Here is a 72,089-nt window from a genome sequence, read left to right on the forward strand (position 1 = left end):
AGATCTGGTCTGCCCTCCTTTGGGCATGGCATCACTCGCATCAGAAAATGATGCAAGAAGTCGCTTTAGAAGAACCAGAATGTCATCTGAACCATTTATGTTGGTGGGCCATCATCACAAAGGAAAATAAGCGTTTCCTGTAAAAGCACATTAACATACTTGGATTCTCTTTGTAAGGAAGTGGGGAAATCATATTTTTATCAGGAGGACTTATGCTGTAAAGCACAATTTATAAAACATTATTTAGGGCAGGGTTTAGTTACTTAATGCTCCTTCTTTCAGGGAACTCATAGCAGCATATGATGTTCTTCCCAACTCCTTTATACCCTCACAACAACAATCCTGTGAGGTAGGTTAGGCTGAGAGTGTTTGGTTTGCCCAAGGTCACCAAGCAAGCTTCCCTGGCCCAGTGGAGATTCACACCTGGGTCTTCTGGTTCCTAAACCCTCAAACCACTACACTGCAAGCAAAATGAAAAACTGATAAGAAAGCAACCGTTTGTCAAGATAAAGAAACACTCAGCTAAAGCATATTCTGAAGGATCAATATACACTGAGGCCAGAAGTACAAGAAAACAAGCTGCATTGCCTACAGTTATTTCCATGTGATTTTGAAAGAGGGGTGAATTTGCTGATGTCTCTAAAACAGCACGAGAACTTTAGAATCTATAATTTGCTACTAAATCTCTAAGGAGATCCGATATCTCCCAGCCAGCTTACATACTTATTGTCAGCAGCAAAACTACATCATGAGCATCCTCTGGGTAAAGAACCGTTTTAGTAGAGCAGAATAAAGTTCACCTAGTCTGGCATTCTGCTACGGACAGTGGCTAGTCACATGAGTTTGGAGGGTCATAAGGTATAGTAGGGATGCTTTCTGCAAACATTCATTCTCAGGGTCTGAGGCACATTGCCTCTGGAAATAGAGAGTCCTTTAGGACATGGAGGGTCCATTTGATTGCCAGATGTCTAAACCTTTTTAACACCCCTATAAGCCAATGGTCATTATGGGCCATGGATGAACAGACTGAGTACTGCACTCCCAGGTGTCTTCCCCTAAACTTCAACTAGTCCCTTCCATAGATAGAACTGGTCAAAAAAGCCCACCCACTTAGCGAGGAAATGATCATTAGTCAGGTAATGCAGAAACGTGCAACATCAGAAATAGTTGAGGAAACGGTGGACTCTGTAAAATTTATCAAGGGATGTCTGAGCTACTCACACTGGCCCAAAACTCATCCACAGGCTTCCTCAGTATCTTTGTAGTCTCCAGAATCCTTCCTTTGTGTTGATTGCAATATGGGATGAAAGCAGAAGTCAACCTGTTTGTCGATGTGGTGTTCTTTGTACTAGTATTGACACAGGGGTTGGCATGTGAATGAGAAAATGTTGGCATTTCTTCTGTTGAAATACGTTGAATGAATTATGACTTATGTGATGCATTTAGCACAAGTTCAAGACAGGCTTAAAAGCGAACTATGGAAATCTGAGCTATGCTGGAATGCTATCAGAGACTCCAAAACAGTTGACCAATTACACATGCAAAATATTAGGAATATATATGTTGCACAGAACAGGCAACAGTTATCAAAGGTATCTAGTGAGCTGGCATTAAAGGTGGAGATGCGTGGAGAAAATACATGTAAGTTGTGGTCTGACTTTTGTTGTGATGCAAGATCTGTATTCATGCCCTTTTCCCAAGCTAGGAAGAGTTCAGGACAAGGTCCCAATTACTCCAGTTCATCAAATGAGTCTTCTTGCTCTTCGCCATGAGCTGACTGTGCTATGGCTTTCATCCATCGCTGTTTCAGTTCTTCTGTCTCTGCCATTAATGTGTAAATCTGCTTGGACTGGACAAGCTGGAAGACATGATGAGTGTCATTCTGGGGCATATCCTTCACTTGGTAGCCCAGCAGGGGGATTGAGGTGTGAGCCTTGACATCCTGGGGGAAAACAAAAGGTTCAGACATAGGGTGTTTCCCCACTCTCCATGATCCCCCCTATGCTGCGCACCCGGGCGTCCCCACAACCCCACGCTCTGCGGGGGGTCATCAAAAGGCGCCGTGTACAAGAGCGCCAGGGATGCCGCACACTCAGGGGGCACGACAGCAGCAGCGTCGGGGCAGCTGCGCTGTTGCCGCCCCTGTCATGGGGAGTGCCGGGGGACCCCGCGCTACTTGAGGAGAGTAGCGCGGGGCTTAAGGTAAGTGGGGAAAGGCCCATAGATAACAATTCCAGAGGGGCAGCCATGAGAGTATGTTGTAGGAAGACACTCCAAGTTGTAGTTGGAAGACACTCCAAGGGCCATCAAGTCCAACCCCCTGCAATGCAGGAACACATAATCAAAGCACTCCTGACAGGTGGCAATCCAGCCTCTGTTGAAAAACCTCCAAAGAAGGAGACTCCACCACACAGACAACCAAGCAAGTGGCTAATTTACAAGTGAGTCACTGTTTCCTGGTTATAGAAACAATGCTATGAGAGTAAGAGATCCAGTGAGTTATTTTGCCTGGACATTGTTTTCTTTTTCTCTTGCTCCCCAAAGGAGATTCAAGATGGCAACCAGAGAGAAGCCACGGTTGCAGAGCTCTGGCAAAATTCCAGTTTTTTAGAACCAGGAGATGCCTATACCCATTTCTACCCATTTGGAGACCGTTGAGACCAACTGATGGCAGACAACTGGCCTGAGTTCAGTAACAAACCTCTACTTTTGGCTGTTTTGACTAACTTTGGCCGGCATATGTCTCCACTTGGTGTCTGTGCACTGCAGCTGCTAACTGGCTGAGATCTGGACTGAACCCAGTGGAGAAGCCCTGGCGGCGATGGCGGAGGTTTGTGGACACAAGGAAGGGGCGTGGACCTGCTGTTGCTGGGCCTGTTGAAGTTGTGTGTGGGCCTGTGGCAGAGGTTCCCCACCCGCTGTGGGTTGGGCTCGGTCGAGCAGAGAAACTGCCCTTGATCCAGCGACAGAGGCCTGTCAATGCAAGGAGGGGACAGGAACTCATTGATGTTGCTGGACCCGCTGATGTTGAATGGGGGCTAGTGGCAGAGGTTCCCCACCCGCCAGAGTGTATTCAAACACAACCAACATGTGCAAAGCCCATCACCATCCACGGGAGCAGCAGCTCCCCGCCAGCGCAAGAGTAGAGGTGGGACGTGCTTACTCATGCCTAGACCACCAGCAGTGCCTGGAAACAACAACCCAGCAGAGGGGACCGGTGGCAGAGGCCTTCCTATTACAACTATTGGCTGGGATCAGTTTAGGACTGTGGGGGTTGGTGGCAGCAACTCCAAACAGCGCCTACCTGGGCAATCTTGGGCAGCTGAGTGTGGAGATGGCATGGAACAACAGGAGCCCTGGCACACTGGCAGTGAGAGGGCCAGTAGGTTTGAGGCAATGGACTACTGGCCATCGACCAAGCAGTGGAGGCATTCTGTCATTAAAAGTCTGTCTTTGCTCTTAACTAGTGAGGATAGGTTAGTTAGTTTAGCTAGTTAGTGGTGTTAGTGTTAAGTGTTAAGTTCGTAGTCTCCTCCTGGTAGCTTAGCTGAGTTAGAGTTTTAGTGGGCATTTTTGTATTAGTGGATATTGAATTACTGTTAGATAGTTTGGCTAGTATTAGGTATAGTTATTGTCTAGATTAGATTAGCTAGTAAATGAATTGATGATAGTGGTTAGGCTAGTTTAGATTTTTCCTTGTAACTAGAACCATTAACGGTTAAATTAGTCCTAGGTTTTGTTCCCTGTTTTCTTCCTTACCGAAACTGACTTATTGTTAATGTGATGATGTGTTTTACGGTTGCCATCTGTATAGTACTATATTTTTTGGTATTTGTTTTTGTATTTTGCTTAATCTGTTCTATTTATTGATGTTTTGAAGTGTTTGCATTGTAAGAATTGATTTGCTATTTATAGCTGCTGTTGCTGATGTTATGATTATTATCATTGTTATTGCTATTTATATTGTATTATTATATTGTTGTGCACTGCCCTGAGCCCTTTGGGGGAGGTCAGTATAGAAATTAAACATTATATTACATACTCTGAGATAGTAAACATTTAACAGGTTTGGATAGACACTCCCATGCATCTGATGAAGTGACCCCAGACTCACAGAAGCTTTTGCTGGAATAAATTATGTCAGTCTTTTTTCTGGATTCCTGTTTAATATTTTAAACATTCTGATTTTCACATGTCGCCAAACTGCCCCCCCCCCCCAATTAATTCAGAACTGCTCCACTTTTTGCAATGGGGTGGCCAAGATGGTAATTGTTAGTATGATTGATGCAACCTTAACTTTGCCAACCTGGAATAAAACCACTGAAAGGATAAACTTTCAAGATAATCTGAGTTGGCTGCATAACTAACAAATTCTCCTTGTTAGAGCTCTTTATCTTGCAAGGCTCTAGCTGTGTCAACTGATCTATTCTTAGGTTATAAGGAATCCCTTTCTTACAGTACTCTCCCCCATTCTGGTCCCCCCTTTCCAGAGGCCCAGGAGAGAAGAACATTGAGGAAGCTTATTCTACACTAATTTGAGGAAAGCATGTTCTAATAGAAGTGGCAAATATAAACACCTGCTGTGTGCACATGGTTTTCCTGACTGCATTCTATTATTTCATGGAAGTCAAGGGAATGAATAAGTTTCAACAGAACAAGGAAGCCTGAGATAAATAAGGAAGTTAGTTTATTGATAATGTCCTGTAACTGGGAAAAGATGTTCTGTAAAGTATCAGATATACAAAAAGCCTGGTCTGCCAGTATCTTTAGTACAGAAGTAGCAAAGCTGGTACCCCTGGATAGGAAGGCTCCTTAACAGATCTCAGTCAGTAAAAACTAGTGAGAATTAACAGGAAGTTAAGGAGAAAAAAAGAGAGAAAAACATTTGTTTCTCTAGGTGGAATAGAAGAGCCAGAAGGAAAGACCAGGGAATGCATCCGGCAAATATTAGAAACAGACGCTTAGGAATGCAAGAATTCAAGATAAGCCTGACTGCCTGGCTGATAAGTCAAATCAAGGCTGTTGACAATCAGAAACAACGCAGCTTCATTAAAAGAACAAAAGATCTGCCACAGCTAACACTCCCAACACTTCCAAAACTCCCCCTTCTCTGCCACCACTATCCAACATCCAAAATAAATAATATAAAATAGATAAAATATAAATAAACAAAATAAACCATCTGCTTGCCTGTGTGAGAGTGCCTGCCTGCACACCAACCAGAAACCAGATGTGAATCTCTGGGGTGGCCAAGATTTTGTAGGGACGTGACCAGTGGTAGGATTCAAATCATTTCGCGACCGGTTCCGAATGGACTCAGTAATGGATTACAGCCAGTTCTCTGAACTAGACAAAAAATTAGCTACCGGTTCTACCGAATAGGAGCGAATAAGCTGGATCCCACCACTGGACGTGACAGAAAGAATTGACTGTGTAATGGTAATGCTAACACAGACTTTGGTGTCTCAGGGGAGGGAAGTAAAGAGTTACTACAGGGGTAGACAGGATGCTCTTTTTCTTTGTCATTGCCTTTCTCCCTTCCACTATGCTTATCATCATGATGAAACTAGTGAATGGTGTGGACACCCCATTCAGATGGGCAAGCACCACTGGGGCACTATGCTGAATGGCAACACCACCAAAAACAAAGGGTTAAGCATTCCTCCTTTCCTCCTCTTGAACTTGCACCTTCTCAAGGATACATTTATTAAAAAGAGAAAAGTCAAGGGAAAGATAAACCACAATGAATATTGCATTTCTCTCACACACTTTTATCCTACCCTGCCTCTCAGGAGCTGAATGAAGTGAACATCCCTCTCCCTACTCGACAAAACTGGAAAGTAGTTTTGGCTAATTCTGACAGTGAGTTTTGTGGCATAGTGGGAATTTGAACCCAGGTCTTCCAGATCTTGATCCACCACACTGGCAAATTAGAGCATGGACCAAAGAACATCCTTTATCTCAGGAACTAACTTTTTTCTCCTTAAAGAACTGCGTTGACCACTGCAGCAGCCATAAGTATGAATTGCAACATCGACAGAGAGGTCATAGTGCAACCCAAAGAAAACTTTCCTGGGAGTAAAAACCCCTTGGAGTAAGCCTGAGTATGATTCTGGGTAGACTTGCCTAGGATTGGACTGTCAGGCTCCAAGACTTTTGAGTTCCCACCACACCAAATTCAAATGGCAAAGCAAACAAAAATGTACCTGAGGTGCAGCATAAACATACAGCACAAGAGGGTCATCTCGAGGGATCACAAACCAGGCCCGCATGCTCCCTTTTCCATTCTTATCCAACAGCTGGAGAAAACTGCACATCAGGCTCTGGCCAGAGATTTCTGCAGATTCTTTCTGCCAAGGATACAAGCATCACAGCCATTCTACTCTTGCTCCCAGCCCATGGGCTTCTGTGGACTGCTGTGATTCAGCAGAAGGAGCAGAGCTAAAGTACCAAACCCATCAGCCAGATATTATCGGGGAAAATAGCAAGACAGAGACAGGTAAATGTAAAGCTCTTATGTTGCAGCCAGCATGTGCTGAGCTGTCTTTGCAACTTCATGGTGCAGGTGAATAGTGAATTATCCTGCTTCCACAAGAACCTTAACCAGTGGTGGGATTCAAATAATTTAACAACTGGTTCTGGGGATGAGATTCAAATAATTTAACAACTGGTTGTTTACAAGCACCATTTTAACAACCGGTTCTGCCGAAGTGGTGTGAATCTGCTGAATCCCATCACTGCCTTAAACATAATGTTTTCACCCACCCACACAAACACACTACAGTGTTTTCCCCCCAGTTCCTGTATGACAACATCATGCAACAGTCCAGCTTCTGTGTTTCCTGCTGCCTAACAGCGCGTTTCCAAAACCTACTTTGGTATGATCTTTCTCAGAAAACTGTACTTGGAGTTTGGTCCCCATGTAGGTGAGAAGCAGTGGATTTTCTGCTCTCCCTGGCTCACCTCTGGCACCATTTTCTCTCCATTTTTTTCTACCCACCATTCTCTGGTCCCCATCATCAGTGGGATTTTTACCTGGGTGTAGAACTGGGGCTAGTGGCAGAACATTCATTGCCATGACATCACAACACTATAGTGATACACCAACCATCAATTTTGTCCAAGGCTGCCAAAAAGTACACCAGCAGTAGGAGAAGGAAATGGGAAATGGAGGTAAAGTATGGACAAAATCCCCTTGAGAAAGGTTCAGTACTGTTGTGCATACCTCTGAATCCTTCAGTGGCAATCAGATCACACTGGAGCATAATCCCCATGTGGAAGCAGCCCTTGCCATTCCAAGGAGAAAGAACCAATGGAATGAATGAACTGTTTCTACAACCTTACATTGTCCTGTCCTTATTTTAGGAGCTTTCTCCAAAAATGGTTTATTTTGGTAACACATACATTGTTTACAAAATCATAATTCTTTGTGGATAAATCAAGTTATTTAACTATTTTATGTTATACTTAATGGCTCTGGTGTCCTGTCCTGACTCCTTCTTCTAAAGAACCCAACACAGTACCCATATGGGGCCATCTCCTTTTATCCTCACAAATATGTGGTTAATTAGGCTAGGCTGAGAGGCTGTGTCTAACTCAGGGACAGCCAAAGAAATTAATCGCTAATGGGGGAATTTGAATCAGGATCCAAACACAGCACACCAAACTGGCAGGAAGAAAGATCAGATATAATGGGACATGAATCAAGTCACCTTAAGTTACAAAAAATGAAAATACAATGGTCAACATTAATTTGTAAAAGATAACAGCAAAATCAAAATTGTTTACTGGCTTGAAATAAGTCCCACATGCCAGCTAAAATAAACAGGTCTTATGGTGCTTCCAAAAAATATAAAGGATTTGCTTGGGCGGGGTGTGTGTGTGTGGAGGGGATGGGGTAGAGCCAACTGTAGTTGGCTTCCACTGCTGGTTTAGTCTCCTTGAGCTGGCAGACTGGGGCTTGGACATATACTGTGATTCTGAAGGTAAATGTACTTTTTGGGCTTCCCACACCGTGGGAAAGCCCTTTGGAGAGGGCAGAGTGGCACTGTCCTTCCCCTCATGACAGCTCTGAATTGGGCTGTAATTCTCCTAACTGTATTTATTAATAAAATTTATATCCCGCTTTTCTACCCTCAGCAGGGCCACCAAGGCAGCTAACAATTTACAACATAAATGATAAAATCACATTTTAAAACTATTAAAATAAACCTTTTCCAAAACACACACATTATTAAAATAAAAACAAAGTTAAAATACATACAGAACATACAAATAGCAATTAAAACATTGGTTAGAAAGGAGGAATCACTGAGGGAATGCCAAATGAAACAAAAAAGTCTTTCCCCACTGGTAGAAGACAGCAACAGAAGGGGACAGATGAATCTCTCTGGAGAGAAAGGTTCAAAGCTTTGGTACCATGACTGAGAAAGCATTTTCCATGGTTGTCAGGCCAGTGGTGGGATTCAGCGGGTTCGCACCACTTCAGCAGAACCGGCTGTAAAAATGGTGCTTGTAAACAACCAGTTGTTAAATTATTCGAATCCTACCACTTGTTGTCACCAAATTAATCTCACAAAGCAAGGGGACACAAAGCACAGCTTCCACAAGGTGACCACAGTGGTGCATCAATGGGACTGGTAGAAGGGTTTCCTTTTTATTCACTCTTAAAGGTTATGTTGGGACATACTGAAGAAGATTGCTAAGTTATAATGTGACAAATGAATATTCAAAAATTTAACTTGTTCCTGTGATGTCCATCTACAGAAATGAACAGAGGAAATAAGTAACGATGAAGAGGATAGTAAAGACAGCTGGAGAAACTCTGTTCAAATCTTCTGCAGTATAAGTAAAAAAAATCTTACACAGAAGCATCATATTGCTGGATGTAAACATTGTGGGAGAGCTAGGCTGATCTACACGTCTGCTAATCTTCAGCACCATGGACAGAATCCCTCTCTCTTCCCCCACCCCCCATCTCCCTTCCCTCCCTCTGCATGAAGGAGGAGGGAAAACACATCTATAAATATTCAGAAATATGTTATCCTTGGGAGTCATGATTCACCATGACTCTCCAACATGTGGACTGCATGGAGGAGGAGGAGTTTGGATTTATACCCCACCTTTCTCTCCTGTAAGGAGACTCAAGGTGGCTTACAAGCTCCTTTCCCCTCCTTTCCCCACAACAGACACCTTGTGAGGTAGGTGAGGCTGAGAGAGTTCTGAATAACTGTGACCAGCCCAAGGTCATCCAGCAGGAATGTAGGAGTGCGGAAATACATCTGGTTCACCAGATAAGCCTCTGCTACTCAAGTGGAGGAGTGGGAAATCAAACCCGGTTCTCCAGATTAGAATCCACCTGCTCTTAACTACTATACCATGTGGCTCTCACTGGAGAACTTTGGTTGCAGGGTGGCTGTCATATAAGGTGTAAAACTTCTCTAAACTACCAGAATAATGTAGCCCTTCACAAGGTGAGGGCAATTAAGTGATCACCAAAGTAAAAATTACAAACATGATTGATGTGGGCTGACCACTGAGAAAAAGAGGAAGGAGGCATCCCATATCTGCTTTTCTCTCACCTCCAGAATCCCTTTGTGCTTCCCATGGCGCTCATCAGGCAGTACATGTCCTGTTAGAAAGATGTAACACTCCACACAGACACGTTTGGGTCCATTCCTGTCATACTGCAGTTCAGTCTTGTACTCAGAACACCGTCCACACACCACCTACCTCCAGTGGAGGGGGAAAAAGATACTGATGGGTGGGTTTCTAAAGGAAACTCCATCCCTGTTTAGCAAGTCTTAAACTAAAGCAAAGTTTGGCAGGTGACAAGTTCAACATCTCTCCTCCCCACCCAGATATGGCTGAGCCATCCATGACCACCCCTGTTGCCAGTTCTCACAACTGGCCCTTCAGGACCACATGAAGATCCATGCCGTGGTACACAAAGGATACTGGCATGCTTACTCACATAGCCACAGGCCCGACAGTGGTGCCTTCTGCGTGTGATAGCATTGAATGGCTCCCTGCAACGCATACACATGGTTACCAGCTTGTCTCTCACCCACTGTGGAGCCCGCTTGCCCAACTCCTCAGACTGGCACTGCTGAGGAAAAGAGACCACAAATCAAGAAATCCTTGTGATGACCCTTGTGATAGGTCATTACATAGCAAATGGGTTATAACCACAAGAAATGGAAGTTTGCATAACCAATGCTTCAGTCCAGGCACCATCAACAGAAGCTTTCTTGCTTACTGGCCTAGAATCCCCTCTTTCCTGCATGTCCAGTCATTCCCCTAGTCTTCTCCCCCATTCATCACACCACTTCTTGTCTTTTTTATTTGTTGAAGGTTTTTTTAAATGGAACTATATGTTTTATCAGTGTTTTAAAATTCGGCAACAGCCTTAAGACAAATGAATGAAATAGCTCCAGGATAGGTGGGTGAATGGTTGCCAAGAGGGTCACACTGACATCTTGGATCCCTCTTTCAGACGATTGGATGGCTAGCTTGAAGCTCTCACTGCTCTTCTCCTTCTTATCAATGGCAGATTGGAAAGCCTGAAAAAAAGAATTTGAAAAGAATGGCCATTGTTTACATCCTGGTCAGCCTCCAGTCATATATTATGTGAGGAGTAGAAGTCTGATTTTTAAGGGATGGTGTGATAAATCCTTCCTTTCCACACACACATACAACTAGCTTATTTTTCCACTGGCTGGCCCCCAGTGTCACTTTTCCTCCCAAGATTGTGATGTTGGAAGTGAGCACAGATAAGAAAAAATTACCTGAGAAGGGCTGCAGGGAGCTAATCCACAAACGGAAAAGGGATTAGCCCTCCATCATAACCTGTTTGCTCTTAAATTCAGACACACATTCACATCCCACACACATACATCGGTGATTTCCCAGTGTGGTGCACCATGGTACTGACCAATGTGTTTCCTGGTGCACATTTGGTCCTTTCTCCAAGCAATCCTGGTTTTCCTCTACCTCACTGGAGTAGGAGCTACTTCAGGCAAGCCCAGGAGGCATCTGTTTTATGTCTGCAGGCAGCACCCCTTTAGAAACAGCCATCTGGAGTCTTGGTTTGCAACCTCTCAATATTTTGTGACTGGCTGAAGACCAAAATGGCTGCCATTTTGTGGTCAGTGGCACTCTCCAAGGCAGCCATTTTGTAGTAGCATAACATTTCCAAAGGTCCAAAAATGCTAATGGACTCAATAACGTTATACATGAGGGAGGCAGACCTGGCTTTAAACAAATGGGGCTTATTTTCATCATTTATAGCTTGAGCCTCAGGTTAACTTGTGAGAATCCCCAAGCAGGAGCCTTAGAGCATTAGCAGCCAGCCTTAATTTAGCTGGCAAAAAGTCCAGTTGTAGGCAGGAACCACTTTGCCTGACTGCACTGAAAGTAAATAATCAATGGTAACTGAATGAAAGCCACTGGGCAGGTCAAGGTCATACAAGGCCATATCCTGGATCTTGATCCAAGGTTGACAGTGACAACAGGGCCAATATAGGAGTTGCATGAGAGAAAGGGTTTCTTCCTGTGCTTACACACATTCAGAGCATTGTCTTATCATCATCTAAGCTCAGGCAATGAGCAAGTATTGCAGGACAAATTACCTTTATCCAGCCATTCATCTCTTCCTGGGACCTGCAAAAAAAGGGAAGAAGTCACCTCTAACTAGTTCTAGGCTGCCCCTGCTAGAAAGGGGGCAAACCCTGCTTAGAAGTTACCTGGCTCGCAGTTCCAAAGTCCGCTGCTTCCCTGACACAAGGAAAGCATGTGGAAATTCCACATCATTTAGTTCCCGAACCTGAATCAGTTAAGGAAAAGCACTGATGTGAGAGTAAATATTTTCCTGTTCAGAGTGCTCACAAAACCATGTGGCTTTAGCAGTGAGCCCATTATGGATGTTCACTCCCCAGACTGAGCTCAGGGGAAAGCTGTTCTTCCTGAAAGAGTAAATCAGGGTTCCCCAATGTTTCTATAGGCACCTCTAGAACTGTAACACTGGATGGTGGGCACAGTCACAGAATGGATGTTGCAAGAGTCAGAGTCAGCCACAAAATGTCAGAAGGGGAAATTATGCATAGTTTTCATTGTAAGTCTTCAACATTTCATGCAGGAACTCTGTTTAAAAGGATGCCTTTTAATCTGCACAGAAGTCCTGCAGGGAAAAAGCTCCACCTAGCCCCACCCAGCTCTACCTAGGGTACTAAAAGTGCATGGTGGGCATCTGGAAAGGTGGTGGTAATGCCATAGCACCTGCAGGCACCAGTTCAGGGACATCTGGATTAAAGCAAGGTGTGAGTTCTTAATGACTGATTGGCAAGTAAGCATAAGATGTGAGAGAGTCCAAAGTGTTTCCGGCTTACATGTCACAAAAATTAAACCCTGACAATTTCCACATGGTAAATTTGTAAGTCCACAAGTACCTTATCCATGACCCAAACATCCCATTGACCACAAGCATTCCAATCCACTCATTCAAGCTGTAAGTTTCTTGTGGGAAACTTTCTAGCAGTATAATGGTACAATTCTGTTTATCTAATGTGCTTAACTATACAGCTGCTCCTATTCCTGAATAATACAAAGAAACAATCTATTGTAGGAAAATTAATATTAGGTTTTTATATTGATAATTTATGATGATTTTATATTTTATGCAATACTTTTTATTTGACAGAAGAGTCAGCATAGAGATGATCTAAATAAAATAAATAACATTTCCTAAATAAATGCATTAAGCCTTAAAATGTTTAGAAATAGTTCATAGCTAACTACTCCATCGAAGCCCATAGCCAATTCTTTGCTTGTTTTACATATCTTGGGCATCTTATTTTGCCTTTCTTTGTTCCATGAGCAGCTACCATATCCAGAAATGCTCATTGTGAAAAAAATACAAGGCAGGAGAGGCGAATTCCAAACACATACAGACCAACTAAGAAATAAAATTCTCTGACCTTCATGCCCTCCACGTCAATCCGACTGCGCACCTGAAATTCTGCACCCACATGAATGACTTTTGGTACACAGTACAGAAGCAGGTTATTAAACTGAAGGAGACAATATGTAGAAAGGAAAAATTAAAAGTGAACAAAGCTAGACAACTTTGATCTTTCAGGTTCTAATGTAAAAAGGGTCTGCGCACAGTGATAGAACTGTGTGCCCCCCCTCTGAAAACAAGATTATATGGACCCCTCTGAAAACAAGAGTATATGGACCACTTTTCAAGCAAAGACAGGAAGAAATCCTCCACAAGTCAGGAAAGAATGAGATCAAAGCATCACTTTGTCTTGTATCATCATGAAAGAAGGTTCAGGCTAGGTTTAATGTACTATCCTATCAAAATCTTTCACGTATAGCACTGGGGACACCTTATAAGGGCACTTCCCTCTGACACTATCTTAGTACTTCCATTCTATGTAGCGGGCTTCATTTCCCCCTGATTTATTCATGGTCAGCTTCGAGGGGAAGGGCTGTGGCTCATGGAAGAGTGTCTGTTTTGAATGCCCAGCATTTCCAGTTAAAAGGATCTAGAAAATCCTGCTGAGTTGCCATGTCAGCTGCGACTTGACAGCTCTTTACACCAGGTGATGTGAAAGACCTCTGCCTGAGACCATGGAGACCAGCTGTGTGACAGAGTAAGCAATACTGTCGTTTATAGATCAGTAGTCTGGTTCTGGATAATGTGGATTCATATAAAAGCAAATAGGACATGCTGTGACCATAAATGCATGTAAAATATTAGGAGCAAAAACTACCAGACTACAGCTGCACAGAAAACCCACAACAGCTAGTTGATTCCGGCCATGAAAGTCCTCAACACTTGCTGGTGAAGTTGTCACATTTCTAGGTGTGGATTGTCTCAATAAAGGAAGCCACAGCCTTCAGTTTGTGTGACCTGAGCAGAGCTGTTACTGATAGGAAGTTCTGAAGGTCATTAAGGCATAGGGTTGCCATAAGTTGTTAGGGACTTGATGGCACATAACACACAAAGGTGTGTTGTAGAACACCCACTCAATAGCATGAAAAATTGCTATCAGGGCTATTTTGCAGTTGTGCAAGCTTGCACAACTCATAACTCAGTACACTGAATGAGGTCTGCCACTCATATATTGTGCTGTGACAAATGCTAAGAATTCCTCTGTTTTTGTAATTCTGGGCAGAAAGCATGGACAGCCTTATTGCACACTGCAAGGCTGCTGCACTGAGTCTGGCTTGTGGGATCATAAGTTGTACATGAATGGATGTTTTACATTATCCCAAGTGGTGTTATGTATTCCTTCTTCTTTCCCTTTTTAGGAAGCCACTGTAATTTACCAGTAGACATAACCTGACAGACTCAAATGCCAATGTCCATTCAGTCATGAAGCTCTCTGGGTGACTTTGGGCCTATCATTCTTTCTCATCTTAACCTACCTCACAGTGTTATTGTGAAGGCAAACTGGAAAAAAGAAGAGCCATGTATCTCACCCTGAGCTCCTTGGACAAAAGGATGGGTTTAAAATGTAATTGGTTTTTTTTACCATAGAGCTTATCTGGACTGTGCAAAATAATACGAATGCCCAACAAGTCACTGAGGCTACCTTTCATTTCCACCAACCCGCAATTTAATGCACCTTACCAAAAACAAGTACTTCTCTGATGTACTGTTGTGGCGGAAGGAAATTCTTTGAATGGGCCCCTCTTTAATTAGCTCATTTGAAGGGTCAACAATGTCATCTTCAAGCCCCAGTCTGTGGTAAACCTCCCAAAGGTTCTGGAGACGTTCCTGGAGAGTCCCCCCACCCCAAAAAAAAAAGTTGAGATGGGGGCCAATTCTTAAGTACTCATACTGTAGGAAAGGGAGCTAGGCACTTATATGAGGTTGGTACTCACCATTTCTGCAATGGCAGCATTTGAATGCTTGGCAGCAGTGAAAATCATTTCCAGAGCTTCTACAAAAATCAGCAGAGAACAGCTATTAATTTGGTAGGGCTTTTCCACATAATAATCTTAAAATTGTGCTTAGGGTACAGACTGCTATAGCAACACTGAAATGATGCTCTGTCTTGGAGGGTTCAGGGTTTTTGCTAACTGCACACCCATGATGAAACAGTACAGGTGAGCCAAGATGATGTTCAGCAAGGGAAAGGTTTTTCTCATCCCTGCTACACTTTGTGGGGCAAAAAGTTGCATTTGGTGAATAATGTTTAATCTCCCTTCTTTACACCCACTCCACAAAAGACCAAACGGGGCTCTTACTTTGTGCATCCTCCCTGTCCAGTGATGCTGGAGGTAGTTTTCCAATGTAATCCTTCAGTAGGAGTTCATATCTGGGAATTCTCTGTACTGGCTCCAGCATATGATGCTGCAAAGTTAAGTTGGCAGAGATCTCCCGTCTCTGGAGAGCACCATAAAGATACAAGAAAGAAAAACTATGGTACCCATGCACACAAATGTAAGGTCAACATCACCACTTAGCATCACTAGGTTATTGGCTAGAGTGCTGATAGTGTAACTGATGAAAGGGACATAATGCCTTCATGCAAGACCATCCAGTGCTCTAGAACAGCAGTGAAAGGTCTGAGACCAGAGGGAAGGAAGACAATGGGATACCTGTGCCAAAAGCCAAATGTATAACCTGAATAGTAAGCTGAATCACCCTTCTGACATCCAGGGGTTTACTGCAAGTCATTGAAAGGAAAGGACTGTAGAGTCAATTATTCAAGAAGGCAGCAGCTGGCTCACAAGACTAGATGAAGGAAGTCAATTGTAGGGTCATGCACAATGGATGAAGAAAGTTAGGCACCTATGGCCTTTACTGCATACATATATCGACACATCCTGATATCCTGGATTTCTTCCCTGATAGGAAGAAGTCTGGGTAAAAATGCTACAGAATAAGAAGCTGTGAGGCCATTGAACCTGAATGTTTGAGATGAGCTCCTGGAATGGCAAAGACTTCTCAGACCATGTTGTGATTAGCTCCACCGCCTTGTCAAAGTTCTTCACATATTCACTATACATCTTCAGGAAAGGAGCTACCTTTTGGATGATGTCCCCAATCCTGGAATTTGAATCCCTGCAATCAGAAGGCGAGAGAACAAGTCTGCTATGGACATCCTTGGAGAGAACAAGTCTGCTATGGACATCCTTGGCCATGCTGGCATGGGCTGATGGGAACTGTAGTCCATGAACATCTGGAGAGCCACAGGTTGCAGATCCCTGGGCTAGGGAAGCTGCCTGGCAAAATCTTCATATGTCTCCATCAGCAGCCTTGGCTAGCCAACACTAACACTGTTTGGTAACATCTGCAAGAGTTGCTGTTGAATACAGCCCAGCCAAGGAGAATTTGGCTATCTTGCTCCCAATCTCCCAGCATGCCAGCAGATATCCTGGATACCAGTTAGTTTCCAGGTTCAATACAAGGTGCCTACAAGCCATTGATCCCACAAATCTATAGGATCACCTCTCCGTATATGCTGTGTTATGAGCTATGCTCATAAGAGTCACTCTGCAAAGGGATATGATCAGTAGTTGCCTATTCCTAAGCAGTCTCTGTTGTGTCTTCCCAGTAGATTCAAACACCAGAAGATATCAGGAAGGCTTCTAGACTTCATTTCTTAAGATAAGTAAAAAGTAACTTTTCAGGAGAGCCTTTTTAGAAAGGGACTAGAGATAAGGTAAAATAGAGGTGTGCAGAACACCTTTAAAAAGGTAAACAAGTTTCATTGCCTGTGAAAATTCTAGGCAATGTTCTTTTTTCTACCCCATCACAGTGCCCTTAATTGAATAGCTTGTACAGTTTTTATTTGTTTATTCTTTAATTATCTGGTCTAGGGTGGTTCTGGGGTTTTTTATTGTTTATTGTGTGTAATATACTGGTCTTTATTGCATTGCTTTTACAACCCTGTAATGCACATTGATTTTCAGCATGAAAGATAAATTATAAATTAATTAAATCAAGCAAATTAAGTAAATTAAGGACCTGATTCATGATCACAGATTTGAAAACAACAACAGTTAAACAAATGCCTTTGTATTTGCACATCTATTTGCTCAAAAATTTGCTCGAAAAATTGTATTTGCGCAAAAAATGTCCAAACCAAACACCCTCAGAAAGCAGATTTGAAATCTGACATGTCTCCAGTTTGCTAATCCATTTTCACTTCTCTTTCCATGAATGCAGAGTGGGTAGCCTGATGCCCATCACTCACCAGTTCTCCATGCGTTTCTGCAATTCTGGCAAAAAAAACTGGGAATGGAATTGGTAAATGGACGAGATATTAGAGAATATCATTTTCACCACATCTTCTGGAATAGTTTTTCCATTTCTGGCTGCATTCATCAGCTCTGAAAAAAATACCTGGAAAAGAGCATTCCCAGAAAAGTATTGAGTAAAAGTTCAGCTAACAATCCTTTTCTTTAATATTATTCCCTAAATTAGGTTTCCCAGTATAAATGAATCCCCACTTTTAAAAAAGGGTATCTCCAGCAAGAGAACCCAAATGCAGGAAATGCGAGCCCTCAAAATATGGTCACAGACAGAACTGATAGAATAGGATATTCAGGAAAGCTGACCTTTCAAATATCTTCATTCCTTTTTTTAACTATTCTTGTACAGCATTTTACTTATAAGACTGGGCTGTACCATAACTATTCATTGTACAGACTGAGCCTTGGTTCCAAGTTCTTGAGGAATGCTGTATGTTTTTCTGCTACTTTGGGGTGGTTCTTTGTCTGCTGTGCCTCATCCTGACTCAAATATATCAATTTCTCCAACATTAACTAATAGCGGCATCAACATTCTTTTTTTAAATGAAGTTTTATTAGTTTCACATATATTAGTGTCACATATATACATCACAAACTTGTATAATACTTATTTTACATAGATTACCATTTTGACAAAAAATTATAACTACCATACAAGTCACTATAAAGTATAAAATACAATATTAGAGAATAAAAAGATAGATATAAAATATAGAGATAAAGAAGAAGAGAGAAGAAAGAAAAGAGAGAAAAGGAGAAATAAGTCAGATTGTGGGACTTTCCCTTAGCATCAATTTTCTTTTTTCATTTCCTTTTCTTGAAATGTGTTTCATTTATAATGTTACATATATCTTTACTTATAAATGAATTTCTTATAATTTTATTTCGTTAATATCAACTTTGCAAATACCGGTATATAAATTCTTATATTAGTCTTTAAGTTGTAAAAATTTAATTAAAGGCTGCCATACTTCCAAAAAGTTTTCTGTTGACTTATTTTTAAGTATGTTTAATAGTTTATTGCAAGCCGCATATTCTGTAAGTTGCAGTAGCCAATCATCTATAGTTGGGGTCGAAGTCTTCTTCCAGTTCTTGGCAAACTGTATCCTTGCCGAACAGTGGCATCAACATTCAATGGTCTAGCCTGGCCTGACAAAATTACCTGCCAGATCAGGTGCAAGGCCAAAGTGTGGCTTCTGCATGAGGAAGCAGCAGCAAACAGGTAAGAAGGCACAGAAAGTGACATTGATACCAGTTCTGAACTGTGTGATCGTATAAGGTAGGAGGGGCAAAGAACCACAACGGGGAGGAGTGAGGATTAACATCAAGACTAGAGACTTCTGCTATCTTGAGCCACTCATGCAGCAACATTTATCCCTTCCATGTATTGTTGGTTTATTGGACTAGCCATAATAGTTTACAGGCTACCATGAAACATGAACAATTAATAATAGTTGACAGTTTCTTTCCTTACTAGAGTTTCAACTGGAGTTCGCAGACTGTCAAGCATCTAAGAGTCAGAGAGTACATATGGAGAACAGCTGGGAAAACATTTCATGTGGGGATTTTAGGCAACTTCAGTTCTCAGTATGGAAGAGGTTTCACAGTATACAGAATTGGTTATTCAATAACTTTCAGGGTGAAAGATGAAATGATACAAGAAGCGGCACAAAACACCCCACGGAACACTTCAGGATATTTTCATATTCCATGTAGTAAGGTAATAATTAGGTGGATGTTTTACTTCTTACTTTTTGGCCGAGACATTTCATAGAATCATGGAGTTGGAAGAGACCACAAGGGGCATCAAGTCTAACCCCTGCCATGCAGGAATACACAGTCAAAGCACCCTTGACAGATGGCCATCCAGTCACTTTTTATAAACCTCCAAAGGAGACTCCACCACCCTCTGAGGCAGTGTATTTCACTGTTGAACAGCCCTTACTGTCAGGAAGTTCTTCCTAATCTTTAGGTATAATCTCTTTTCCTTCTCATTGGCAACTAACCTGATCCAGAAGGTGAAGACGGCCGACATAGGCTTTCTCTGTTTCCAGCAGTTCCAAAGCTATTTTTTTCTCCTCTGAGTCCTGCATGTATAACATAAAGAAAACAACTTTGATCATGCAGTGAATTAGCAATGGACATGAGCCCACTGAGATAGATCCAGTGTTTCTTTCACTGAGTCCAGTGGAAACCAGTGTACCTGCTACATCATTTCAGCCCATTCAACTGGAAAACTAAAAGTATTGTGCAAGAGAGCAGTCTGTGGAATGCAACCTGAGAGAGCCAAAGAAATTACTCCATAGTAAATGGTCTCTGGACTGCATCCTTATTGTGACGATAAACTTATTCTGTTCATTCAGCATTATTCCAGACCCTTGTTCCATTGTTAGGATGTTAACATGAAAGGGAAGAGTTGTGTGCCGGTAGAATTGTTCTTTGCCTTGGAAGCTTTAGGGCGGGGCTATCATTTATTGATAGAGAATTTGCTTTGCAGGCAGAAGGTTTAAGGCTCTATTCCTACCGTCTCCAGTTAAAAGGATCAGGTAATGTGAAAGACCTTTATCTGAGACCCTTGGAGAGTTACCACCAGTCAGAGCAGGCAGTATTGTCTCACTCAAGAGAAGGCTGTTTCATGAGTTCAGGTTTATGTTAAATACATATTATGGATATTGGGACACATCCAGTTTTTCTTTCACTGAATCCAGTGGAAACCAGTGTACCTGCTTTTAACTGGAGACGGTAGGAACAGAGCCTTAAACCTTCTGTATGCAATGCAAATGCTCTACCAATAAACACAGCCCCTGCCCTAAAGCTTCCAAGGCAAAGAACAATTCTACCGGCACACAACTCTTCCCTTTCATGTCAACATCCTAACAATGGAAAAAGAGTCTGGAATAACACCGAATGAATGGAATAAGTTTTCAGCTGTGAGCTTCCTGCCTCCTCTTGCTGAGCACAGGGGCTGCATCCAGTGGTGGGATCCAAAAATTTTAATAACAGGTTCCGATGGTGGTGGGATTCAAACAGTGGCGCCGCCGCACACACGCACCTCCAGTCCCTATTGGGCAGGGAGGTTGCTTTAGTAACCCCTTCTCGGCACTCAGAAAAAAATAGTAACCACTTCTAGAGAAGTGGTGAGAACTGGTTGGATCCCACCTCTGGCTGCATCTACAAACATAACAGTTGTTGGCAAGTATTCTCCATGCACATGTATTCAATAATTTAGTAATCAGTTACCTGATTTCTGCTTCCTTCAGGTTGTGTCCTAATATTTGGCTGAGAATCTGTGCTCTGCTGGCATCTCCAGTTGCTTCCACGGATCTTGCCTCGGAATGAGTTGAGACAATTGACGCTGAGCCCTCTGTGACCTTGTGGCAACCCCTGCACTGGCTCCAAACTAGAAGGCACCTGGCTGTGTTGTACTGATGTGCCCTTGACTTTACTCATGGTTTTTCTACCTGTTGCAGAGGGATGCAAGTAAGACACCATGGGATGGGGTGCTGTCAGAGGGAGTCCAGCTTGAACATGGGTCTGTTCCCTTTCAGGATTCCTGGAAGCCCTGGCCAAAGAAAGGCAAAACTTTTTCAGAAATCATCTCTTCAATCTATTTCTACAAAACACACTACCTTGCCAAGCAATAATCCCCATGAGAGTTAAAGCAACAGCGAGATCCTTTTCAGCATTCACCCATTATAGTAATGCATACATATATTACTGTGTAAATTCAATAGCATAGTAACTCAACTAAATGAACAGTTAAGGCACAAGGTAAGAACAATTTAAACTCCCCACATACCCGTGGGTGGGTCGGTGGGTGGAAACTAGGAAAAGACAAACTGAGCTGTTTCAACCCACTGTGGTTGCTGAAGTTGTTGACATCTGCCAGAGATGTCCAGCTGCAGAAAGTTACATTCGCTGGTTTCTGAACATTTAAGGTGCAGCTAAAATCAAAGTAACAGACTGAGCCTTTTTTTTCTGACCAGTTAGCAGTCTTAAGAGCTGCATTTCTCTAAGGTGCAGTTAAGTAGTAAAAAGAGTAGAGGAAAGGAAGAAAAAGCCTCTTGCACAAATGACTGTTAAGATCCTAGCTCAGTATTTTCTTCTTAGACTTCCAATTGGTCTAAACTATAACAGAAACACATGGACTTCTCAGAAAGCCACAGAAGATCTCTAGCTTTAAGTATTCAGCAGCAGCAGCTATTTTCAAACACATTTGCTCAACTGTGCATGCATTTTGGATACACTTTGTCCCTGCATGTGTAAATAATTTGCAAGGGAAACCCATTCACTGATGTACAAGATACCTTTGCTAGGGTCCCTCAGAAACATGGCTCACCTCTCTTCTCTACTAAAGTGCTGCTAGATCATCTTTTTGAGCTTCTCTTAGATAAGGCTTTTAGATACCCAGAACTGAGCAGAGAAAGGAGTTTCCACCATGAGAACTGTAATTGAAAGCTAAATCCTTCTTTCTGTTCCTTTACAATGTACCCAAAGCTTCCCCATCTATCCAAAGGTCAGCTTCCATTTCCTCTTATTAAGCAAAAATTTTACCGTTCAAAAACGCCTTTCAAAATAAGCAAATGCATGTGGCTGCAGCAGGTCTATTCAGTTTGATGGCAGCATAAGGCTAAAGAGCCATTCTGTCTGGATCCACAGAGGAAATGGAAAGGCTGATTTGCATAACTAGTAGACTTTTCAGGGTGTTTTACACATGGGGACAGGATTATACGGTTTCCCCATTGCTAGTGGGATTGCAGATAAAGTGCAGTAGCAACAGGACTTCCAAATGGCAGAGGTCCCCACAGTGCCTCGTGCCAGTCCTACACCAACAGCCACCCCTTCCATGCACCACTGAGACTACTACAATTTAAAAAGAAAATCAGCCCTAAAACATTGTTAAATTGATAAGCTGTTGTAACTACAGGTGTAACAGGTTTTCTGAATTCTCAGCTTTCGCTTTTAAAAAATTGTCTCTATTTCCTTCCCTTGTGAAAATAAGCTTTTTTTCCTTATATCTCCGAAAGCGAAAGGGCTAGAGTCTTACTTTTTAAAAAAAGAATGAAAATTGAGTGTTCAGAGAATCTACTTCACCTATTGGTACAATGGTATATTGATAAACAAGATATTTGAGTCAATTTTAAAAAATTAAAAGTACTTCATGGCAGGGGGAGGAAATAGCTGCAGTTGAGGACAGGAACAAGGAAAATGACTGCCATGTAAGCCAGAAATCTGAATTTCCCCACCCATACAGCTGCTATCTAGCCTTTACTGTGATCATTTCCAAAACTTTGGGGCAAAGAAGGTTTGAGAAAGATCAAAGAAAAAATAGAGAAATCCCTGGTAGTGCATACATTCACCACAATGTTGTGGGAAAGCAGGGGGGAAACCTTGTTCCCATAGAACTCTGGGCAGATAACTAGTCTGAATGGCACCCATGTCTTCTCTGATCAGTCCATGTAACAAACCTGGTGTGCTGTGCCTAATGCATTCACAGTGAGCTCTGAAAAAGTATCCATGCGTGCAAATGTAGTTGAATAAATAAAAACTGTACAACTTGTTGAATGAGGAAGTTAGTCTTAGTATTGCATACACCAACTGCTGTACCTACCAGAACATGGTTTTCTTGTTGGTAAAAAGCAGCCATCAGAGTCCCCAACTTGGACTGAAAACATGGTGTTGGGTAAGGTGACATTAGTCCTCAATGAGGTCTATATTTCCTCAATTCAGGATAACAGGAAATGCAGGATCCAAATGCCCCATCCAAGAGCATGGTTAGAAGCATATGAGAATTTAACAAATTGCAAGTTCACAAATTTAATTATGACTGCAGTTCTGTGGCTATCCTTACATACAATTTCTACTCCTAACCCCGATTTGCAGTTGTACATGCATCCCAAATTTCCCCTTGTACCTGAAGTTCTCAAATACACCCACAAGCTCAACCACAGAGATCGGGGGATGGCTCTGCTTCTCCTCCATCAGGCAGAATCCTGCTGAGCTGAGTCTGAATCTGCAAGTTGCATATGAAATATTCCCAAAGGAAAGTCGAGCAATTATTCTGCTTTAAATGTTTGTAGAATGTACAAAAATGACTTGATAGATCCAATCAGAGTGCTGAGCAACTTGCAAATTATTGTCTTCTCTGAACTGAGGGGGGGAAACCCTTCGCAAATATTTGGATATGCCATAAAAGGGAAAGTAAAGAGGAAGTACAGAGTAACAGGAGCAGCATGAGCAGTTTTATGAGTACAGAATGCACTTCTATATTCTTCTAAGTTTGTTGAAATTATTGGGTTTTGGGGGGTCCTCAACCTATGGCTCTCCATCAGGAATTGTAGTCCATGAACATCTGGAGAGCCGCAGGTTGCAGACCCCCGGAAGGATGCCCAGGTTCACTTTGATATGTTGCTTTGAGGGCTGATATACAATTAGGAAGACAGCAGGGCTGATTTTGAATGCTGAAATTGCCCCTCTGTTGGCACAGGGAATGCCCCGATGCAATCAAGACTTCTGCACAGCACCCAGCCCTGCAGCGTGTCTGTCACGTTTTTGCCCCAGCACCACCCTGTGGTGCCGGCTTTTGCACTAGGAATTTTCTGAACCGCAAAGGTTGAGGTCCTTTTGAAAAGCCCTTTTGTTGCGCTGGTGGCTTCCACCGGAGTGCAGAACTCTCATTAGCAGAATCGGGCCCACTTTTCCCACCACGTTGCTCTGGCTTGCCCTATCAATTGGCGCCCCTCTCCCACATACAAGGAGTTTGCAGGGCTTTGAATGGCGATTCTCTTGCACGTGTGAGAAGTTTAAAGGGGGGGAAGCCAGCCGGCTATTCTCCACATGAGCAGGTGCAGAGGGGAAGCTGGCCAGCGATTGTCCCGCACATGTGATCAGTTTGCAGGGGTTGGGAAGCCGGTGATTCTCTTGCGTGTGTGAGAGAATCACCGGCTTCCCTGCCAGCAAACTCCTCGCGCATGCGAGAAAATCAGCAGGTTTTAAAAATAAAAATGAAAAGTTTTAACAAAATTAGGAAAGAGAGTTGGTGGGGAGAGAGCCATGTATGTTTTGCTGGGAGTGGGAGGTGTTTTGTGAGCTGGTGCAAAAAATCACTGTTTGGTCGTGGTGGGGGAGGGTGGCCGCCCATGGGCGCGGGGGGGGGGGGGGCACCAAATGTACACAATGTAACATTTGTAGTTGCAGCAGCAGCACCAGCAATCGCTCCTTGGGTGAAAAACGAGCGAAACTCGTTTTACCAGATACGAACGCTAGAGGGCGCTAATAGTCTACTGCACAGAACGCCATTCAGCAGGCAATTTTCGATACAATTCTGAGGGGGTCAAAAAAACTCATACAACTCCTCCTCGACTCTGCAGGACTATCTTATAAAAACCATCGGTAGGGTTAGACTTGTCTTAAGAACCGCTAGGAGGAAATATAATTGAGGGAAAACTAATGCTGATTTCCTAGTTTTTCGCACAAATTTCTGTGCCCTCGTACCCTATACATTATGGTACCGTCCATGGCTCTCGGGGAGGAAGAGGGCGGGAAACCCCACGTCTCTTCCCGCTCTTTTCACTATCGTCGCGCTATCCTTTCATATCTCTATGATATTCCTCCTCCATGCTTTTTGCGTGGCCGTTACTCCGGAAGTGTCGTTAAGGGCTGAAGTGATGTTTTAAGGGAGGACGTTGCCAAGTGTGACGTGATGACGCGCAAGCTTATTTATACGATGGTTCTAGTCATGTGACGTGAGGCGAATGTGTACCCGGAAGTGCGCTTCCTGGTTGTTTTGGGGAAGAGAGGATGGCGGTCCCTTCTGCTCGTCCCGGGATGCCTCACCCCGCAACTGGACCGGGGGCAGGACCGGGCCCGGCGGAAGGGGCGGACGTGCTCTTCGTGGCATTAAGCGCCGGGTTCACGTCCCTGAGCCATCCGTTGCTCTATGTGAAGCTCCTGGTGCAGGTGCGGTTGGTCAGAGTCCCAGGTTGCCTGTCCCGCGGGATCAGGATTTAAGCTGTTGAGGCGTTTCTTGAGGCAGGTCCTTCTCCCGGGTTCTCAGAAATAATGAGACATTTTGTTCCCGACTAGTGGGGAATGAGCATCCGAGTCGTTTCGCGATTGGAAGGTAGAACTAGGACTGAGGGGAACCGGATTCAAATCATCCCTTGGGCGTGTAGCTTGCTGCCTGTCTGAGCCAGTCACACACTGAACGCTCATTTGTACGGTAAATTGGCGTTGGGTGTGGCTCTGCAGTGTCCCAGCATATTTCCAGGAATTTTGTTATTTCCGTTTCTCTTCTACGGTATTACTATTCCTCATTAGGCTGGCTCAAGGATTTGTTGTAGTGATCACAGTTCTTGTGGATAGATGTTCAAAAGTGTTAAAGTACACTGGCTCTATAAAGTGGGTTTTTTAAACGGCAGGCTGTGCAATTCTTTCACAATAAGGCCTGTTTGTGATCAAGTTTGGGGGTTGCCAGTCTGCTGCCCAGCCTGCCACTCAGGATGACTAGCAGAAATTCATACTTTTTGGTAGGTCTTCTAGCAACCAGTTTTTCCCCAGGAGGACTGCAGTTCTGGAACACATGGGAATGGAATGCTAGAGTGGTGCAGCTCTGTGGGCTGTTCCCCAGGATGGCTTCAAGTGAACCTGCAGTCATGTGTGGGCGGGTTCCTGGAGAAGGGGGAATATGGAGGAAAGTTTTGTGGGGCTTTGGACCGGTGGATGAAGAGTTTTATTTGTGTGAGGGAAACCAGCAGTTTTTCTGCTTTGTAGCTGAGGTAAATGGGAAATGTTAAGATTTTATTCAGTGTATAAACATAAATAATGATGAATAGTTTCTGGGGAATACTTGTGGAGAGCTTGCCTGATTGTTGTGGGCTTTCCGGGCTGTGTGGCTTTGGTCTGGTAGATCTTGTTCCTAACGTTTTGCCTGCATCTGTGGCTGGCATCTTCAGAGGTGTCTCCACAGATCTGCCTGCATCTTCCTCAGATACAGGCAAAATGTTAGGAACAAGATCTACCAGACCACAGCCACAAAGCCCAGAAAGTCCACAACAACCAGTTGAGTCTGGTCGTGAAAGCCTTTGACAATACATAGAGCTTGCCTGACTGATATTTCTTTTAAAGGTTGGTCATGAACCTCTGCCTCCAACCATTGGGAGAAACTTGATGGGGAAAAAAGTATTATACTTACCTGGCTTTTTTACATACGGTGAGCATGTCCAACTAATGCAAGTAAAGTTTTGTAAATTTCCCAGGAAAAACCATGTAGAGTTTGAACTGATTCATAGATCAGATGTTCGTGTGATTTAGATACAGCAATGTGATTTTCAGAACTGTTATCTTTCACAAAGAATGCCATTTATTTATTGACTATTGTTTTTGTAGAAACTAGTATGAAATGCATCCCTGTCATTATTGTGGTTGAAAGTTATTGTTGTTGTTTATCTTGAATTCTTTAATAATCACTGGATTGCTGTGATTCCATGCATGGATTTTTAAAGTGGTAAATGTCCACAACCAGTCCCATTTTAAAAAGTATGGAGGAGGTTGATTTAAGTTGTGGATTTAAGAGACCAGCAAGTTTGTGAGTTCAAGCTACATCTTGAGAGATTCTAATTGAGTGATAAATAAATTTGCCTATAATTTTAACTGCATGTAGTTTTTTGCAGTTTTATCTTGATTTGTAGGTTATGGGCAACTATCACTGACTTCATGTGATTTGTGGAACAGTAGTGTGAGATACAGTTCAGTTGATGTGTAAATGATGCTTGCCATTAATGTTCTGTGCCACTACACAGCATTTTTATTTTTATGACATCATTTTAGATGCATGATGGTCTTATTCTTTAGTTATAAGAAAGATACTGCCTTGAAAGACAGAACTATGTCCACAGTATCATGTTGAAAGTATTGCAACCTCTTAGCCTGTCATGTAATGTCCCAAGAGGAATATTTGGGGTCTCCTAAAAATCCCTTTTAAAAGGGATAGAAACATAATCATGTACTTATGTACATTGACAATTGATGGATGCGGGGTGGGGGGGGGGATGACATTTGTTGCCCGGAAGGATGATGCGTCTTGTTAATTGCTGCTCTTAGAGCTATGTAATTATATCTTATTGTTTATCTAATATTGCATTCTGATGTTCTTGCTAGCAAAGTCTGTTATATTTTGTTTTGCTTTTTGTTTGTTGTAGCTTTATACAATAAGCATCACTTGATCAGCTAAAGGACTGAATAATATAGCTATTTCACAGAGATCATGTTATCTCATTTGTTTCTTAGACACGATAGCATTTAGTCTCGTACTCCAAGAGTTGGACCCTTCCATTTAATTTCATTGGAACGCATATGTTCCTCTGTTGCAAAGAACTGTGTGCTGATATAAGAAACTTTTGCATCAATGCAAGAGTCTTATACATCAGTGCAAGGTTACTTGTGTTGGAAGAATATGCAAGTTCAAACGAAGTAGTGCCATCCAACTTCAAAGGCTGAAAAAGGTGGGAACTGTCCTGGTAGTATTGGTGCAGCTACTTCAGAGTGTTATAATATATTAATTACAGTAGGGATGATTTGAGTTTTTCCTTTCGCTGACTGACTGATGATTATAATAACTTAGGCTCTATACAATTCCTTTCAAAACATTTTGCAGATTATGGCCTGAACCCTTTGGGGTGGAAGGAGGCATCACAGCTAAGCACGAGTTAAAGGAATCATCATACTTTGACCTAACCCAATAAAATCCAGTGTAACTCAGGTAGGCTGACAATAGTAAATAGACTAGTTGAAAGTGCCAAGGGTTGTATCCATTTTATAAAGAGCTGTGAGCTCTTGGATAGGTTAATGCTTTGACGTACTCATTTCAGGAAGTTTTTGTTTGGTTTAAAGTTAGTGGGCCAGACTGATGATGGTGTGATTCCACTATCTTTTATTCCCCAGCCAAACACATTGTGAAAGTTGATGGGAAAAAAGGCTTGTTCCGTGGTCTCACTCCTCGAATCATCTCTAGCACTTTATCAACTGTAACTCGAGGGCGAATGAAGAAGGTAAGGAACAAATTTGCCTTCCAGAATCCTTAATGCTGCATGATAACCACATTTTTTCAAGGAACTCAGTACATTGAAAAACTCTTTTAAGAATACATCATTGAAAAATCCTCATTAAGGGTTGTTTTCTTTTTAATGATAAGAGCACCTACTAAATCTAGCTGGTGTCCGATATAATCTGATTTCATACAAATCCACTGGCACAGTTATTTGGGTTGAGTCCATCTCATTTGTGGAACAGCTGTCTTACTTGTGCTGACATAGGTTTTGGACTACAATGAGACATACCATTTGCCCTTGAAGTCTTGTACAAAGTTGGGTCATACCTGGACGCCAACTAGGTTTAGTGGGTGCTTAGAATTTTTAGTTTTTCAGTGTACTGAGTTCCTTGAGCTGATTGGTTGAAAGAGTGTAATTATTGTGCATCACTGTCAGTGTGCTTTTGTACAATTGGCTGTAAATAGATTACATGACACCAAAGAATTTTTGGGACTTGCTCTGAATATTTTGTAAAGGTTTTTCACCTTGTAAATATTTTTCAACTTAGACAGCTATTGCTGCTAGCCATGTTCAGTGCACTTTCCCTGTTTTAATTCATGGATTGTAGTAAGCAGCATCTCTCCTTCATCCAACAACAGAAAATCATTTTGTAAATCTGTTGGCAACTGGCCTCATTCTAGATGGAGCTTCTCTATACATGCTTTTCATTTTCTATTTTGTGAATAATTTTCTGACTCCTGATAATTTGTATTACCAATCAAATGCTGATGGCACTTCTGGACCATATTTTAAATTAAGTTACCATCAAACAGTTTTAAGTCGGTCTGAATGCTTTCAAATGCCTTTAAACTCAGTAAAATAATGAGGTGCTGATTCTCTCATAGTGAGCCTTTATATCCTGTGAAAGTCTTAGTTTGACACGTCTTGGCCTGTTCTGCTTTTGACAGAGGTGCTGTTGACTTCACTTTTCTAATCTTCAGTGACAGCTCCTCATTAAGGATGAGAGAAGTGCTGCTCTGTCTCCTGCCAAGATAAGTTGGCTGCCTTCCACGCCGTCTCCTCCTGCTGTGTACAAGAAAGCTCTGAAATCAAGGCAGCTCAGCATTGTCTCATCTAATGTATAGTTAGGACGTGTCAGCAGGTTGCCACCTCCCTCCCTTCTATGCATTGTGTAGAAGTGTGGGGGATGGGGAATCTCCTGCAAGCTCCTTCAGAGCTTGGTGTGCAAACTTTCTCATGCCTTGGTCTGCCACTTCAAGCACTTGGTAATCAACAGGAGACCTTTGCACATTCCTCTCTCTTTTTCTGGAAGGCAGAAGTTATTCAGCAAAGCGTGATGAGGAGGAAAGGGAGTTAAGAAGGGGATGCAAAATGTAACTGGTTGCCTGTGTTCAGATCCGTGCTTTACCATTGACCACACTGGATGGTTTTGAGCATGTCACTGTCTCACTACATTGGCTCATTCTTGAGATAGAATAGGGCAGTGGTGGCGAACCTTTGGCACTTCAGATGTTGTGGACTACAATTCCCATCAGCCCCTGCCAGCATGGCCTGATGGGAATTGTAGTCCATAACATCTGGAGTGCCAAAGGTTCGCTGCCACGGCAATAGGGTAATTGGATCATGCCCCATGTACATACAACCTTGAACTCTTGAAAGGAAAGTCAGGATGTGATAACCTGTCTCCCTTAGCCATCAGTAATTCGCATATGTACAGCAGTTTGCTTAAATAGGGCTCTTGACCACTACTTGCACATTGTTAGTAGGTTGTGCTCAGAGACTGGAAAAGCTGGCAGGAGGAGTATCTCCTAGGATTGTATTTTTTCAAACAAAAAGAAACGACATTTTGGGGAGCTCTGGAAAGAGCCTCCTATGAGTGAAATCCTTTTTTAAATGTGAAGTACAATAGTTATTTATGTAAGACTTCCTCCAGTATTAGATGATAATTTGTATAGACACTTGTAACATTGTCAAAAATATGATGTTTGAAAGCAACTCATTTTGTTTACTTAATAAGCTGTTACATATACCATAACACATTATTGAAGAGTTCACAGTTTCAATGTTACAGTTAGCACAGTATCCCGATATGCTGCTGATCAAATTGTGACTGTATGAGACAGTTTTTGCCTCAATAACATACTTTCATTTATTTACTACAAAAGCTGATTTCTGTTAATATTAACTGTTTCCCACCTCTCAGATGACAAAACTATTGCAAATCACAGAAAGACATGTGAAGGGAAACTAGGGTTTTTTTTGTTTTTGTGCTTTCTCATTTATACTCCAGGTCTTTCCTTTGGAGGATATGGAGCATGTTTCGAACAAGGATGATGTGAAAACTTCCCTCAGGAAAGTGGTGAAAGAGGTGGAACCCACAAAGACTTTTTTTCTTCTTTCTCTTGTACTTGATAAGCACAACTCAGTCTAATAACTTTACAGTTAGATAGGGTGTACAGTGTGGAGATTGATTTGTCATGGCTCTCCGATGTTGAGGTGTGACAACCTGTATGAGTGTTATGAAGTCACAAACATGAATACTTGTTCCAGTTAGATTTCTTTACTTCTAAGTGTACATCCTGCTAATATGTAGTGTTGAGACTGTTCAGCATAGAACATACATCTTTCATTCCCCTATTGACAAATAGCGTCAATCTGATTTGCTTAAAAGCTTCACTTACTTGGCATTCAGGAAATGAAATAAAATTGTTTAATTAAAAGTATATAAGAAGCTAGAAGTCTTTGGAAATTTAAAAGAAAATGAATGTTTGCCTTCTGACTTATTATACATCTGCAGCCTGGATATACAACAGAAGAAAGTTGTCCATATTCCCTTTGACTTTTAATTACTATTCAGCTTCACAGTCTCCCTTAGCTGAATAATCTGGGATACAGTTACTTTGGAACCAGACTATGGCGGATTCCACATGGGCCAAAAACAGTGGTGTGAAAACAGTGTGGAAATGGTGTAAAATGATTTTAAAAAGCATAAAAGGGTTTACACCGTTTTCACACTGCTGTTTTTGGCCCTTGCGGAATCCGCCTATGTGAGAGACAGGGAGTTACTTAACATAATGAAGTGGCAGTGGGAGCCACTGCATTACGTTTAGTCAAGTGAACAGTTTAATGATTTAAGATATCTGTACTTAAGGAGTTTCCATTTGTGACTGTGTTGTGTTTATATTTTATTAGACCTCCCATGAGATGCTAATGCAGTGTGTGTCCCGGGTTATTTCGCATCCGCTGCATGGTGAGCTGTGTAGGGTTGGCTCTTTTTCAGTCCCATTCTCTGCTTGAACATTCATCTTGTATGCTGGTCAAGAGCCATTGTTTTTCATTTGATCAATTGAAAAGGCAATCATGTCTTACTGAACAGCATGCTTGGAAGGGGAATCCATCGCAGGGCTGTGGCTCAGTTGCAGAGCACCTGTTTGGCATGCAGAAGGTCCCAGGTTTAATGTTTAGCATTTCCAGCTAAGAAGGTCAGATGATGATGTGTTTGTGTTAAGCTGTCCTGAGCCTGCCACAGGGAATCCAGAAATAAATATGAATGTGGAAGAGCTCTGCTTGAGACCCTGGAGAGCTGCTGCCAGTCTGAGTAGACAGGGCTGACCTTGATGGACCAAACGTCTAATTCAGTATAAGGCAGTTTCCTATATAAATGTGTGCATGACATGGGATAAACGGACACTAACTTGGAACACCTGGTCACTGGACCTGTAAAAACCATCTGTCTTTCCAGACTGAAGTGAAATCAGCATGATTTGGAACATGAAGTGGTATTAAGTAAACCAATTTATAGTTGGACAATTTCAGAAGGATCATTATAACTTGTAGCTTTCAAAGAGAGTGTGATAAAAATCAAAGCAAACCAGCAAAGAGTATAAAAAGAGAGTAACCTATCAGAAAGAATTCTGAAATAGACCGTGGCACCTTGATTCCAAATGATGAATGGAGAACTGTCTGATACGAGGTCTGGTTATGTGTTGTGGCCATGTTGGCTGAACTTTGTGCAATTACAAACTGCTTGTGTGTTCATTTCTCTTTCACAGTAATCTCTATGCGTTGTATGGTCCAGTTTGTAGGACGGGAAGTTAAATATAGGTGAGAATCTCTTGGTGCTCTTGAGTTGGATTTTTAAAGTAAAGGCTAAAAAAATTGTTAGAAATATCATTTTATAAGTATCAACTGCAGAGCTTTAGCAGTGACATTCGCCGTTTCCTCATAGTTGGCTGAATCCATACCCTTATATCTTCCCCTGCCCCTCAAACCAGAAGTGCCAGATATTACTGTGTAAATAATCCTCTCAAAACATGGGGAGACAAAAAAGCCATGACACCGTTGCAGAGTATACTACTCTGAAACACGCATTTTCGGGGATATCAAAGGGAAGACACAGGAAAGATAGCACTATGCATGGGAACCAAGTTTCCATGCGGCAGATGACCTGACTCTCTCAACATGGAATGTTGAAAGGTTTACCTTGGTGTCATTCCACATAGGTCCATTCCATACAAAGGTGAGATCTGATGGAAATGCAGCATGACTCCATGCCCATAAATGTACCATGTCAACACTGATGGGATTGTGCTGCATGAAGCAGGTTTATCTAAGCTACACGCTTGTATGATATGGGGCACTTGTACATTATGGGGTCAACTGAAAAACTTAACATCTCATGTTAGCACTATAAAAGAATGACTTCTGAGTAAATACCTGCTATATTTGTATTTTGCAATTGAGGCTGTGGTTAAATCTTGGAAAGATGGGCTTCTTTCTTTGAGACCCATCTTAGCAGAATCAGGCTAAAAATATTACTTTTAAGAATTTCACCAGCATGTGGTTTTCTGCTTCCATGCTTATGACACTTCTGAATACTTTGATTTTACTTAAAAGGGACCAGATATTTCAAGAATGGGAACACTTAAGTTGTTCCTTCCTCCCCTGATCCATGCAGTAAGATGATATCACTGTCCATGTTGCATTTGCAGATGGCTTGTGCCTAGGAAATGCATATTATTCCCCTTTCCCTTGTGGAAGGATGCTGGTAGCAGCTGCAGAAATCCTCAGACTCGAGGGTATGAGAACCTTTCTCTGAGCCTTTCCCTTTTTCCCCAGAGGTGTATTGAGCTCCATTGGGACAATTTTGAAAGAAGAAGGATTTTTGGGATTCTTTGTGTACGTGAGTCTATCTAAATTCTTATCAAATGTGTTTAATTTGAGCCTGTTCTGTTGCTATTCAAGGAGGCCTCACATCCCAAATAAGAATCCGTTAGCAGAAGAGGAGATAACCGTTTCCACTCTTCAAAGTTCAGGTCAGCAGTGTTCATTGGATAGAACGCAGGAGGGGTTTTGCCTATTGTGCCTGTTGTGACAAGTCAAAATTATATGAGCACAGTGCATATTTGATTGTTTTTCAACCCTAGACCTTCTCTATGCATAAACTCAGCGCCTGCAGAGGAAAGCAGTGCAAGCCTTCTCATTTAAGTAATAGGAATTACGACTGGCTCCATCTAAATAGTGATAAGGAGCTTAGCAAATCTTACTTTAGCTGTGCTTACTTTTCATTCAGCACTAAGGTGGCTAGAACTCATCTTTGCAGTCAGTGTTCAATGGTCTTTGCAGTGACCAAGTGCTGTTCTTTGTGATTCACAGAACTGCCTGATGGAGAGATCTGTACTGGATTAGAGAGAGAGTGAAATTCCAAGTTTTCTTTTTGGTACTGATGACAAATTTCCAGCCCAGTTTGATAAAATCATTGTACTATCAGTAGTGGTTTAACTTTAAATGCAAACGTACTGTTCTAGTCCCTTTTTAACAGGAAAAAAAGTCTTAAATATGGCAAGGGTTAAAGAGACCTGGTGAAAAATTATGATTTTTATTCATAAGAGCCCCTATAATTTACAAAGTCTCATAAAAAGGTGGTCTTTTGCCTACTGAAAGAATGAGGTGCCAAAGTATAAAAGTAGCAGACCTTCTGGGTAGTTGAAACACAGAGTTTCTGTGATAGGTGCAATATGCATTGTGTGATTGGTGCAATGCAATTGGAAGCAGGATATCATTTTAGCCCTTTCAGCAATAGGTATATCCCCTGCTGACAATGAATGCATGCTTAGTAGTAGTAGTAGCAGCAGCACATTAAGAGCACATTAAGGATGAGAATGTTAAAAAATCTTTTTTATCATTTGCTTGCAAGATTATTTGTATTTGTATGTACTTACCTAAAGGAAGGATTTAGTGTCCGCATGGACTCTTCAACCTGGAACATCTAATAAATGGTTGACTAGTCTCTGCTTTTTGTTGTATACCTGAGAGACATATTGAGTTAATTTTGCCATATCAGAAATCTTCCAGATCCTAATTCTTCCATTGACATAGGATCATAGTAATGCCACTTATTTGCTATCAAGATCTTAGCCACAACCAGATTTTCAATTAGCTCACAGTACAAGAACCCATAATAAGATATTTAGTGAACTAGATAATAAAATATATTTTAATCACTTAAAAATTTTCTTCCAAAATATTTTAATTTTGGAGTGCTGCAACCATATATTCTTTGCAACACTTTTCACTTCTATCTGTCCTAATACATAATTGGTTAAGGGATGTAGTGATTCACCAACTCACTCCTAACTAGTCAGCACACAGGACTCACTTTCAACAGTGGAAGTGAGTTTTGTGCGGCAATTGGTTGGCAGGGCAGTGGGTGGCTTGCTGCCCGCTCCCCTACCAGATCTGGCACCAGCCTCCCATCCCCCCTGCCCAAACTCTCCTATTCCCCAAAGACAACCCAGACCATCAGGGTAGTGGCACCTTATTCCTGTTGCCCTGCCAAGCCCGCCACCGTCCCCATCCCCCCGCCCGCCCTCCCACTGCTCCAAACAACAGGCCTCCCAAGTGCATCTCATTGCCCCCAGGAGCACCCCACCGAACACAAGCAGGCACCCTGAAGACTCACCGGGGCAGGACAGAGAGCAGCAGCCTCACAGGGAGGAGGGAGGCAAGTGAGGAACTCACCTGGGCGAGGTGGGGGCAGATGGCTCAGCCCAGAGAGCACTTCAGACCCTAAAGGAAGGGCCAGGGAATGAGTCAGGGGCCCTGATTGGCAAGGGCTGAGTTGGGGGATTGAGCAACCCCCCTTACAGGTTTCAGGGAGGGACAAGGAGACTGTTAATTCGTTAACCATAGATTAACCCTCCTTCCAGCTATAGCCCATTTTATTCCACCATAAAATGGGCTTTACTGCTAGTTTTGATATATTAATTGATAAGCTGTCAAATACCAGTAGCTCAATCAGTTTATAAACATGCTTTTTCCAGTTTATGTGTAACAGAATAGCATCCCAAGTAAAATAATTAGAATATTAAACACATTTTTCCATTTAGACTTTGTTGTTATCCAACACTTTTTTATATCCAGTAACATCTTATACATGTTTGACAATGCTCCTTCCCAGTATTACATGCCAGCAATTAAAATTATGTGATCTCTCATTTCAGTTTCCCTTTACTGCTAGTCATAATAACTCCTTAACAGGAAATATTGAAATTGTGAAGACAAATAGTTGTGAATTTTCTGAATTTCTGGACTGAATGGTGCAGCAGGTTGTGTGTGTTCGTGTCTATTTTACAGGTATATGGTTTGCCTGGATAGCTTGAAACACAGCTTGTAAACTTGCCTAATCTATTTCTGTCTCTGCTATGGAGATAATTTAATTTAACAATTATTACTATGACATTGTAGATTAACCTGAACGTTGTCTCATTGACACTACCTATGCCTTTTTCAACAAAAAGAACTAAGTAGAATTGTAACTTCATCTGCCCCTTGCTGGACCGTCTTTGTTTTAGAGTGCTCTACTTGGGTCCTAGTACCTACCTAGTAATGTTAGGTAGGCACTCGGACCCAAGTGGAGCATTCTAAAACAAGGTCAGTCCTGAACATGGCAGATGAAGTTCCTACTTAGTTCTTTTTGTTGAAAACAAAATGATTGGAATAACTGGTCCTTGTCTGACACTTTCATTGATGACCTTTTGATTTTAAACAATATAACAAGTAGACTGAATTGAACAGTATTATGTTTTCATTTGATAGCATCTTAGCCAAGAGAAGTTGTATAATTCCAGGTAACTGATGATGATGACATTGCTGGACAATGACTTCTTGGCCTTATCTGTTGCTTATGCCACCATACTAGTACAAGGACTGGATATAAAGGCTGCATTTAATCTTTTTAAACGTGGTCTATGTCATGGTAGAGTTCCTAGTGGAAATTTTACATATTTTTGAGCAAATCACATTTTTTTCCTGTCCAGTTTTGTCTGTTGAACAATGAAGTTCCATTGGGATTAAGGATCAAGCTTACATTGTTCTTAATATATGTGGACTCAATTTAAAAACCGTTTTCTTTATACTATGGTTAAATATAAACAAATGTATACCAAGGGATATCTTGGTGTGTGAGGCTATGGTTAGCACTGGTGCTATGGTAACATTTTTCTTGCTGTATGGGTGAATGCTACCATCTCCTTGCCAAGATAAGTTGCCACTCGGAAATGATTTGACTATATTCTTATTTACCATTTTGTATTGATCTGTTAATTTATTCCTCCAAAATCACCTGTTATCTCTCTGAAGTTCACTGCTCTGGCATCTGGTCTGGATTCCTTTCCTCCTTCTCTCCCCTCAAGGACCAACAGTATATAAGCAAATGGGAAACTCTGTATAATTCCTTTTTTCTATGTTGACCGCCTAGATTTTGATTAGTACTTCAGTTCAACATTTTTATTATTAGTATGTGTTCTGTATTCTAAATACAAAAATAAGATTATAACCTTATGAGCATGATTGCCGAATCCCCAGATCCTTTGAGCTTAATTCAAGAGTTCTTTTTTTAAATCCAGGCTTTGTTCTTGCCTTCCCAGAGGTTTAATTCCTCACATTCTAGGTGATGTTGTTTTCCTGTGGTGCTGTAACCTCCTGGCTCACTTCATTAACACCTATGCAGTGGATGACAATGTAAGTAACCTCTTTGCTCTTTTCGGGGCTGTTTTTTGGTTCATATCATCAGTGTGACTCTGACAATCTTAGCAGGCTGAATAATGGGTGAACGGAATCAAAATAAAACTTTGGGCTGCAAATTAAATGAGCCATAATCTGTTTTCTTTCTGCCATTTAAAATGAGAATAGGTTGATGATAAATAGTAATCAGAATACTAATTTTTGCTTTGATTGTATCTAAGCTTCAAAAGGTTGACCCCTCACCAGTAAAAAACCTCCGATGGATGGTTCATCCAGCTGCTTCTGCCCCGTACGCATGGTTTCTTTTGGATGGCATTGCTTTGCTCAGATTAATTTTCTGTTGTAAATTATAGCATACGAAGTCCAAAGAAAGCACTCAAATTTATTTCCCAAAGCTTCTTTGTAATATGGCTTATGAAATCGATTCTCTTGTGTGAATGGCATCAAATATTAAGCTAGGTGGAGTGTGACCAAAAGCTCTTTCTGTGAAACAGCAGGTTGGCCTGCACAGAATAATGCAATAACTCCGTGGTCTTGGCCTTCCTGTCAGAGAAATTGTAATTACAAAAGTCCCAGCTCAGTGGGTACCTTTTGAGATACCAAAACTGCATTACTGCCTGCGCAAGTCAGATACAGGTCAGTTTATACCTGTGGTATAAGTTCTGCTACTTAATGTTTTTTGATAGTATGGATTACTTGATCCTCCTGTGTTTACTTAATGGCCAATTATGCACAAGGTGTTTGCTGCATGGTGGAGACAAATGTTCGCCACAGCAAGATTTCTTGTACGGACATATTTTCTCTAGCCCTGCTTTCACTTTCCACCCTCTCCACAATAAGCAAATCCACTTATAGCATGATTTTAATTTTGCTTTGCTGCCAGAGCAGGACAGATTTGCCAGTGGACACAGCTTTGCTCCAGACCTCTTCCTTCTGCCCACATCCAACTTGCCTAGTCTTACCCCCACACACACTCCCTCACACTGCTTTGCATGCTGCCCCCTCACTTTCTTCCCTGTTACCAACTTCTTCCCACAGCTTGTCCTGCCATATCATTTCTATTGCCTGTGCCTTCCCCACTCCTGCATATCTTGAGATCGGTAGAGTTTTTTAAAATAACCATAACTGTAGATCAATAAATTGATACTCACATTAAAAAATGTAAAAATTATTGAGACTAGTCAATCCACAAATTCCAGCCTTGTAGTTTTATACACATGTGATCAGTAATTCCAGACCACATCGTAAAAGCCCATGGTCTTGATGCTTGGGTTTGCAGCACAACAGGAAACAATCATGAACCTGAGGAGCTTAGCAACTGGCTGGTCACGTACTTTTGTGGTTTGCAGGCCACCATTACCCCCCCTCCCCCCCGCACTTCTCACCATAAAAGACTTATCAGTGTTCTGGCAAAGTGTACAGAGGATGTATTCTTTTTGCTCAGAAAACCCACCACAACCAGTATTCTTTAATTCACCTTTTCGATATATTGATCTTTCGATATTGATATTTCAGTCTATTGGTAAGATTGATATTTCAATCTATTGATAAGATTGAAGATAAAAATTGAAGATTATATTAAAAGTTAAAGCACACATGCGTGATAGAGAACCCGCAAAACATCACCCCCTCCCGAACGCAAGCAGAAAGGCAACTGATCGGTAATGCCTGCCCTGCTGCAAAAAGGATGTTGGGTAATGATGCCAAACATGGTCCAAAACAAAGACTCCCTAGTCAATTCTCTTGGAAGTCGCAGGAATCTTGCTGTTCATAATCAGGCAATGGATTCAGTGGTCCAGGCATCAGACACTCTGGTTTCTTTCTTTCAGTTCAACCAAGCCTCTGTGATCCGGAGTTACACCAAGTTTGTGATGGGGGTATGTAAACAAATTTTCCTGTTATTCAGTTACCGTGTGTTTGGTAGCTTGCTTGTATGTTGTCCTTGGGATGATCTGTGCATACGTATATAGTCCAACATAAAAACTGAGCAGCAGCAAATAATGGGGAGGCACTTCTGAAATGGGATGTGTAAATTGTTAGCTTTTGATCCTGTCGCTTAAAGCAGTACTTTCCCGTCTCCCTTACTCAGAACCTGTTGCATAGTTGCCCGTGTTTTTTAGTATGTGTGCCTCAACTCCAAAATATGAGGACAGCATCTTATAGTATGTTGCTGTAGGTGCCACTCTCTTAATGTTGCTGCTAGTCTACAGCCTTCTCCCAAGCTGCATAGCACAGCCTCAGGGAATTGGAGTTGGTGCACACTAATCACTAGCTCTGCCACGTGTAATAAAAAGTCTTGCCCTTTAAAATCTGGCCATCTTGACACATTTTGTGTTAGATGACTTAAAAGATCTGCATTTGAAAGTTGTTCTTATTATCTGAATGCTTACAATGCTGCTGATTATTGTGGCCTCTGAGTATTTACGCTTTGAGAACAACCAGATCCAAACAAACCCATAATCAACAATGTGCCACATTTAGCCGGAAAACCAGCCATTAGTCTTCATACCCTTTTAGTATGTGGGCCTCTTTCCTGGGATTTTAAATTGTGAATAGAAATTGGTCACTCTGAATAGCGAGAGCCAGTGTGGTGTTAGAGTGTCAGGCTATATGATCTGAGAAACTCAGGTTCAGATCCCCACTTTGCCATGTGTGAACTTTGCTGTGTGAACCTGGGGCAGGCATCTGCTCTTAGACTCAACTGACTTAACAGGGTGTTACAATAAAATGGTGGTGAGGAGAACTGTGTACAAATGAAGTAAATAAAATAAATGTATTTACAACATTTATAGCTTATGCACTCAGCCAAATTGGTTTTTAAAGTGGTGTTTCACCTTCCTCAGTCAACATAATAAAATTTGTAGTAAACAAACATTGAAAATGCCCATCAATACAATACGAACCCAGTAGCAACAGAATAAAATAATTAAAAGGCTAGTACTGTAGACCAGCTCATCAATCAGAGGTGTTGCTACTGTGGCTTTCCATCCTTCCAGTATGAATGTTAGGGTTGAATGTTAGTATGAATGTTATATTGCTTTCTTCCAGTTAACCTGCTTCTGGCAGAAACATCATTCTTGAAGGGCACAATGCATGTTGAACCTTTCTAGTTTTATTTCAGTGACATGGATTCTTCCTGCTAATTTTGTATTCAGCTTTGTAGAAGAAAAGCCTGAGACTTTCTTTGTTATAGATTGCTGTGAGCATGCTGACATACCCTTTTCTTCTTGTGGGAGATCTCATGGCAGTGAACAACTGCGGGTACGCGAGTCTACTTTTCTCTCACCCCCAAATACTATCCAGACTCTTAAATGAAAATATAGAAAGTTGTTGCCTGTTTGGCCGAGTCCACCTAAAGCTTCCCATGCCAGAGGTTGTAACATTTTCACACATAAAATTGGGAAGAGAACAATATATGGAGAACAATTGGGGAGAAAAGCAGGATGTAACTGAAGTAAATACATACAAATTGTTCCCTTTAATGAAAAAAGAAAATAAAGCTTCAAGCTGGAGGTTTGACAAGAATATGCATTATAAGTCACAGCCCTGAAGAATTCAGGAGAGTGACAGGCTGTGTGTGTGTGTATAAATAGCCCACAGATATTTTTATTAACACAGCTTGCATTTTAAGCCTCATAAATATGAAGCAGGCCGTCTGTGTCTTTCTGAATATAACAACCTTGGGCTTTTTATAAAAGCAGCTGGCGGTTGAGTTTTTTGTCCAGCAGTTGTATAATATCTGTAGCTTGTAAAACAGTCAGATGATGTGTGTATATTGCAGTTTTAATGACACTTCGGTAGTGCAGGAACTTAATGTGCATTGTGTTTTAGTTGTAATTGAATAAATCAGTATCTAGATGTTGATAATTACCCTACTTATGCTCAATATTTTATTCACACTGCTTATTCATCGCTCACTTGGTAAGGTAATTCCTGTATATTCTTCTCCCTGACGTGTAGGTTACGTGCTGGCCTCCCTCCATATTCTCCTGTGTTTTCCTCTTGGATTCACTGCTGGAGACATCTCTGTGCTCAGGTGAGCAACAGCAGTTTTTACCCTAGAAGAGAGTAGACAGACCATCGCTTCTCCTGAAATAGAGGAGGGAATAAGTATGTTGGCTTTCTTTTTCAGAGTAGGGTTAGAGAAATCCAAGTATGGGAAAACCTGACTTAGTTTAGTCCAGGCGTCGGGAACCTTTTCCCCTCAAAGAGCCATTTGGCTCACCCCCCCCCCCACTCGCTGGCACGCCCCCCCTCCGCTCCCCCGCCCACTTGCTCGGCTCGCGCTTCCGTCACCGCTCACACACACACAATAATATTACCACCCGCCTGCAGTAGGCGCAGGCGATAGGTTCGGGCTGCTCGGCCTTGCCGGCTGCCAGGCGAGTAGATGCGCTCAGCCTCTGCCATCACTTACAGGGCGGGTGAAGAGGTGCCCGGCGGCTCGGCCGGGCCGGCCGCCGTGGGAACGATGCGCCCGCCCTGCTCCTCGCTGGGCGGGAGAAGAGGTGCCCGGCAGCTCGGCCGGGCCGGCCGCCGGGGGAACGATGCGCCCGCCCTGCTCCTCGCAGGGCGGGTGAAGAGGGGCCCCGCGGCTCGGCTGATGGAGCCGCAGAACAGCGGCGGAAGAGCCGCATGCGGCTCGCGAGCCGCGGGTTCCCGACCCCTGGTTTAGTCTCATCTGCATTTGCAAGTGATCATCTCCTCTCCTTCATTTCAGTTACTGGGTCCATTTTTCCTGATTCAGCTACTATTGCTCAGCCTGAAACTACTCTTCTTCCCCACCCAAATCCATAGTATTCCTCATTATCTCCAAAAGAGTTTTGCCCCACACCATGGTAAAGATCTGCTTCTGCCCTCTCCCAAGGCTGGTCTAATACCCAGCATGTGGGACACCAACTTTACAAATATGAGAATGGTGGCAGAGGCACTTGCATGCTAAAGGAAGCAAGCAGGGTCTTCCAGGATTTGTGATGTTTTCCTGTAATTGAAGAATTCTGGTGAATGAAAGGTGATGTTCAGCTATCATATTGCAAGATAGCCCAGCCAAATTCATTACTTCTGCTACACGAGGGAGGATATTCTGTGGTTCCTTTTCCTGATTTTATAGGTATTTGTGAGGGGACAGGTGTTTCTTTTGCTGCATTTATCAGAGTGATGATGTAAAATTGCAGTACTTTTTATTGTTGAGGAGTGCCAGCCTTTCAGCTTCACAGGTCTGCCGTTCAAGCAATTCAAGGGCTCGACATTCATCTTTTCAACAGTACAGATTAACACAACCATTGCTGTATGAATTACAAGAAACTTAACTGTATGCATTTCTTTAGTTTCTCCAACCTACCCTTCTTTGCTTTGGGTTATGTTCCTTTTCGAGTTGAATAATGTAACCTGTAGATTGCAAGGTAAAGTCAGATCAGTTTGATAAATTGAATGTTATTTTGACTAGCATAGTGAAATCAACTCAGCATCTATATCATTCTTTATAGAATTCAACATAAATTTGGAAAGTGTTGCATTTGACTTTACTGAATAAAATTTTTAATTAAAACAAATAAATCCGTGCAAAGTAAAGTGGCTGTGCAGTCACTGATTTTTCATAATGTAGGTTTTATGGAAAGGGTTATTGCTGGAAATTATCTACAATACAATCTCTGTGATTCCTAAGTCACTGTAATTGTCCAACTTCTTGCCAGTTTAATGTCTGCTAAAAATAACATTTTTCAGTGTGCCAAGAACTATGAGTCTTAAATGCCTCTCTTGAGATGATGGTTAAATAGTAAATGCTTGCCTTAAGAGACTTTCATTTCAGATGTGATGAGCTGTATTGAAAAGTGGCCCAGGTAAAGGCAGTGGAGTTGAAACTGGCTGAAGAGAGGAGTAGAGTATTTTCCACTCTTAATACCCATTTGGGTTTCACATGAAGGCCTCAGTGACATAAATGGACTTGCTTGCCTCTTAGCATCTTTATCTCTGGTAGATAATAATGCAATCATGTGTCTGCTTTGATGCATTAATACACTGAAAGTTGCAAATTTTTACCTTCACTTAGTCACACAGGGCCTTGAGCTTTCACACCTGATCCCAGTTGCTTATGCTTCAGAGTGTAGCATCCCTTTGTGACTTGGGCCACAAGGTTCCTGCAAGTACTCGTTTTAGCAGCAGTTGGGCGACTGCTCTTGCAGGTAAATATCTTTAACCAATTTCCCTAAATCTTTTCCTCTTCTCTTCCTAGGGGCAGCTGTTCAGAGGCTCCAGCTTGCTGTTCCGTAGAGCACCCCTTTCAGCCACTATCCTTTTTGATTAAACTCATCACGAATGGGGAAAGCAAACTGCCTGTTGTAGAAGAAACACTATAAGCTTGTTTTGCCTTTTTTTAATTTTTGAAGTTAAAGATGAAGAGCAAGACCATCTTCTCCCCAGCAGGTTGGGTTGTCTTTTGGACTGCACTGGGGTTACCAGATGACACTAAGATTTTGCCAGTCAGAGGAAAGAGACAGCTGTTCAGTGCTGGATCCAGAGGTGGGATCCAACCAGTTCTCACCACTTCTCTAGAAGTGGTTACTATTTTTTTCTGAGTATCGAGAAGGGGTTACTAAAGCAACCTCCCTGCCCAATAGGGACTGGAGGTACATGTGTGTGGTGGCGCCACTGTTTGAATCCCACCACCATCGGAACCTGTTATTAAAATTTTTGGATCCCACCACTGGTTGGATCGTTACCTTTCTCCTGGATGGTGGAGGTTCAAGTTGGGATGGCTGCAGGCAAGGCTGTGTACTTGTGCTGCTGGCAGCCAGGTCTCAGGAGCGGAAAGCACTTGTCTCAGGGAGACAAGCGGTGGTGTTGTCCGCACGGTTTTGCTGTATATCATAGTTCATGTATGTTGCTACTGTCAGAGGAAATTTGACTTGTATGTGAACTGTATTGATGCAGTATTTCTAATCCATAAGGGAGTATCTGGAATATGTTGGCTCAGCTTTTTAATGCATATATTAGTTGTGCTGTTCAACAGTTAAATTAACTAAAGATTCAGCAGTGGATGATTAGAGACAGATTCTGAAGTTCAGTAGCTCCTTGAACAGTTATAATACTGTGGGAAGTATCTTAGCAAAGTTTTCCACAATCCGACAGGTTAAAGTGCTGCTGTGTATAGATGTGTAATGATTTTCCCTGCACTCATCATGGTGCTCATTTGTTGTGTTCTGTGCATTTGTGACTGTGTTACACGATGACTCCAAATGCTTTTTTTTCCTTCAACAAAGCTTGGAAATGCTTTCTGGGTCCTTAGCAAGTGTGATAATTTGGTAATGTTGTATACAGTGAAGTATGAGATATCTGACTTGGCTTTTCTTCTGCATTCTTGGATGGTCCAGGAAGAATTTGTCCTCAGCACTTTACATCTGGAAAACTGCAGGAATGGGATCAAATTGTCCAAATTTGGTGTCCCTAGTCTTTTGCTTTCATAATTTGAGTAGATACTTTCTTTGAAGCCTGGGAGATTGCATCTGTGTTGCATATATGTACATCTATTGTGCAGAATGTGAAAGAACTTTTGTGAAATCTGGAATCATAGTTTCCTCCTAAACCCTCTGACTAACCATCACTTTGATAGTTTTATGTGAAAAGTAGATTCATGGTCTGTTTTTGTAACCAATTTAATTACAAGATGACTTAATTGAAATAAAAGTATGAAAATACTGCTCTTGACCTTTTGAACGTCATGTATGAACCAAAGTCTGCTGGTTACGACCCCCCCCCCCCTCGCCACCATACATACATGCATCTAGTGCTGTACCTGAGTGGGAAAGAAGTTGTTCTTTGACTAATGCTTTGGAGAGACACAATTAGCAAGAAGGGAGAAAGTTCTAGGAACTAAACTTTGAAAATGATACTGTGGATATAGCCCAACTTTTCATTCAGATGAAAGTATTCTCAACCTCTTATTGCTTGCATTTAATGGGTTCTACAGATTACTTTACTACTACTGCAATCTGGGCAGGATTTTGATATGTTAACAAAAAAGGCATACATACTGTTTGAATAATTGTGTCTGAATTGCTAGCTAATTTGACCCATTAGATTATTCTTTTAGTCCCTGTGTTGATGCACAGTTACAGTAGCATAGGTTATAAATAGCAGCTTTACACTTAAGTATACAAACTGCATGGTAACCTTGAGGCAGGAGAGAGAATGCCAAACAGAGCTGGTGTAATTCAATGGGCTAGTACTTCAATCTTGCACATTTATTTTAAAGTAAATCCCATTGAGTTATGTAGAACATTCCCAAGGAAGAATGCATAGGATTTCAGTCTAAATGTGTGAGCTTGTAAATCTGCAGCAGGGCTTGATCATGGTATTTGCCGCCCCAAGTGGGTCCCAGGCGGCATGGATCAGGAGGCAATAAGATTAGTCTACATCAGAGAAAGTGTGCACCAGGAATGAGCGGTGGAAGTACAGGTCAGGGAGTCAGTAAGCAATGGTGCCTCAAAATCTACTGGAAGACAGGACTCAGAAGGACAGTGAACCCCCCTCCCCCGCACTATAATACATCTTGGATTGGGACTAAGACAGGCTCAGCTTGGCACATTTGTATTGCAAACTGGTCCTGATCCACAGTTGTCTGTATCATGAGCTAATCAGTTGGCTTCAGGCAGGTCATTGGCTTGCATCCAACAAGAACCTTTAGCAGAATTTTATTTTCATTATTTATCATCTGTCTTTCTCACTAAGGCTAAAGGTGGATTACACACTATATGCCAAAGCAAGTAGGATGGGGCATCCGATAAGCTCTGCAGTAGGATTAGGATGCAGAAATTAAAACTAAGTAATTAAAGAACAAAGCAAAAGTATAAACATGGCATGCTAAATAATGGAGAAAATACAGAATAGACTAATACATACTGCAAAAGATAGTAAATAACAACATAATTGAACAGACTTTTCCTTTATTACAACATTCTTCCTGAATCAATTTCATAAAGCCTTGTTGCCTTCATAAAAATGCCCTCCTGGATCATCGGTTCTGAAGTTTGTAAAATGCCAAGAGACTGAGAGCCTTCCTGATCTCAGCAAGCCTATGATTCAGCAAGGGGAGGGTCCCAACAGAGAATGCCGTTATACAGGCAGTTATTGATCTTGCTCATTTGCAGGGTGGCACCTTCAGAAGGACCTGTTCAGATGTACAAAACTTGTTTCCACAGAGCATAAGAGAAGAAGTGATCCTGCAGATATGAGGGTCGAAGGCCGTGTAGGGCTTTGAAAATGATAGCCAATTCCTGGAATTGAATCCACTAACTGTGGAAAGCCAGGGAAGTGACTGCAGAATGGGACTAATATGCATGCTCTGTCTACCAATAATAACCAAGCTATAGCATTCTGCATCAATTGGAGCGTCTGAGCTGATTTTGAGTGTGTTAACACATAGAGTGTGTTACAGGACTCTATCTTGGTTTTACTGTGGCATAGGTCTAGGTGGCCAGGAAAATGTTTTGCCCAAGGGTTGCTTTTGTAAGCATTCCAGTATGTAGAGTTGCCATTTTTCATGAGAAGTTGACTTAACCTTCCAGAGTTCCTTTGCAACCATGTTGCCTTCTTGGTGAATTGATGGTGAGTTAGCTAGTCAGCTGCCAGTTCTAAGTTAACGTTGTGGTGGTAGCAAGGCCTTCTGTTCTTTTGAGAAGTTTGCCAACTTTGTTGAAAATCCCTAGCTCAGTGCCTTGCAGCAATGAGTCCTTAGGTTTAGTCTCTGATATTTTCAGCTAAAACATCCCAGGGTCAGGAAATCTGGCTGATTTTCTGTGACAAAAGGACTGTCTCGGTATAAGGACATTTTATATGTATTCTCCCTTTTAGTAGTCCCAGGATCTCTGTACAGGGATGTTTTCAGCCTCCTTTCACTGTATCCTGCTTTTTGACAACACAGGAATGTAGCTTACTTTTTGTCTTCCAAAAGATAGGAAGAAGAGTTTGTAGGATATCAGCTATTCAACTGTGGGCTTTGCTTTGCTGAGAAGCTGGCTAGGATGTTCATAGCACAGTAGCCAGGGCTCAACAAACTGTAAAAAAAAGTGTGGTGGTCCTTGCAGTTGTACTATGTACAGTAAATTTTTCCTAAATCCAAATCCAAAAAACCTTTATTAGGCATAAAACCAGTGCCAAGAATTTCAATAAATTTTTCCTATCTATATGGTAAGCGTAGTGGCGTAGGAGCAACAGTGGCGTAGGAGGTTGAGCTCATGTATCTAATCTGAAGGAACCGGGTTTGATTCCCAGCTCTGCCGCCTGAGCTGTGGAGGCTTATCTGGGGAATTCAAATTAGCCTGTACACTCCCACACACGCCAGCTGGGTGACCTTGGGCTAGTCACAGCTCTTCTGAGCTCTCTCAGCCCCACCCACCTCACAGGGTGTTTGTTGTGAGGGGGGAAGGGCAAGGAGATTGTAAGCCCCTTTGAGTCTCTTGCAGGAGAGAAAGGGGGGATATAAATCCAAACTCTTCTTCTTCTTCTTCTTCTTAGATTCTCTGAATGCATTTTCCAAGACCATGATAATAACACATTATTTCTTGGTCTTCTCTCTAAAAACCGTAGCCAACTGCTGTTATGCTATAATGTACAACCAAAAATTGGGGGAAATATCATGGTAGAAGGCAGGTTTCTGTTTTCCTTTGAGTACCTCCCCATAGCTTTGTAGCTATGCATTGATAGGGCAAAGACTTCTGGCATTAGGGGCATAGGATGGTGCATCATATCCCTTGAAATAGGACATTCTCAGTTGGTTCTAAAATGAAGTTTCTCAAACAGTCTTTTCACCTCTCAGGTGATTCAATATTTTGCCTTTTATCCCTACGTGTTTACTGGGAAGCAGGGTAAAAGGGAATCATATTTTCTCTCCTTCCTCCAGTATTGAACTGAAGTTTGTGAGGCTGATGCAATACAATGCATGTAGTTTTCCATTTCCATCCTAACACTGACCCTCTAGGCTGCCCCTAGGGATGACAACAGCCTCCACTTCTCTCCTTTTGTATCTGCTTTCTTCCCCTTTTATATCTGGTTCTGGCAGCTACTTCCATCTGGTGACGAAGCACATGGCAGATCGTCTTGCATTGCAAATGGCTTCTCTCTCTCTTTTCTCTCCACCTCCAACATAATGAGAGTGGCCATGTTGTAGGAGGCCACAGCAAAGAAATATTGCACTTCAGCATTTTTGCTGCAGTTGTGACAGCTTGCAATTCTTTTCGTTTTAGCCAACATTACTGCCCAAAGAACCAACATTACTGCCCATGGATAATTTTCAGTCCACACTTCAACAGACATGCTTTTCTCCTATGTGCATAATAAAGTTTCAAATGAGCCTAGTGTCTAGTGGAAAATGGCATTGTTAGTTGCTCACAGAAAGTCAAACTTTGACTCATTCACTTAACTGTCGAAAAATACACAAGTTAGTAAACATCTTTTCTTCAGAGCCCCCATGCTGAAGCTTATGTGGAATCAATATTTCTCCACTGACAGCTTTTGTCGGTACATATAGAAAAGGATGTTAAGGATATAGCCAATATGATAAATATGTAATTGACTAAATCATGGTAATTACTAGGACTGTACTAAGACTGCCTTGGCCAGGAAGGGCAGGATATAAATCTAATAAATAAATAAATTACAAAGTCAAATAGGCACAGGAAGGTCTGTACTTTTCAGACTTGGTAGCCAGGGAACAAATGAACCAAATTTTTGAAATTCCCTCATGTTTCCAGTTTTGCAATCAAAAACTTAAAACTTGACTGAGATTAACTCCAAAATCCAAGAATGAGCATTTTCCCCCATTTTGGACCAGTATTGTGTATATATAGAATCTTGCAAGCTATCATGGATGAAAAATGCTGTTGCATGTTGTCAGGTACAAAATAACGTAGCAAGCCAGTTGCTAGTCACTTACAAACCTTGGTGTGGTACGAATGGTAAGGAGAAAACCGTCCCTGGTCAGAGGCTCATAACCTAGAACCTGCTGCACTTGTCCCTGTTTCCTATATATAGTGGCAGGCTGCAGCTATACTGTGCAAACTTCATAATCACACGAAGCACTTTTTCACTTTCAGGTCACAACTGTTGTGCCAAAGTTGCTTGTAAGGCTTTATAAGTTGGGAGCTCAGCCTGTTAGAAGACCTCAGCTGTTATTAATAATTTATTTATTTGTTATTTATAGTCTGCCTTTCTCACGTCAAATCAGATTACATAAAATAAGTCAATATAATTAATAGAGTGAAGGGATATCTAGCAAACAATGAAATAGAACTGTGTACAAATCTGAAACAAGCAACAGTATTAACATTGCACATTAATGCAAGAAATGGTATTACACAGGTAAAAATGCAATGCAATATGAGCAGAATAAACAGTAACAGCAAGAAAATGATACATAGTAGTAATGTAGCTGACAGTCCCATTCCTTCTATTGAAATGCCTTCCTGAATCATTCTGGGTTCATGCAGCCTCATTCCTTTTTAAAAAATGCCCTTTATTAGTGCCGCCCTATTCCCTTATTAAAATGATCAGATGCCATCAAATGCTAGAGATCAGTGACAAAGCATCAAAGTTTCAAGTACTGTCAGCTGTCACGGACAAATCACAAATAATTAATGTTTGTTTATATATTTATTTATATATTGTATTTATAAACCCCCCTCCCCCGAAGGGCTCAGCTTTAGAAAAACTATTCACCATCAAAAAGCACTGAGCAGAATTTTCCAAAAGTTAGCATTACAATTCAAGTCTCTCCTCTTGCTTTATAGATACATTCTAAGCAAATGAGGGGAAAGTACCAAAGCAGCCCAAAACTGCTCATCTGGTGCCCAGGCTACCTGTGTACTATCCTATGGACTATAATCCAGCCCTGGAACAGGGCTGAGGATGTCACACTACAGGGTGCCATACAGATGCGCCATTCTTGAGGCTATGGAGCTTGCCCTTGGCCTAGAGCGATAGGAATCTTTGCTTTTCTCTGCTGCTGTTGCAGTACCAGACCAGGCAGCACATAGGGAAGAAGACAGCAGATCCTAGCGAGAGGGAGAAGCCTGATATTTTCCCACCAAGCAGGTTGGAGGACATAGTTGGACTTGAACAGCACATTGCACAAGCAACAGCTCGTAAGGCTATTGTTGCTCTTCCCTTTTTTGATAGGAGCTCCTTTCCTTGGGGATAAGGAGGCAGACAATCAATAAATCAGGCCAAGTCAAACTGGCAAAAATAGGAAGTTAGTGATAAAAGACTAAGTTCTATAGAAAAAGATATCAGGGAAACTATATAAAGGAAAGCAGATTTGCACATGGTCCTAAATTATGACCTAAATTTTCCTGAGAAGTGCAGTATTCTGAATAATAAAGTTTAATTCTTAAATTGATCTGTTTGGTTTGCAAATAAACTGACATTTAAAAAAAAAGCAAGTGGTCAATATAGATAGGACTCTGCAAACCCATACAGGAAAAAGAAAGCTCCTTTCTTCATAAACATGAAATGAGATTTCTTTTTCATTCTTGAACTCTCCCAGCAGCATCCCAAAAATAAATATGTGTGTATATATTTATTTTTGCAGTGGTAGTGGTGAAAGAGTTGTCTTTTTTTCCTTCAAAGAGCTGTAAGTGTGGGAAGCACAGTTTTCACTTGCAAAATCATGTAGGGGTGAAAGGGTTAAAGCCCCTTCCTTTTCCAGATGTCCCTATTATGAATAAAGACTGCACACAGCTGTAATTAAGCTTTAAACTGTACAACTCCCAGTAGTTCATCTGTTTTGACTCAGTGGAACCATTTGTCCATTGATTTTTTTGCTCTGATTTTGATACAATCTTTGTTGTTACACTAGCATGAAAACTATTCAATGCTATTTTCTTTCAGATTAATAATATGTAATATTTGGATCTATGTTAAACTTTCTTTTCTTGATCTCTCTGATTTGGTCTGCAGGAAATCTGAGCTTTACTATTCCTCCTATAGCAGTTTAAAAAAACTTTGTCTTTTCTGAATTTTCACCTCTAATCCTTATTTATGGATTCTTGCATGTGAAAAAACTGTTGTGAATTGTCAGATTATATAGTCTGAAAAATACATAATATGGTTAAGATCACTCATGCACTCTGTACACTCGTTATCTTATGTGAGTTCCACAGCATGTTACTGCAAGAAGGAAATTGGATTCATCCTGGCTTTTGTGAATAGCAGTCATCACAGCCACTTCATTGGTATCCTCAAACAAAAATAGATACTTGCTATACCCAGAGGACAGTGGATTGGATGGTGAGGTGGAAGGGACTTGGGAGCAAAGAAAGCCAATTCAAAAAAAGGGCTGGGACTCAGCTGGAGAGGGGAGCAGGTGTCTAAGAGGACGAGCTAATGAGGAGAGAAGGCAGAGTGCATTTTAGTACTTTTAGCAAGTAACCAATCTTAAAAGATTTTGCCAGTTAACAAGAACCTGTAAAAAGCAATGAACTCTATCAAAATCTGTGCCCATAAGTTGGGTGCTGTGTGAGCTTCTCTTTGTGATTGCTGTGATCATACATGGCATTAAATTGTCTGAAATTCCATGTGTTCCAAATAGCAATACAGCAGAGACATCCTACATTGGGAGGATTGGTACTAGCACAGGAAGGAGGGAACACATAGCAGGGGGATTGTGCAAAAACTGACCTGAGTGAGCACGCTAAGCTGACCTGAGCTATGTACAGACAATGATTTCTGAATTTTCTCCTCACCCCAGTGGTGGCATTAGCCTTTATTTAGCAATAGGTAGTTCAGTCTCTGTAAGCCCCTTAAGAAAAGAGCACTGGAGACTAAGAGGGGAAACTGCCTGAAGGAAAAGCCTTGTTTGCTCCATTTTCCCAATTGCAATCAGCTTTCCAGTCCATCAGAATTCAAAGGAGATAGGAAATTGGCATATATCAAATTTCAAACAACTTCTAGTCTAGTCACTTCTGCTCCTAAAGGAAGCTTGGCACTGGCTGAAGAGATATTGGAGCAGGCATGCACCCATCCTCTGATTTATTTTAGTAAAACAAAAAAGACATTAAGGTGTTTTAAGCATGGAACGAGGGATGAAGGCATTATTCATCACTTCTATTGAGGCAGCATAGGTCATACTCCTGGGACCTAATTATGGCTTTTCCAAGAAACTGTGAAGTGTCATGAAAACCTTAATGATAGAGACTCTGGTACTACAGAAAAAGTGAATACATGCCATGGGCAAGAAGGGCTCTTTGGCTTGAGAAGGAACCTTGGCTTGGCCCTGTTGAGACCTCTCATTTGCCTCTCTTCCCTTCCCCAACCCACCCCCCACTTACCACAGCTGATCACCCTTATAGCACCTCACTCTTCTAGTATCTCTACACCTTAACAATAGCATCACTGTGGCATCTGGCTGTTTACTGGAGGGTTTACTTACTAGTCCTCCATCATGGTGTAACTCAGTGATGAACAAAAAAAAAAGGCCTGGAGAATGTCAATGAACTGAGAAGTTGCATGGAGGTTTTCTTGAATCTCACCACTGCTCAAGTCCCTCTTTCTTCAGTACTTTGCAATATTAAGATGTGTTGGATTGTTATTACAGTGAAATCCGCTTACATTGCCTTTTATGAGAGTGGGCTTTTAGCTTTCATGTAATTGTTTTGTCTTATGGTATGTTGTAAACCATCTTGGAAGTATTTTTTTTAATTAAACACATTGGGCATATGAAGTTAGCATATTTGAACTAGGGTCTTAAGCCTAAAATGCCAAGATACATCAGTCTGCCTCTAGAGGGCCCTGATTTGGTTACAGACTGACTGGTAAGCTGAAATGGCAGCTATAGGTGGACATCATTTGAATTAGATATGGCAGGCAGTTTCCTCCTGAGCTTTGTGTCTTTCTTTCTAGCTGCTGAAGAAATCCAGTCTGAGCAGTTTGGATGGGATTCAAGAGGCAAAAATGAACAAAAAAAAGCTTGGGGTGTCATTGAATGATTTAGCACACCTTGCTAAAGGATTGTGATTTCCTTCTGGATAGGAAAAAATGACAGTCTGCTAGGCAGGAGAGAACAGCTACAATACGAAGAAAAAATGAATTTGCTGCAATGGAAAGTATCTGTGATGGGCAAGAATCGTACGTGTCAAGAGAACAGGTATTACTCTGGAGAGAAGAAACCCAATAGCGTTCTAAGCACACTGAAGGATTCTGCAGTGGAATACAAAGGCCTTGCAGTCATGGCGTCTCTTCATCTGCTTCTCACAGCAGCCCAGGAAGTTCATGTTGTGTGTGGAGAGAGAGAAAAAGTGGGACTGTTTTAATGCTGGATTCCTGCTTCTGAGTGAATCTCTCCTTTCTCCCCCCCCACCCCCCGACATTCTTAATTCCAAATTGCTGTAGCAGCCTTTAGAGGGCCACTTAATGTTGATCCAGATGTAAGGAAAAGCCTCCCCCTCATCCTCTTGCTCTCCCTTGATTAAAACATTATAATTCTTTAATCTCTCTGAATTGAGTTTCTTCCTTAAAAGCTGCCTGTTCCCTTTGATACACCAAAGCAGTTCTTGTCACGCTGCCAAAGGAGGCCGGGTGGAGTGTCACACAGCTCAAACTTTTACAAGCTGAGTGAGCAGGAAAACAAGCAAGGCACACAGACAAGCGCAGGGGGAGAGAGAGAGAGAGAGCTTTTTAATTTAATATTTGGCTTCTTTTGCAGAATGTAGATTTTTATTTTTTTATTTTTTGTGAACCTCAGCCATAGATATAATTAACTTTTCCAGCTAAGTTGATGGGCAACCTCTGAGAAACTTGGAAGAGAGAGAGAGAAAAAATGACGTCACCACAATCTGGGGGTGCCTTTCGCACTGCCTGTCAGAGCCAAAAGAAAAGAACAGGGCAATAAAACAACGGCTGCCTCTGTCTCCTTCATTAAACATGGCACTAATTGGATGTTAATTTCTCTTTGCTCTTCTCGCTGTTTGATTGTGAGAACTCTCTCTGTCTTTCTCTTCTTGCCAGTCGCAGAGAGTCTATACTGTACATTCCCTCCCAATTGTGGGCTCAAACAATTCAGGAGCCAGGCAGTATTAAAAGAGAAGGAGGGGGAGGGAGGGATAGGATTTGGAGTTTCACGAAGCTCAACATTTTCCTTTCATTGCCCTGTACAGAGTTCGGAGTATTTTTCCCCCTTGCGTTCTGTCCAGTCTCCTTGGCAGCGTGAAAAAGAAATTAACCAACCACTACCCAACCCTTGTGTTGTAACAGGCATATGGGGAGCCAGTGCTGGCAGGAAGCTATTGCTGTCTTTGCTGCCCGGGTCACCCTTAAAGGTTTTGTGGATGTGTGTATCTGAGCCTGAATTCTGGACTCGATGCATCTGATGGATCCATAATGTACCCGCACACGCTGGTGCAGTGGAAAGAGGTAAGTTAAGAACAGGCTTGAGGGAGAGCAGGGGGAGATTTGCCAAGGGAGATGGTGGGTGGGTGGAGAAGAAGAAGGGGAGGGGAACGAGCGGGAGGAGGTGGAGGGTAGCAATGTGGGAGTAAAGTCCTACCTGGGATCGGTGCCAACTTCCTGTACAAGGCTGCAGACCCGCAGCTTTGAGCAACCCACCAGAGGCGACTTTTCTCTCTTGTCACGATTCCAAGAGGCAAGGAAGGCAACAGGAACAGGTACAACAGATGCAAAGCAGCCTTGTTTGCCAGGGTGCTGGTGGGTAAATCTTCTTCCCCCCACCCCCTTAGTCCTTATTGCAGCCAGCTGTATTTTAATATTATCCTTTCCAGCAGGGTTGGTGAAGGCTTTTAATTTTTTTTTTTTGGAGGGGTGAAGGAGGCTGGATTCTCTTGTCTATATCTCTTCTCCGTTTGGATTAACATGCAGAAGATGCGCCTGTCACTTTGCTTACTGTCAGTGCCTGTTCAGGGATGGGAGACGGCTTTGTTCCGCGCTGCCTGGGAAGCTGTGCCAACTCTGACTTGGCAGCCAAGCCAGAGTGGGCAGGGAGAATGCAAAGAGAGTGAGCGAGAGAGTGATTGCCGAGGCTTCCAAAGTGGGAAGTGGCTGCAGGCCCATTTCCGAACGAGGCAGCTATTCACCGTGTGCCCCTTTCTCTTCCTCTCTCCGTCTCTGAAGCTGGCACAGACAAAATGGAAAACAGGGAGATTTGTCTGTTCTTCTCTGGCATATTCTGGTTTGTTTTTTTAAAAAAAATTATCGTCACCTTCCTCTGTTTTTTATGAGCTCTATTTTTTTTCACCCAGCAAATGAGGCATTTCACAAAAGCAAAATGCTTCATGAATAACTAAGATTTGGTTTGTTTTGTTTCATCCTCTATCGCTTTGGCAGTGTTAAAGAATTTTGGCACTTCCAGCATAGCAAGTTCAGGACAGTGAGAGCCGATTTGTTTTATGCATCTTGTTGGGCTAATAGAACAAGGGAAGAGGGGGAAATAGTCTGTTTACTTGAACCAGTATTGATCCAAATCAAGGACTTTTTGGTAGATTTGTGGTGTCGTTAGTTTTTTTGAGGGGGGTTGTCCTTTGAGCATTTTCACAAAGGCTAAGAAACTTTTTTCTTGCACTGGCTCCCCAAAAGTCAGTGCAATACTTGAGGTATTTTAAGTTTTTGGGGTATTTTTAAACACCATGTCGATAAAAAGAAATCATCCCAGGGGCATGCTAACCAGTGGTTCCAAGTACTGGAATTTCTGCCAGCTTCCCTTTGTGCCAGCCTCTTGTTGGCCTTGGCGTCTCATTCAGATGAAGCCTGGCATGCAGGCACCGCCCATTTCTTGGCGCTGAGCTGCGATGAGAAGGAAAAGGGAACGCAAGAGAGGGGGGAAAGCTGTCTCACTCAAACTGGCCTTTTTCGAAAAAAGAAACCATTGCTGATGATTGTCCAGATAATTGGAACTAAAGCCAGCAGCTACTGAACAACAAAACCCTTCTCCTACACGGCACATCTTTCTGGTACGAAATCAAATGTAGCTCTTTTTAAAAATGTTTGGAAATGACGTTTCATTTGTCCAAATGCTCTGGGCGTTTGCTATTGCTACATCCTTGCTTCTCTGTCCCGACTTTCCCGCTTTTCTTGGTACTACAACATACTAGTTCTTTTTTTAAAAAACTGAATGGTAGATTTTATTATTTGTTTTCCTAGCCAACCCATAGACTAGATTATTCTTTTGGCTTTGAATCTGTTTTACTTACTGATGTCAGAAGGTTGGGTTGTTTTGGACTTTTGCCACCTTATGCAGTAGAAAGTGTTGAATCATGTCAGACTTGCAATTCAACATGGCAGCCCATGTTGCCAATTCAACAGAATATGGCTTTCCAATGTTGAATGACGAGGCATGCAGTGCCCCTGGAAGACTTAAGATGCGGCAGCATCGAGGCAACAGACTAATAGGGAAATGATTATTCCCGTGGGGCATAATTTGGAGGAATTTTCTCTGAAGAATAGTTTTGGCCAGAATATTCTCGTTTTGGTATTTTGTAAAATGTTAACCACTTAGAAACTGCTCCATGGCTATCATTTAGATCCTTTTTTCCTACTTGGCACAGATTTGGGGATTATGGGATGCATGGAGGATAGTGTGAGGAGCTGTTGGTATACTTCTAAGGAAGATATTCCTAGTGATTTATGGGGAGAAATCCAGATGCATTGTGGTGGTATCTGGGAAGAGTAAAGCGTGTGTCTTTTTCATAATGCCCTCTTTACTTCATGTTCCTTTTCTTTTCACTTGCCACTAGTGTAAACTTTAATGGACTCCACTGCCGCTAACAGAGTCCCTTACAATATTGTAATGAAGCACAGGGGCTGTTATGTGTAAGTCTGGCCCCTTTATGTCAAGCTTAATTTAGGCTCTTGTTTTCTAAAGCAAAAGAATGTTGTTTCCCTAAGAGTAACAGATTCCTCTTACATACAACCGCTAAATGTTTTGTAATCATAAAAAAAAATCCAAAGGTGGAAATCTTTTCCTACTGCTAATAACAAAGTGGCAATTTTAGCATGAGCTGCTAAATGCAAGCATTGAATACAAAGCAAGAAATCCAGTGTGACCCAGCACCGCGGCAGCCTCAATGGGACTTTTTTGGCTGCTAAATGTGAATTTAGCAGCTCTGGGAAAACTTGGCCTTTCTTTGTGTCTTGGTCTTTTAGATTCCCCGCTTCTCATTGCCAGAAGGACAGAATTCTGGCTTCTGAAGATATACTTTGGTTCTTGCCCCCTCACATGGAGAGAGCTACTGATCACTATGCCCTGCTAAGTATTAAAGAAATCCTTTACAAAACGTGTAACTGTTCCCTTCTCTCTACAGCCTTGTCAAGAGCAACTGTGCAAGAAAATCCCCTGTTCCTATGCACACACTGTTTACAGCATGGCGGGTTGTACATTCAGAGCTTACAAAATGGAATCTTAGATTTCTTTCTGCCTGCTAGATGTCCACAGGATTTTTTAGTTGGTTAGGTCACTGATATTTATTTTAGTGATTGCTTGGAGTATTAAGACCAAGACAGTGCTTTCTTTGTGAGCTCCGATCACTACTGAAACAGGTTCATGGCTTGCGTGTTTGTCAAAGCCCACCATCTTGGCTGTCTTGTTCCTTGTACTGCTTCAAAGGAGGAACCAAACTTACATTTGGATGTCATCAGCTGAAACCTATAGCAGATTTGCTGCTATTTCTATATTTGAGTATACAAACAGGTGCCAACAATTTCACTCGATGTTTGATCATGCTTTGTGATTTGTTTTAATTATATCCTGTCCTATCTATCTAGTAAGTAAGGTGGCATGCAGTTTTTTTCAAATGTACCCATGCGTTGGTATATGTCCCACCCCGCCAAACATACACATCTATGCCTATGCTTCTTTAGAGCTGAAAGTGTATTTAAATAAAAATAAAAATCCTGAAATCATATGCCCCATACAATACAATATATGCAAATGCATAAACATATGATGACCTTTAGATACTGAAGTTACAAATATGTATACATACAGCTGGACTTGATGGGCAGGACAGGATACTCAATACCACTAAAACTAATTCAACTACTTATATTCCTCTGATCCACATATTTAGAAACCATCCAGTGAATGTATTACCACTGCAGAGCTCACTTAGTAGCTAACTTTAAAAGTTTATGCTGTCCTTCTCTGGAAGATGTTCAAAATCAGAGATGCAAAAATCCGGATATCACTGGCTGTTTAAAAATGTATCTGGTGACTGGCATTTGAACTGCAAGAAGTGGAATTCTGTTGTTCTGTGTATGCTGTAGCATTGAGGGTTTGGCAAGCTCATGTTCATTTCTTCTCCCGCAGAACTCTCCAAGAATGAGTGAAATTTTCATAGGTGAATATTTTCAATGCACAAATAAAGTTCTCTGAATGCCTATCACCCAAATCTTGCATTTTCCTCACAATTTCCCTCTCAGTAACTGCTTTTCTTTCTTGGAAACTTTTTTTTCTCTTGGAAGGGTTCACTACCGAAATTTCTCTTGGAAGGGTTCACTACTGAAATTTCTCTTGGAAGGGTTCACTACCGAAATTTCGGCACAGCCTTGGTCACAATTGAATCATGTAGCCAGTATAATGGCATCATGGCTCCACATAGTCAATCAGGCAAGTTTATATGATAATACCAGAAAGCCAAATCCAAGTGAGAAAAGTGCTTCCTGACCTTATTCAGGGGGAACGTTTTGCCCTGTTTTGCTGACCCACTGAAGTGTTGCAGAGTACCAATGGAATGCATTGCTGGGTTGTTCTTTGTTTTTTGGAGGGCAGGGAGCAAAAAGTACACAAAGCTAATGGTTCATCCTGATTCTTGCCTTTTTATCATTCCCATATGCATGTTAATATTATTTTCTCACAACTTAAAATATTTTCTTTTATATATCAAAATTGCTTGCATTATTTGTACATGCACATTCTTACACTGATTATAATCTTACACTGATTATAGTGAAGGAACTGGGGAAGGAAGGAAGCACTACAATACTGCTAGACTTCAACCTGGTTCCTAGAAAATCTATCTGGCTCCTCATTTTACCCAACCCAACTGCATGCACACACATACACACCCAACTCTTGTTCTAAACAACTTGAGCTTCTACTGATTAGAAAATATTTTTAGTTTATCGTGAACTAGGGTCAGAAGTTCTGAACACCACCTTTTGAAAGATTTTCACATATTTCCACTTTGTTTCTAGGTATTGTATGAACAGCTTGATTTTTCTCATATAACCTGAGACAAACTGGGGCCTGGGCATTTGAATACTAGCAGCTGTCCTATATGAAGCTGTCCATTTATTGGGATCCTCCATCTGAGGCTCTCATCAAGGCATCTCTTTCTTAGTTGGTGGCAACCAGGGACAGAGCCTTTTCTGTGGTAGCACACCTGTTGTGGAATATCCTCTCTAGAGAGATTCATATTGCACCTACTTTTTATTTGTTAGGCAGTAAGTTTAAACACTTTTATTTTCACATACTTTCAGTGAGCCTGAAACAGATCTTTCTAATTTTGACCTTGACTTCTTGTTTTGTTGCAGTTTTTGTCTGGTTATAGTGGGGTTTTTAAAATTATTTTCACTTACAGTTAAAACTGCCTTGAAGACTTTGGGGATAAAAAGAAATATGTTAAATATATTAATAAACAAAGTGAACAGTTCTGCTGTACATTCTCATAAGCTGAAGTTCTTCATAACTTGATAATACATCTCTTCTTCCTCATGAAGTTACACATCTTGCCACAGGCAATTCTTTTGTCATCCTTTTGGTAGATTCGATCTCCTAACATAAAGGTGGGAATTACATTCTTGTTGGCTTCATTGAACACTGAAACCAGTTTCCTGCATCAGAGGCAAATCCCACATACTTACAACATATTTATAACTTATCTTAGGCATATATATACTACTAAACCAAGCCTCTTTCATGAGGTGGTTGACATCTTTGCATCAATCTCCTTTCACGGATATCATTTGCCTACATGAAGTATCTCAGTGGACTTCTGTTGGATTTTCCTGCATGTTAAATAGTATCAGAATTACCCATCAAACCTTAAAGCAGAACCATTCCACTTCATCTATTCATAACAAAAGTCTAGGCCAAGACAAGCCCTGTAACTTTTACTCCTTGTAACAGCTGAGTAACTTAGTAGTTTGTCAACATCTTTCAGTTAGCAACACAAGACAACCTTTCTGCTTCAAACCATACAACCTCTACTCCATGGATGTGACCAATATGACTTGGTCCTCTCTTAGCTCCTATCTATGGTACAATGGAGCTTCTTCTCAGAGAGAACTGTAACATCTTGATTTATGTGATCATTTTCCTTACCTTCCAACAGGTGGCAATGTGTATATTTGTGTGAATTTCCCCACCCCACCCCATAAATGGGCATGGTGTTGCTAGTATGAGAGCAACCAAGCCAAATTAATGAACCATGCTCATTTGGCCTTGTGATACACCCTTCAAAATTTCTTCTGAAATATTAACTTCAAAGGTTACCATTCCTAACATACTGGAACATACAGCTTACCTTTTAGATACTACACATTTGTATGTTTATTGTCCCAGCACATCTAATTATCTTTGTTTACTTTCTTGGTTTGGCATCATATAGCGTGTTACAGTCTTTGTATGTGTGCATGCATGCTGGACTTTTTAAATACATCTAATTAAGTAAGTTTTTTTTCCTGTTAACCAATTACTATATAAGATGCCACAGTAATTCTTGTCATCTCCCGTCCAAATGGAAGACGTTAATGTCTTCTAGGAAATGTTCTGCATGCTCATTTCATCTTTCATTCTACAAGGCTTAAGGGAATCCTAGACTATATGTAAAGTATTTCATTTTTATCTGTCTGATCCTTTTTGCATTTGACAGAAAATTCTATAACTCAAGAGCCCTTGACTGATATATCGACAGCCTAATCTGACTCATCAACTTCATTTATTTATTTTATTAAATTTATATGCCACCCTTTCCCAGCCAGGGCCAGGCTCATGACTTTAGCTGTGAGAGTACAAATAAAAGCTTGAACCCACCACTGCAGCCAAAGCATAATTCTCAGAAAAGGGAACATAATGCCTTTTTGTAAAGTAAAAATGAGTAGTTGTTTCCAGTACTGATCTTTTAGGAAGCAGAGTAAGGGCGCTACCCTTGCCCCTGCACTTACTGGCACTATGCAAGATCGTTTGGACAAAATCACAGCAGGAGACAGCTGTTGATGCAGAAGTGATCATAGCTGCTAACTACTTGTATTGTGTTGGTATCAGTAAAAGCCATCTTTTATGCCAAAGCCAGGTTCCTTAAACTCAAGAAACAGTGAAAGATCAATTGGACCACTGACTACCTTCTGCCTGTAAACTTTTTTCTTGATATTTCTTTGTTTTTTCTCACATCAGCAAATCTAATACATCCATGCCTTTGAATTAACTGCTCTAATTTCTCAGAATGTGCTATACAGATAAATAGTTTTATGAAAAGTTGATTCTTGTTATCATGTATGAGTTTCTCAAACCATAATTGTGCCTCCATTGAAAACCCCTTGTTCTCTCCACTCTTCACAGCACATAGGGTACATGTGCAGTATAACCCAAGCTGACCTTTAGTACGGTCCTATACTGTTACTCTATTTACATGCTAATAAAATCTCACATTTATTTCAGAGTGCATTGACATATATAGCTACTGGAATGATGTGTAGGTGAGCTTTCTAACCTGTAGATTTACATATGAAAAGGAACTGTATAATTGGAGCCAGTCCATTTATCCCAAGCTTTCTCAACATGGTTGTGGTATATATGTTTCTCTGATCAATGCACTGGAGGAAATGAAGTGCACAGTATAATGCCTTGCCATCTTTGACTTCTTTAGCTGGGTGTCCATTTACTATTGAATGAACAGGAGGAGCCAATCTTAGGTAACAAGGTATGGCCGAGGTCACGTACTGGCCAGAATAACAGCTTCACCGAGAAGCCACCGGTTCAAATTCCATCCTGCCATGAAACCTACTCGATAACTGTGGCCCAGTTGCTATCAGCTTAAACTACATCAGAGGTTTGTGGTGGGAATTTATGAATCCCTGTGCTCCTTGGAGAAGGGACAGTCTAAAAATCTAATGAGCAAATAAGTGGTAAAACTATGGGCACTTTCGCACATGCAGAATAATGCATTTTCAATCAACTTGCAATGAACTTTCACAATTGTTTGCAAGTGGATTTTGCTATTTCGCACAGTAAAATCGAGCTTCAAAGTGCATTGAAAGTACATGATTCTGCATGTGCGGAAGTGCCCTCTGTGAGGGGGGGGGGACACCACTCTGCACCTCCAACTCTTCAAAAAAAAATCCTCTTACGGAATAATAGACTCTTGGAAGAAAATGGAATTTGTGATGCTTGTAAACTGCTGCATTTTAAACTAAATTACTTCCTATATGATCATTTTCTACCTAGAGAACAACTGTAATGAATGAAATGAAAAGCAAGGGCTTTCCATCCAAAAATAAGTATTAAAAAATCAGGCATTTATTCTTGTTGAGCACCTGGCCATTTGCAGCAGGAAGGATGTTTGTGCTGCTCTTCATTACCTCTCTGTATGAAACAGAACTCATAAAGATTGCCATCCATGTGGTGCTTCTTGAACCAATACATAATATCGATAATATTGTAAAGTAGTCTTTCAAGCAAGCACCCAGTATTGACAGCAATAGAATTAAAATTGGTGGGCAGACCTTGAATCTCTCTCTCGTTGTTGTGCCTTAGTGGGAAACAGTTATATCCATTCGGTACTTTACATGTGAGTGGGACGTTTTTGACAAAATGATCTTCATTATTCCTGCTACTAAAATGATTAGACTTTAGCTTGTGAAGTGGGCTTCCTGCAAGTTATCTGAGATGACTTTGGCTAATGGTGCTCGTGAATTGTAAAAAGCCAGTATGGAGAAGAATGTCAGATCCAAATCCATGTAATATATAGGTTAGAATATCAAACCAGGACTTATGAGCCAGTTAAAATCGTTTACATGATCAGGCCAGAGTCACTGCTTAATGCATGACCCATAGTAGCCCTTGCTTAGTCTGTTTCCAAAAGAGATGACCCCAGCCAACTTTATATTCAGAACCTTATATTCAGAACTTAATTCTGAATACAGAGTTGCCATATCTTGAGTCAGACCACAGATCCATCTATAAGAACATAAGAACTAGCCTGCTGGATCAGACCAGAGTCCATCTAGTCCAGCATTCTGCTACTCGCAGTGGCCCACCAGGTGCCTTTGGGAGCTCACATGCAGGATGTGAAAGCAATGGCCTTCTGCTGCTGCTGCTCCTGAGCACCTGGTCTGCTAAGGCATTTGCAATCTGAGATCAAGGAGGATCAAGATTGGTAGCCATAGATTGACTTCTCCTCCATAAATCTGTCCAAGCCCTTTTTAAAGCTATCTTAGTATTATCTACTCTGACTGATTTTCCAGTGACTCGGGCAGATAGAGTTTTTTCCCCCCAAATGGACTGTCTTTTAATTGGTGGGATGTCATTGCTTTGGGGGTACAGACCAAACCTTGAACCTTTTGTGTACAAGGTATGGTCTATACCCCCAAGGCAATGGCTGTTCTCATTTCTGCAACAGTGGAACCCTACAAATGGATTAAGACTGTGACCCCAGAGTTATATTTAGATCCAAATCACTAAATGTTTAGTTCCACCACCATCCCCATCCCCCTGTTCTGCCAAGCTCTACATCTAAAACATTTCAAGCTCTGAAGCATATTTTTCCTGTGCCTCACTTCCATTTCTGCCAGACAAGTGACAGTAAGAGTTAATCTGGGCTATGTTATCACACAGCTGTGATGAAACCTGGAGATTACGTCTAGAGCAAGCACTTCCTCATTTATAATAAATCTACCATTAGCTATACAAGGTCCTATCTGGCACAGGAAAGGCCTTAGAGGCAGAACTAACTAAATAAATAAGCAGCTAAATAAGGTTGTCTGGAAAAGTTATTTTATCAAGCCAGCCTTCCTTTGGATTAAACCAGAAGACTTTATCATAGACATGGCCTTTTAAATTAATGTTTTATTACAGTATAAATTAAAATATAATCCATAATGCTAAAAATGATCTAATATGAATATGTAAAGCCACTTTCAAGAACCCTGCAGGTGAATAGGCAGCAGTGGCATAGCACCCATGGGATGGGAGGGGGGTGCAACGCCCTGGGCAGAGCCGCAGCAGAGGCATAGTGGGGGTGTGGCGGGGCATGGCGGGGGCGAGCAGCCCTACAGCAGGGGTGCAGGGTGTGTGCACACCCCGGACGCAGTTTCTCCTTGCTCCGCCTCTGATAGGCAGGGCAGAAATATGTTGAACAAATCCTTCCTTCGTAATATTCTTACAGCAATTATTTTTTCCTGCTTAACATTCTCATTCAGTCCAGGAATACTCCAACATAGAAAGGACTGGCCTTGGCCCAGTATTATATGGCTTATTTCTCTTCACACAATCGTTAAAATATATCTGCCTCTTTGTTAAATTACCCTGCCATACATTCCATGTCAATTCTTCAGTTATGGGCAAAACTTTTGCTTTCCTGTATTCTGTACAAAGGATTTGAGCTATTAATAAAATGATGTAATATCTTGTAAAAATGTCCTTTGAGTTTGTGTTCAGTGATCATCAAGGCTGTTCCTATAGACAGATGACCAAAGAGCATTTAGAATAGTGATTTCTATGTGTCATTTTCAGTTATTTCAGCATTTAAGTGGATCGCCTTCTCAGGATCAAGAACCATAAGCATTAATAGGTGTGCATCTGATTCATGCCATCAATCTGCATTACATCATTTTCAAAGGGATGTGTATTTCCATTCACATTCTAGCAGAATTAATCACACAATATGTGACTAGATCTGGACTGACTTAATTTCCATAAGTATTTCATATTTTAATAAAAACATTTATATCCCTCTTTCCTAATTTATTCAAAAGGGTTTAAATCAATAAAGTACAAAATCATTATTTTAATTATGCTTGAAATTAATTACAATTTGATTTACCCCCAAACTGCACTAAAATAAATAAGCTAAAAACAGCAGAGGTTTAAAAACAAAAGGCAGAACATGAAGCAACAAATTAAATCAAACATTATCATAATATAGGCAGCAAAGAGTGCAGTCTTAAGCAAAGTTGCATCCTTTTAAGTGCATTGATTTTAATGGATTTGGAAGGGTGCAACTCTGTTTAGGATTGCATTGCAACACATCCACAACAAGAAATCAATATACCATCTAATAAGCTGTCGATAAACAAAATAGCATATCTCACATAAGAGCTCTATGAGTTACTGGGGCATTAACTGCTCAAATGTCATATTTTCAATATGAAAATCTCTGTAACTCTTGCATTTGGCTTCTAATTTGTAAGTACTGAGAAAAATGAAACTAAATCTGCATGGTAGATTAGATCCATTCCAAGGGTAGAAAAATGAACTGTATTTGCAGATGGGAAGTACCTTTCATTTATGCAGCGACTCCCTTGAATCCAGCACCTTCCGGTCACTAATGTGGATGAGTCCTGATCCTGTATTTTGAGGCTCTGGGTTTTAATTTTAAAGGAGTCTACAGGAATTCGCAATTCATGAAATATTTTCTTTGTCACCTTCTAGTTTTGGAATCTATGTGTATTGGCTTCCTCCATTCTTTTCCAATTTGTACCATCAGTCATTAAAAACCTAGAGATTTGCTGCAAACTTACCCACCCCCACACCGTTGCGTGCCCTGCCCCGCCCCCTTGGTGCTACGCCACTGCCCCCCGTACTGACCTCAGCACCCGGGAGGTGGCATTCCTTCAGATATATGGGGCCTAGGCCAGGGGTAGGGAACCTGCGGCTCTCCAGATGTTCAGGAACTACAATTCCCATCAGCCTCTGTCAGCATGGCCAATTGGCCATGCTGGTAGGAGCTGATGGGAATTGTAGTTCCTGAACATCTGGAGAGCCACAGGTTCCCTACCCCTGGCCTAGGCCATGTAGGGCTTAGTATGTCAGTACCAGCTCCTTGAATTGGACCCAGTAGAATTAGGAAGCCAGTGCAGTTCTCTCAAGACTGCTGTTATATGACGATGTCCTGAGATATCCATTAGCAGTCGAGTTGCCACGTTCTGCTTCAGCTTCTGGACCATCTTCAAGGGCAGCCCCACATAGAGAGCATTACAATAGTCTAACCAGGAGGCTACCAGCACATGCATGTCTGTGTCCAGATCATCCGGGTCCAAGCAAGGGCAGATCTGGGGAACCAGGCGGAGTCAGCAGATTACTTATCCCAAGCCTTGATAATTATATACAACAGAAAATTGAAGAGCTTCTAGATAGTGCTAAACTATAATAGGAAAAGTATCTCATGGAAAACATGCCAAAATTATGAGAGGCTGGTGTTGCTTTTGTGCCACAACTGTGTATTAGCCAATGTGACCTAGCCAGTCCATTTTAGCTTGATGAGATAAGCACAGGGATTTGGCACAGTGAGGACTGTATTAGGCACATCTGTTACTTGAAGAAGTCTCCACACATTAATTCCTTTTATTATTTCATTATGAAATTGCACGTACCTTTGATGATAAACTGATCTTCACAGTATCTGTCAGGGGTTTCCATTGCAAGTCCTTCTCCAGGTGGCATTAAAAAAACATCTAGAAACTGCATTGTCCCCATGGCCAAAGACATCCTCTAGTGAGGGAGATCCTTACTGTGCCTTTAATCAAATATTATTTGTGCAGCTTCCTACCAGGGGCAGATCAGTAAGATCTGGTACTGCCAGGTGGTTTCCATTACCATGCTTTCTTCCTACTGGGAATTTTTCCACAGAATTTGTTATGTGTGTGTCCCTTTTTGGCCAAGGAGTACAAGCTGAGTCATGCTTCTGCTTGTGCCAGCAACAAACTAGACCTAGGAAAGATGTGTTTTGCCTTTAAGATCAGAATATTCAAATTTCATCAGGAATTGGATGTTAAAAGCCTCAGGAGTTGGTTTCTTTAAGTTTAGCTTTTGGCCCCAAGAGCAAGGAGGGAAGGTGTAATAAGGTATCTCCATGGAGCTTTAATTCCTTAATAACTGACCCATTTCAAGAAGTCCTTCTCCCCTCCCTCCCCCTCCCATTCCGAGACGTGCAAAATGGCTGCTGACTGGCCAAGTCATCTTCTGTCTGGAAAGGGAAGCAAACGGGCTGAGGCGTGTCTCTTTTGGATATCTGCAGCCATGGTCGAGTCTAAGTATTTCATCTCTATGTGGCAGCATCTGTAACAAAAACAAGAAAGCCAGTTTGGAATACGACCAGAGTTAGAGACACCATGTAGGTAGTTTGGGCATAAGCCGAGTCTTGCAAATCAGCTGGGTTGCCAAACTAAGCTATTGTGTTATTGGTGTAACGTTACATGATACAGCTAGGGTTGTGGGACTTTGCCTAGAACCGGCTGGAAAGGTTTATTCACAGTATCAAAGGAAACGTTTTGTCTTGTATGTTTCTTGAATTGCTTTTTGATTAAGTACTAGAATTGTAAACAGTTTTGTGTGCTTGGTCAGTGTGATTATAACAGGCCATATGATTGAGTAGGATTTAACTTATCCCACTTCCTTTCTTGTTATTCAGTTTTTAAAAAATAAGATTTGATTCTCTGTGCCAGTAGCCTTTCCATTTGTTGGTCTAAACATACTGACTAGCCTGTTTATCTATAAATACTTCTTTCCTTCAAATGAGTTCTGTTCTGTCCCATTTTTTACTTTTAAAAATGCTGCTGTGTCTTTTTAAGTGCCACAGTTTCATAGTGACTTATAATAAGAGTGGTGCTAGCATCATAAGGAAAAAAAAATCCAATAGTAATATGTACATGTCTGTTTATCAACGACTGAATTCTATACCATGGATCATATGGAGAAAATCTGAGGTACCTGAAGAAAAGTTATGATTTCAGAGTGTCTCTTGCAGTTAAATGTTTGCAGAACTGTAATAAGCAGTGTGGGTTGTATCTGTTATTCTATGCAATATAATTCTGTAAAATGTTGACAAACCAAAAATCTCCGGCTAGAGAAGATGCCAGTTCATGTTTATCTTGTGAATACCTATTGCAAAAGATTCAAATTTATATAATGTTACTTTAGCATCAGGGAAAATAAGATTTTTAAATAGTATCTTTGCTTCCCTCTCTAAGTGGACATAAATGGAGCTACGTTTGTAATCACTTCAGTAGTTACAGTTCTGATACAGTATCTGTCAGCTGAATAGTTGCTTTGGATTGAAAAAACACCTGAAATAAAATATGGAAAATTCTTCTCTGTCCCCATAACTGAGTAGTGAATTTATATGTAGTAGATATACTGGTACCTCGACCATGGGGACAGAAGACAACAGTGATTTCAGCAGCTGCTTTTCCAGAATAGGGAAGGCTCTGGATTATGAGTACAGATAAATTGTGTGTGTGTTGAACACGAAATACTAAAGGTTAATAGAGCTTCTGGCATGCAGAAGGTCCCAAATTCAGTCCCTGATACCTTCATTTTTAAAATAGATCAGATAGCAGATAATATGACAGACCTCTGCCTAAGATCTTGGGGATCCACTGCCAGTCAAAATAGACAGGACTGACCTTGAAAGACCAGTAGACTAACTTGAAGGAAGCTAAGTATGTCTATAAGAATAAGAATAATAAGCATTAAAAATTTTGTATTTATCCACTGTAAATGGTAGCGATATTAAATTAAATTCTAAAGTGCTCTTCAGTAATGGAAGTTAGCTTACAGAATAAATACTGGAGATACATAGAATAGTAAGTGTATCTCATTTACAACTATTTTTGTGCTATGTTTACACTTACATACAATCACTTTGTGACAAACAAAAGTTTAGTTAATGCAGTAGGGATGTTTGATGTTATAGTTAAAACTTCAGAAAGTGATGCAGGAAATTCCCACAATATATGTAACTAAATTTATCAGCTGTTCAGATTATCTCTCCTGATTTTTAACCTGTGTCATTGTGAAATTAATTTCTCTGTGAATTAAACCTGATTACCTATTTTCACTAACTCCTCCTTTTAAAATCTTGCATAGTAAAAATTAGTTTCACTGTTGTTGTTTTGTTGTTGTTGAATTGTTGAAAGCCTGGAAAATTGGGGAAGCATATCCCAAAGTGTGAATGGTAATGGGTGACTTCTAAGGGCCTTTCCAGCTATCATTTATTAGTGCAAAAATGTGCAGTTGTCATCTGCTTCTTGGGGTAATCCAGATATTTTTTCTTCCAGGTACTGTTTCTATTGTAGGGATATTTTTAAAAATAATTTATGATATTTATATTTGGCCTCATACTAGCACCTGTAGGCAGCTTATAAAGGTTAAAAAATAAAACTATCATAAAACATCATGAATAAAATATAACAATTAAAACAGCAATAAAAATAATATTAAAATAACCCCCCACTCCCACCCCCACCCACCAGACCAGCAGCTGTATAGCAAGTTTTCAGAGAGGGTAAACAAATGCTTGAGTGAAGAGTGAAGATCACATTTTCTCTGCAGTCTGATTACCATACCAGGTTTCTCTGAAGTTTCGGTTCATTTTTTTTCTGCATTCATTGCTTTTGCCTTTGCCATGTGCAATGCTATTGTGCAAGCATCACAGGTTCCTAATGGATAATGCCTGTGATATCACTGGCACTGAGTGACATAGAAACCCCGGAGCACCCACACTCATTCGAGTACTGGTAGCATTTGTGAATTTCTTTGCTTTTTAAAAAAATTATTCTTTTTACTGTAATACTCCTGCACAGAAGTGCTCATGAATTAACTTAAAATAGTGGGGAGAAAAGTTTGTTGGTGGGGTGGGGAGCAAAATACAAGCACAGCTACCCCTTATACCTGCTTGTCTGTTTTTACATTTTTAACCTCACTTTCCAGTCAAAAACTCTTTTAAACACCTCTGCTAAATTACCTAAATAGTGATAACAATGGGATTTACATTGTTATGTCTAGAAATTTCTCATTTCCTGCTTAAAACTAAAAAAAAGGTAAAGTGATAAAGGGAAAGTGTTCCTCTACACAACAGTGATTACTTAGAGATAGGACATTATTATACCACTCTAATGGAGCTGTTCATGTTGCTTCATGCTAATTTTTGCTTTTAGTGATTTGGCCGTTTTACCTACATGCATTTTATGATATGGTTATTAGGGATAAACAATTGGATATATTTAATTTTGTAAGATATTTATTTTGGGAGATTGGATACAATTATTTTAAATTATTTGTGTGTACGTGTATCTAGGCTTTTTAACTATTGTTTTCTACAAATGACATAAATGTTTTACGGGTATTTCCCATTTATTCTATCATAGAACCTCTATGTTTTGAATGCTCAGCCTGGCCATAAAGGATTTAACTCTGCATTGGCTGACTTAATGTTGACCTAACAGCAGCAAAAAGGGAAGAAAATCAATGTAATGTTTCAACTGGACTGACACAGAAGGAAGTGCATAACAGTCACAGTACTAATGTGGCTTTAAAAGAAAGTCTTATTCAAGGAATATAGTCTATAAAATATTCAAGAGGCACAAAAATGATACCACAATTAAGACAATGTTTTAAAGCTTCAGATATTTATTCCTTATAATTTTGCTTGGTTTAAAAATCAAAAAAATAAATTGAACATTAAATTGCTGCAGATTTCCTATAGACAAATCTAAGTGACAAAATGGCTGACAGGCAGCCATTTTGTATGAATGCAGACAGCTGACAATGTCATGCTTTTGTCTCAGGTTGGTTGCCTCCCAGTTTTAACTATCACTTCAAAGGACTGAAAAGATTTTAAGAGAGACTGACACGACTTTTCTCTCTGGGAAATGTCTCTAGACCATTTTGGCAGCACTTCTCAGGACTGTGATGATACAAAAGATGAAAGCAGCGTCCACTTTTGAAAGAGCTATTTTGTTCTTTGTTTTATAGCTTATTGACCTCTTTTAACAAGCCAAGGCAGCACCTGAAGCCTTTTAAACTTCTCTTAAAATCTTTTGCTTTTGAGGTGAATTGAGAATCTACGAATGGCTCAAGTTTATTAACTATTAAAACAGCTCCTTCAGATACATTCATACTTTATAGCTTTACAAAGATGATGAATTCTAAAACACTGCATCTAAAATGGATAGCATAGTTTGCTGTCAAAGCAAACTCCATAATTTGCTTTTGATAGCAAACTATGGAGAAAATACAGGTGTGACATTTCTGTTTCCTACAAATATGTATGAAATTGATTCTAATCACCTGATTTCTTGAGAAACATTTCAGTCTGTAAAAGGACGCTGCCAACCTATGTTGTGGGTTTCCCCACCAACAACAACACCAGCTGTGTTATGGGGATGGTACTTTTCAGCCATGGCTAAGTGAAAAAAATGATCACTAATTTCTGCTCTGTGTTTTCCCTGGAGATTTTAATCTAGCCTTCCTTTTAAATATATGCAAAGAGAATTCTGTTAACAGGGTAGGGATTCTAGATAGGACTATTAGTATAATCTACAAATAAAAACCAGCAAGGATTTGGCAGAGGCATCTCACTTCCCTCTCCTCTACTATTTCCTCTTTCTCTTTCCTGAAAGCCCTCACAGTCTCTCCCCTTTTCCTGCTTCCTTCTCTGCCTCCCGAAATCAGTTTCCACAGCCAGATGGAGATTTGGACCTCGGTCCCCCAGACATTACTATGAATTTCTAATCGCTGTACCACACTGACTT

General features: G+C 41.2%; 2 protein-coding genes across 3 annotated transcripts; one reads left to right on the forward strand and one right to left on the reverse strand.

The window, feature by feature from the left end:
• Window positions 1-1,729: 1,729 nt before the first annotated feature.
• Window positions 1,730-23,019, reverse strand: FGD2 (FYVE, RhoGEF and PH domain containing 2). The gene is given in 16 exon segments (XM_048496253.1): window positions 1,730-1,942; window positions 6,207-6,350; window positions 9,582-9,728; window positions 9,974-10,108; window positions 10,470-10,562; window positions 11,631-11,685; window positions 11,745-11,824; window positions 12,975-13,067; window positions 14,639-14,785; window positions 14,893-14,951; window positions 15,259-15,397; window positions 15,922-16,078; window positions 17,214-17,362; window positions 19,278-19,358; window positions 20,512-20,833; window positions 22,883-23,019. Coding segments are annotated over 16 exon segments (2,022 nt in total). The 5' UTR covers window positions 22,891-23,019.
• A 1,905-nt stretch (window positions 23,020-24,924) lies between these two features.
• On the forward strand, window positions 24,925-45,037 carry MTCH1 (mitochondrial carrier 1). 2 transcript variants are annotated; one of them, XM_048496254.1, is made up of 12 exons: window positions 24,932-25,230; window positions 26,398-26,482; window positions 28,213-28,319; window positions 30,610-30,687; window positions 31,512-31,569; window positions 32,372-32,423; window positions 33,438-33,497; window positions 37,247-37,340; window positions 39,173-39,220; window positions 40,537-40,604; window positions 41,304-41,379; window positions 43,576-45,037. In XM_048496254.1, the coding sequence occupies exons 1-12, from the start codon at window positions 25,072-25,074 to the stop codon at window positions 43,645-43,647; spliced, it is 957 nt and encodes a 318-aa protein (XP_048352211.1). In that variant the 5' UTR covers window positions 24,932-25,071; the 3' UTR covers window positions 43,648-45,037. The 2 variants fall into 2 exon arrangements, with proteins under 2 accessions (XP_048352213.1, XP_048352211.1); XM_048496256.1 differs by lacking the exons at window positions 41,304-41,379; window positions 43,576-45,037 and having other exon boundaries at window positions 24,925-25,230; window positions 40,454-40,539.
• Window positions 45,038-72,089: the final 27,052 nt, after the last annotated feature.

This window comes from Sphaerodactylus townsendi, linkage group LG05, assembly GCF_021028975.2.
Source record: "Sphaerodactylus townsendi isolate TG3544 linkage group LG05, MPM_Stown_v2.3, whole genome shotgun sequence".
NCBI lineage: Eukaryota > Metazoa > Chordata > Lepidosauria > Squamata > Sphaerodactylidae > Sphaerodactylus > Sphaerodactylus townsendi.

Bases quoted from the DNA above. Each gene is read 5' to 3' on its own strand.
- MTCH1 (XM_048496254.1), top strand. From the start codon at position 25,072: ATGGCGGTCCCTTCTGCTCGTCCCGGGATGCCTCACCCCGCAACTGGA. The intron at 32,424-33,437 runs GTGAGAATCTCT...CTTTTTCCCCAG, and splicing joins GGACGGGAAGTTAAATATAG to AGGTGTATTGAGCTCCATTG. The intron at 40,605-41,303 runs GTACGCGAGTCT...CCTGACGTGTAG, and splicing joins ATGGCAGTGAACAACTGCGG to GTTACGTGCTGGCCTCCCTC.